Source organism: Carassius carassius, chromosome 21 (assembly GCF_963082965.1).
Source record: "Carassius carassius chromosome 21, fCarCar2.1, whole genome shotgun sequence".
Taxonomy (NCBI): domain Eukaryota; kingdom Metazoa; phylum Chordata; class Actinopteri; order Cypriniformes; family Cyprinidae; genus Carassius; species Carassius carassius.
This window is the reverse complement of record NC_081775.1, coordinates 20,156,290-20,217,237: the sequence shown is the minus strand read 5'-3', so window position 1 is coordinate 20,217,237 and position 60,948 is coordinate 20,156,290. Positions and strand designations below refer to the sequence as shown.

The 60,948-nt window shown below is 38.1% G+C and overlaps 2 protein-coding genes and 1 long non-coding RNA gene across 7 annotated transcripts in view; 1 reads left to right on the top strand and 2 right to left on the bottom strand.

Moving 5' to 3' along the window:
- Positions 1–1,690: 1,690 nt before the first annotated feature.
- On the bottom strand, positions 1,691–40,812 carry nol4la (nucleolar protein 4-like a). The gene is made up of 11 exons (XM_059503721.1): positions 39,637–40,812; positions 21,786–21,938; positions 18,058–18,169; positions 16,286–16,395; positions 11,345–11,498; positions 5,281–5,570; positions 4,987–5,172; positions 3,909–4,097; positions 3,144–3,263; positions 2,805–2,994; positions 1,691–2,713 (listed from the first exon to the last, which is right to left on the bottom strand). Exons 1-11 carry the CDS (start codon positions 39,976–39,978, stop codon positions 2,493–2,495), a joined length of 2,067 nt encoding a protein of 688 aa, XP_059359704.1. The 5' UTR covers positions 39,979–40,812; the 3' UTR covers positions 1,691–2,492.
- Positions 40,813–46,011: 5,199 nt separating this feature from the next.
- On the bottom strand, positions 46,012–53,503 carry LOC132097786 (uncharacterized). Its single transcript, XR_009422779.1, has 3 exons — positions 53,432–53,503; positions 47,248–47,325; positions 46,012–46,500 (listed from the first exon to the last, which is right to left on the bottom strand). It is a non-coding gene; the product is annotated as an uncharacterized LOC132097786 (long non-coding RNA).
- The window catches only part of dnmt3ba (DNA (cytosine-5-)-methyltransferase 3 beta, duplicate a), a 14,097-nt gene continuing 5,807 nt past the window's right edge, over positions 52,659–60,948 (top strand). The window contains exons 1-15 of one of the 5 annotated variants that reach the window (XM_059503715.1): positions 52,659–52,887; positions 54,160–54,289; positions 54,383–54,528; positions 54,745–54,943; positions 55,086–56,806; positions 56,900–57,068; positions 57,964–58,032; positions 58,335–58,396; positions 58,667–58,798; positions 59,475–59,552; positions 59,690–59,839; positions 59,954–60,061; positions 60,153–60,282; positions 60,478–60,588; positions 60,754–60,798. In XM_059503715.1, coding sequence (XP_059359698.1) covers positions 54,166–54,289; positions 54,383–54,528; positions 54,745–54,943; positions 55,086–56,806; positions 56,900–57,068; positions 57,964–58,032; positions 58,335–58,396; positions 58,667–58,798; positions 59,475–59,552; positions 59,690–59,839; positions 59,954–60,061; positions 60,153–60,282; positions 60,478–60,588; positions 60,754–60,798 — 3,244 coding nt within the window. In that variant the 5' untranslated portion in view covers positions 52,659–52,887; positions 54,160–54,165. Of the gene's footprint in view, positions 52,888–54,134; positions 54,290–54,382; positions 54,529–54,744; positions 54,944–55,085; positions 56,807–56,899; positions 57,069–57,963; positions 58,033–58,334; positions 58,397–58,666; positions 58,799–59,474; positions 59,553–59,689; positions 59,840–59,953; positions 60,062–60,152; positions 60,283–60,477; positions 60,589–60,753; positions 60,799–60,948 lie in introns of those variants that run through there. The other 4 variants (XM_059503714.1, XM_059503716.1, XM_059503717.1 and 1 more) reach the window with 4 other exon arrangements.

Below are 60,948 nucleotides of genomic sequence, written 5' to 3'. Positions count from 1 at the left end.
TGTTTGCAGCTAAACAGAGGAAAATGCTCTGTTCCGCATTATCATGTTGCAGAGTGAGGACACGGTTCAAGCTATGGCTACAAGACTTGAAGGCCCTGTATTGTCACCACTCCACTAAAGGCTAGAGAGTCAGAGTAAGACCTAATACAACAACGCTATGCCGTTTTCCGAGGGATCAAGTCACAATTGTTCAGGATTGTCTTTTGCTTTTTTTGAATACAGTTTTTAACAATGGCATTTGTGAACATGAGAAAATGCAGGCAGGAGGAAGAATGAGGCTGGTGTTTGAGGGGCAATGCATCGTCAATGTTCTACACTCGGTTCCTGCGGATGATGCTACCTTAGTCCACCAATCAATGCCTCTTTAAGCTCTTGGGTGTTGCTGACTGAAAGCAAAGGATGTCACCGTTGTTTCCCTTCTGCTAATATTAGGTCCTTTCTCTCAAACTCACTATGTATATACAGCATTTGTGCCAATAAGATGTTAAGTCCCACTGTTTTGATTGGTCCCTGTGAAGATGAAAGTGTCTCAGTCATGAGGTTAGAAAAAAAAGAGCAGCATTCACAACTTAACAGAATGTGTTTTCGACGCAGTGCAGCATGGGGACTGCAGTCCTTGTTCTTTTTTTCCTTTTTTTTTTTTTAACAAGTCAATCTATGGCCCTTTTGTCTGGGAGGTCAATGTTGCTTGTGTTCCTGTTAGAAATTTTTTCTACAGTGCATGGAGGTTTGCCAAGGCAATCGAGCATTTAGGAGAGGGTTCAAAGTGTTCAACTCAGCACAGCTTCATTTGCATAATGTCCAACATTCCCAACCGATAGAATTTCAGCATCTTCTTTTTTTTGCAACCACTAATCACCATTTATTTTCGCAGTCTTTTAAGTGTGCATGTGTAAGCTAGGATGAAATTTCTTAAATTTGAATGAGGAATATATCTATATGTACAAAAGACATCTGTTAATGTATTTATGAATGAAAACACACTATAACGATTATCATTTACATTGCACCTTCTCCCCAAACCTCATTAGCATTGAACAGAAGAAGAGAGATCTTACAAAAACCCTTTTCTCTTAGATCTGTTCTATATCTAAAATGGCTAAATCTGGAGCAAAGCTGCTGCGTGGATATGTCAACTAATACATCTGAGGAACTTTTCAAATTCTATAAAACAAGATGCCATTGACATATAGGAACCTAATCTATGTATTTTGTGCCATAGCGTAAACTTTAGGCAGGAGATGACATCTTTTTGTGTAGATTTTGGGCATCACTCCTAAATTTACAGCTATTTTTTGTGTGTGCATGTGTCTCAAAAGTCTGAACTCTCTGTGGTGGACTGATAGCTCTCACTGTGTGATTGTGCTCTGTGCAAGACACTTGCAATGCTGCTGTGAGTACAGACACCTCTTGCTTTGTGTTCTGATCATCTCATCATAAAACCACGTTTAACAAGACATCTCAGCCCTCCGAAAAGGATTAAACCTCGCTGGACTCAAAGGTAAGGAAATTTGATAAAGACACTATCATGGACATAAAGCTGTCATGAGCAATGTGTGATAGGTAGGTTTATAGAAAGAGCATAGGCAGTTTGGGGGATATCGGGGGGGGATTCGAGTGTCTGAAACTGTTTTATATTTGATTTGGTAAAGATTAGAAATAAAGTTATCTTCATAAATACATTAATTATATTAATAAATATATGATATTTTTATTAATTATATTGTTGTGGGCAAAATTCGACTTTTTCTGTTCTGTGTCAATAAATTTTGTTTGCTGTGCACAAGAATCAACAAGATACTTCAAGTGCCTTAAACACTGATTCTAGTGACTGCAGTTTATTCTTCTATGTGCATTAACAAGTCTATGTTAAGCACCTTATATAGTTTCAGCCAAAAATTAATACTTACCAAGTGCCAAATACAAGTTCAGTTTGGCTGGTCATTTTATTTAGAATGGTAACATAATACATGGTTTTTATTTTAACATTTTACTACAGTGCAATAAAAGGTTAAAATAAAATCCATGTATTATGTTGGCGTTCCAGATAAAGTTACCAGTTATTCATGGTTACACCTCAAGGTTTTCATCTAAGAACCCCGTAATTACTTTAAAGTTTTTATGAGAGGTAGTGTTTTATATAAAAATTGGAAACAATGACCTGTGCTTTGCTTTTTACTGAAAATATGCAATAATATTAATAAGTAATTTAAATTTAAATAAAATTTTGTGTTATATTTTTAAAAAATTATACAAATTACAGGTTCATGGTCAGTGAACCATGTTCTTAATATTTTACCCTGTATGTGCGTTTCAGACACAGCTTCTTCTGATCCCCCCATTTTGCTCCCCCTAAGTGGTGTCAAACTCCGCCTATGGGCTTTAGGTGTATATGTGTGTAAGTGCACATAGCTACATGTAACTTTCCTGTCATAGTGTGCATTTTTGTGTGTGTTAAAGAGAGACGGGCAGCACCAGCCTGTGTGCAGTTCTCAGTTCTGCTGCAGTATGAGGTTCTCGAGCTCATCAGCAGAGCGAAGCAGGAAGGCCGCAGACTCACGGTAACCCGCAATCAGTTGCCGAACAGCCGTGACCTCGGGCGGGCTGAGCTGGGCAGATGCCCCTCCGCCCCCTCCACCCTGACCATGACTGTTTGAACTGGAGGAGGACGTGCTGTTGGATGCCAAAGACTTCATACTGAGATCAGTGGGACCTAAAAAAAAAACAAAGGGACATAAAATAATTATACAGTAGATCTATAGAAAATACTGGAATAGGGTTACTACAATATGCATTTCACCCACCATTGGTTTGTGTTGTGCCATTGTTTTGGAGGCTGTTGCCAATGGTCCCGTATCCACGGAAACTGTAATTAAGTCCACCATTGGTGTAGAGTTGGTCCTGGGAGTAGGCCGAGGCGGCCAGTGTGAAGCCTGAGTGAGCCAGAGCAGCTGGATCTCTGGAGTTAGGCTTGTCTGCTGCAACTGACTCATCCTGTATGGACAAAATGGAAGGACAAAGGGAAGCGATAAGGCAAAGAAAGACACAGATATCTTACCAAGTGATCTAAAAACCAATCAACATTTTCTGGAATGCATTCAATTTGATTTAATATCTAGAGATCAATGCACACATGCACTCACATGGGCCTGATAGATGTCAAGGCGCATCCTCTTCGCAGCATTCCGTGTTTCGCTCTCACATGCTGCTGCAAGGATGTTCTCAGCCATGGCGGAGGTGAGGTGAGGGGGTGTGGGCCGTGTCTGATGCCATTGGAGAGGGCAGAAAGCAAAGGTCACCACCTTATGAATTTCTTACAATGTTCTAATCTTGTAGGATGTTGTTTTTAAGTCATATTATTATTTCAACTGTAGTAAAAATCTGTATTATTTTAGCCTTTCTCTGGAACTGAACTCATTCAAATTGATATTTTATTAAAAAGTTAACGAAAGATAATTTAAAAGGGAAAATAACAGTATAGACATACATCCTTCTTGTTGCAACTACTCATATACATTCAAGTAAAAAAAAACAAAAAAAAAACATTTGATTTCAGTAATTCTTTGGCTCTACTAGCACAATCGTTTCCTGAAATGCCTGTTTGACAACATTTAATTCAAATGAGATGCAGAAAATAAGTCCAAAATAAGGTCATGGAGCTAATAAGTTGAATCAGACTTGGTAAATAATAATGTTCAGTGCTGTGGTCCTCAAGTACCAGGGTTAAAAATTGACTGGCTGTAACCGTATCAGCCACTAGAGGTCAGTAGTTTGCTATATGTAGCAGAAAAATAATCAAGCTTGAATTTGATTTTATACATTTTAGGTTTTCTGTGGTATTGTCATAGCACAGATAATTACGACAGATGTGTGTGTTTGTTTGTCAGCAAATTCCCATGTCTCCCTACCTCAAAGCCACCCTTCTTCATGCGGCGACAGGATTTGAGGTAGGTTCGGATACGTTTGCGAGCACGTTCTTGGAACTCTGGGAACTGGCGGCTGCAGGACTCGATGATGGCCTGGATTTTCTCTTTGGGCTGCTTTGAGATTGGAACCATCCGGTCTAAGTTCTCATCCACAAACAACCGCACAAACATCTAAAAACAAAGAAATATAAGAGCAGTCCAACAAAGGAAATAGAAAAGAATAGAGCATATAACAGGAAAAGAAATGTATTTAATTTAATCTGATGTTTGTCATTAAGACGTAAGCATGTAGGGGGAAGAGAAATGTAACTGGAGAAACTTCTACTTCAGCATTGAGAGGAAAATAATCATTAGGGTTCAGCAGGGCACCGAGTTTTCTATTTTTATTCAAATTATTTTTTTCCTCAATGTAATTTATATTACCAGCATAACAATTTGAGAGAAAAGTGGAAATTAAAAAGTCAATATAAGAATTTCTGTATGTCTTCATACTTGTTTTCTCAAGCTGCATGAACTCCACCAGTCTGTGTAAAACCTGACGATCATATTAATTAGACTAATATAATTTAAGTGCTACATTTTTTTCCAAATATTACTAATTAGGTTTAAAATAGTTTTTCAGTCTTATTTTAGTTTTTACTTATTTCCAGTAACTAATTTTAGAACCCAAACCTAGTCAACAAGGCAACATTTAAAACTTTTTAGTTTGAGTTTTCGCCAAACATTTCTAGTTTATTTCTGTTTTATTTCGATTAACATAAATGTTTTGAATAGTTTTAGCTTTGGTCCCAATCCAGACCACCATGATTTAAGAACAGCTCAAAATAAATAAATTGTTCTTATTCATTTTTCGTAAATTGCATTTCTTTGCTTTAGATTTTTAAAAAGATTACACTGTTTTTGAATCCCAGTCTGTCAAATGTGTTTTTCAGACTTTTGGACTCCACTGTACCAAACATAAGCAATGTAGGTAACTGAAGCTTAACAGCTAGAAAATACAAAATCTAATGTCCACCATAAGAAATATGAGCGATAAAGTAGTTAAGGGAATCAGTCTCACATTAAAAGCTTTAAGTCGTTCAGGGTCCAGGCCCTCGGCATCATTTATCTTGTCACTGTCATCATGGTCATCGTGATCATCGTCATCATCATCTATGACCTGTGAGCGGCCGGGGGTCATGTCCTCCCCGCACGTGCTCAGTTCCGTCTTGACAGAGTCATAGCTTCCTGAGCTGTACTGAGGGGACTGTACAACAAACAGTATATCAGAATCTGAACACCATTATGCATACTATTACTTTACATTTGAACATTAAAATTCTTAAGAATAATACGGAAAAATGTTGTCTCATACCTTGTTACCGTACTCAGTTTTGACAGGGAATTTTCTGTTGGGGTCAGATGCGTAGGATCCGAGTGTGAGTCTGTCACTCAGGTTGACAGGCTGCTGTCCCTCCTGCGATGAAGAGGACGATGAAGTGTTGCTGAAGTCCAGTGGCGCTGCGGCACCATTACCGTTCACCTCTCCGTATGGAACCACCCCCTCAGATGCAGGAACTCCTCCTGTCGCCATGGCAGCACCGCCAGGCGGAGTCAGTGCAGGCAGACCGTTCGCTGTGCTGCCATTCTCTGAAGAGGAATCATCTGAGAGACAGACACAGATAGAAATGTTTGAATGCATGTTCATAAAGTCACACGTGTGGATGTGGGGTCTAGCTGTATGTGCGTCAGTGTGTGTCTAATGGAGGAAGGAGAGTGTGCTGTGTTAAGGTGTTTGTGTGGACATTGGGGTCAACTGTCAAAGCAGTGGAAGGAAGCAGAGATGAAGAAAAAGATGGCTGGGATGAGATCGGTGTGGGGTTCTGCCAGAGTCTTCTGACTGGACAGGAGGAAGCATTCGGAAAAACAGAGCTTACAGGTCAAGAGGCGAAAGATGAAAAAGAAAGAACCCCTTTGTCCACTCTTTTAGAATTAGAATCAGAATCAGAAGAGCTTTATTACCAAGGAATCTGACTTGACGACAGGGGCTTCCAGTGCAGACATACTGCAGACATACACATACATGATAGTGCAGACATAGATAGAAATAACACAGTAGGGATGGAATATAACAATAATTTATGATGTTTAAATAAATGTACAGATGTGTTATAAGTGTGCAGATATGTTATTTACAAAGTGTGCAGTTTACAAGTGTACAATTTTTTGGATTCTGTGTATAAATATGTCAGTTGTGATGTATGATTATGAAAGTTTAATTGTTCAGGCTGAATATAGCCAGCGGGAAAAAAACTGTTCTTCTGCCTGACTGTTGTGGTGGTCAGTGCTCTGTAGCAGTTCAAAGAGAGAGTGGGCTGTGTGTGACAACAGATGTGACATGCTAGTATTTACTGTACACAAAAAACAGAGATGTTATGCAATTTTATTGTCTTGTTTCCAGTAAAAATATGTACACTACTGTTCAGTGGTTTGGGGTTGATTCGATTTTTTATGTTTATGAAGTTGTTTATGCTCACCAAGGCTGCATTTATTTATAAAAAATAAAGTAAACCAGAAATACTATGACCATTTAAAATAACTCTTGTTCTGCATATCTTTGAGAAAACTGGTACCTTTCTTTTCAGGAATTTTTGATGAACAGAAGATTATAACATTATAGTCTTTACTGTCACTTTGCATCCTGAATATATTCATTAAGTATTAATTTATAAAAAATCGTATTCACCCTAAACTTTTGAACAGTAGAATAAACATTCCTAAAAAAAAAAGGTTAATTTACTTTAGAAACAATAATAAAGTTTTAATAATAACTAATAATAAATAATAAATAAATAAATTGCTTCAATATATAAATTTAAGGTGTTTAAAGCAAGAAATATATGTCCTTTATATATGTCCTTTAAAATTACTTTCAATAATGTAATCGTTTTTAATTAGTCATATTTTAGGCTATTTATTAGCTATCCAATGAGACACTGAGGCCCACTACGTGGACAAAGAGATTGGTCTAAATGAACAATACAGTACGTCAGGAACTAATGACATAAACAACAAAAAGGACGGCTCCTCTCTGATGATGGGGTGTGGGTTAAATCATCATTCTCTTGCCCTGCGTGGCTCTAAACAGCACACTAGTCTGCTGTGAGTCAAGGGAGGGATCCATTAGTGCATGGTCACATTTATATAAAGTACAGGATGGGGTAAAAGCCTTATTATTTTGCAAAACACAGGCAGCGGATCATAAACACATCCCATAACAGCCACACTAGACACTGCAGACATTGAAATTACAAAGCAGATTTGAGTAATCAAGGGGCAGTACTGGTAGCCCACAAAAGTGTGTCTGATAACAACAAGAGTAAAAGCTATATCTAAACCAGTCCCAGACAGTCTGGATGTGTTTGCTCCACCTAAACAGTGTTGTCAAGGTTTTTTTTTTTTTCACCTGTTGATATTTCCTATTGAAACAATAAGTTTGGAAGGGACATATCACTGTATATATAATCACTGTGTGTGTGTGTGTGTGTGTGTATATATATATATATATATATATATAGTACAGACCAAAAGTTTGGAAACATTACTATTTTTAATGTTTTTGAAAGAAGTTTCTTCTGCTCATCAAGCCTGCATTTATTCGATCGAAAATACAGAAAAAAAATTGTAATATTGTGATATATTATTACAATTTAAAATAATTGTTTTTAAATTTATTATACTTTAAATTATCATTTATTTCTGTGATGCAAAGCTGAATGTTTAGGATCATTATCACATGATCCTTTAGAAATCATTCTAATATGATGATTCATTATCAAAGTTGGAAACAGTTCTGCTGCTTAATATTTTTTCAGGACATGTGAAACTTTTTTAGGATACTTTGATGAATTAAAAAAAAGAAAAAAAAAGAAAAAAAAGAAGCTATGTTCTTAAAATATAAATTTTTGTAAAAAGAATATACACTACTGGTCAGTAAGTTGGGGTCAGTAATTTTTAAATAAAATCAATACTTTTATTCAGCAAGGATGTGTTAAATTGATAAAAAGTGATAGTAAAGAAAATATATTATTATAATATATATTATTAGAATTTTTTTTTTTATTTTGAATAAATGCAGTTCTTTTTAACCTTTTATTCATCAAATATATTAGACAGCAGAACTGTTTCCAACACTCATAATAAATCAGAATATAAGAATGATTTCTAAATGATCATGTGATAGACTGGATGTTACATGTGACACTGCAGGCTGGAGTAATGATGATGAAAATTCAGCTTTGCATCACAGGAATAAATTATTTTTTTTTAAGTATATTCAAATAGAAAACTATTATTTTGAGTTGTAATAATATTTCACAATATTACTGTTTTTTCTGTATTTTTGATCAAATAAATGCAGGCTTGATGAGCAGAAGAAACTTCTTTCAAAAACATTAAAAATAGTAATGTTGCCAAACTTTTGGTCTGTACTGTATATATATATATATATATATATATATATATATATATATATATATATATATATATATATATATATATATATATATATTCACCCTTTTCTACTATATAGTACAAGAAGAACAGTATGTGAAAAGTTTATGTCTGAGTTCAATGTATTCCAGTATCCTTCAACAAAAGAAGAAAAAAGGACTTGGATAAACTAGTAATTATCTGATTGGACAAAAATCTGTGTAGTAACGGATAAATTGGCAGTATTTTTAGTCCCTATTTCAGGAAGAGAAACTTACAAATTTTAAATGTGTATACCTGTTAAAAGTGTGTTTTATTAGTATTTATAAGTACACACACAAAAAAAAAAAAAACCTTTGAGCTCTGTAAGATTTTTTTATTTTTCTCAAAGAAGCCTCTCATGCTCACCAAGACTACATTTACTTCAGAAATTATTCTTATATTCAGATTTGGTACTAAAAAAAAAAAAAAAAAAAAAAAACGATTAACACAACTAAAATGCTTGTGCTACTATTTTTGTGGAAACCATGATATATTTTTTCAGGATAGTTTGATGCATAGAAAGTTCAAAACAGCATTTTTTATGTATCAACTGTGTCTTTTGATCAATTTGATCCATCCTTGCTGAATAAGTAGTAATTTCTTTCGAAAAGAAAAAAGAAAAAAAACCTTCCTGACCACAACTATTGCTAACTGATTTAATCTTAAAAGACTTTTACTGCTAACCTCATGTTAGGTTGATTCAGTCATTTTAAATCATATTATAATTTAAATTCAATTCAATTATATAATAAACATGTTTTTTTTTTTAAAGGTGCCATAGAATGTAAAAATCTCTTATAAGGTGTTTGAACACAGTTGTGTGGCCGCAGTGTGTGAAAAAAAAACAGCATATAATGGTAAAAATCCACTCACTCATTGTTTTATAAACAGTCTCTCCACACAAGCAGTTCCAGACTATGACTGCGCCAAAGAGCCATTAAAAGAGTCGTGTGTTGGGATGCACCAACGAACATAGGAGCCTCCAGAGACCACTGAGGACACAGTGGTTACATTTCATTTTCGAAGAAAATGTCGTGGAAAAAAACCCGAAAAATCCTTTACTTTGTGCTAACATTTTACACCGGACTTGACTGCCTCATAAACGTGGGTCAGTTAAGTGCTGGAGTTTTGCAAGGATTGCTTCTGAAAGAGGGATCAATACCAATGCTTTGTGCTCAAATGTCCAGACACTGGTCTGACTGCGAGCATGAGCTCTTGAAGCTCCGTACTCTTCTGAGAAGGGAACAGGGTAGCCTGGTTTTGGCAACAAAACCCTCTAGTGGACATGAAAAGCAACCAGTGGCAACAGTGTTAAAGTAGCCCAATTCTGCTGGAAAACCGTGAACCTGGCAAAACTGTAAGGGAGGCAGGACCACACTCATTTTCATTTAAAGGGGACATACACATAAACAAGAGCTTTTTGGCTCATACCCTAAACGTGGCAATTTCAAGAAGCTATAAAAAATTATCTGTGGGGTATTTTGAGATAAATGTTTGTATACACACTCTGGGGATATCAAAGAAATATTTAAAATATATTGTATCAATGCATTCTATGGCACCTTTAACAATTTTATAAGTGCAATCATAAACAGTATTCCTACTTTGGTTCTGAGACAGTGATAAGTCAAACAAGTTAACCCAGACAAGCTTACAATGTCAAGTAGAGGGGTAACCTTTAAGATCCCAGATCTGACCGTCATTAATAAAATACTAACTCTATAGAATAATTCCCAGAGGAGCCTCTAAAGCTGTCCGTCAAGGGTAAGGTGTACTGAGCATGTGCACAGCCCTATAGTCACTTTCTCTCTCTTTATGATGGAGTTAGCGGACACGCGTCAGTGTGTGTGGCCGTGCCATTCCCTGCAGCCCCCTCAGAGCAAGATTACATGGGATTAGCCCACAAAGAAGTAACCCAGGCTGATTCCTCCCTCTCTACCACCCAATAAGACCCTTGACTGTCCCAGCAGCCATTTTAAAAAAACATTTCCACGTCCCCCTCCCCCTGCCCTCATATTCTTCTCTCCTACCCCATTCATACACCGTCACAGCCCCCTGCACTCAGCTGAATTATAGACAAGACAGAGGGAGCGAGTGCTGGTGAAAAGAAGGAAGTGTGTTCAATTCAAAATGGGGGCAGGGTCAACAACCCTGAAGCCTTGCAGTTGTTTACCCTCATCTACAAATATGGGAGTCTTGGCCAAATATTACGCCATAAATTCTGCTTTAGAGATTATTATAGTATTTATGGCGATTTTTATATTATCTATAGATATCGATTAGAATTTGTAGAATTTTGCTTACATAAACAATAACACAGATGATACAGAAGATATGTAGATTTGATTCAGATTACGTATAGAATATGTCCTTAACTTTGTCATGTAATATGTACTTTTGCCTATAATGTTTGCACTTTCTAATTGTTTGTGTATATCTATCTATCTATCTATCTATCTATCTATCTATCTATCTATCTATCTATCTATCTATCTATCTATCTATCTATCTATCTATCTATCTATCTATCTATCACAGAAGCCCAGACAATTGTGGAAAGCATACATTATAGAACTTCACACTGAAGATTTTCACATACAGACCAAAATGAAAAAAATAAGGCTGTGTTGGCATGGCTCCGCATACCCCAGACATCCATTTAACCGGCATCTGTCCAGAGCATAATGGAAGAGAGCGAGAGAGGCTGGAGTGCCGGGAACAGGGCTATAATGGGCCTTCAGGCACCTCTTCAACATCAGCTTTACAAGACACTTATCAGACTCTCACAAGCACAAAGTCTTCACTGATAAATGCTGACAAACATCCGTAAAAGGTGGCTGTTATTTCAATGAAATGTACAGCTACGTAAACACAGTGTGAATGAGAGAGAGAGAGAGATATCATACCTTCTTCCTCTTTAATGCTGGGCTGTGGCGGTGTAGGCATCCTCTCTGTGTACGGGGTGGTGGGGCAGCTGGGCTCTGCGGCTGGAGCACGCTCAGTAGAGACCCACGCGGGCTCAGCCATGTCCAAATCCTCACTGCTTACCGAACTCTCATCCTGTATGTGTGTGTGAGAGAGGGGGGGGGGGGGGGGAGTCAGAGAGCTCAGGATATTCTGTGCACAAAATGAAGCTTACCCACCCCACTATCGCCTAGACATCACTAGATTCTCCCACATCTCCTCCACAGCATCTAGACAGCCAGAGTCCTCAAACTTGAGTCAAAATAAACATTTTCTTTCCTGCACTTCCTGTTTGGTTCATCCATGCTGCTATATGTAAGATGTAAATTCAGCAACACCTCACTTTACAAACTGTTTTCTTTTTTACATCAGTCCATTATCATCCCAGTGTGTCCTTTCTTGAGGAAACTCCACATTCTGGGATGGGGGTGGAAATGGACAGAAGGAGGGGACTCTTAAATAATTAGTGTCTATGAAGAGAGCTATTTTTAACCCTGTTGGAACCAAAACCCAAAAGATGCACACACACCATGAGGAGAGCATAAGAGATGTATTGTTTCGTCAGGAATCACACAATGGTTGGGAATTACAGAGCAACTTGTAGTACAAACAGTTCGCTGCATGAACATTTTTGTCTTTAGAGTTCAGAGCTGTGTAAAAATCCACTTAATGTATTTATGCTTTCACAGCAGTGTTCATTTGCCAGTGTTAACTAAAACTACAAACTATTAAAACATTTTTGGAGATTCAAAGATGTTTTTTAGAAACTAATTTCATTATGACACGCTGTTACAGCACAATGTATTCTGACTATATCAAGCTACTTACTTCAAGTTCAAATTCTGAAAGCTAAGGAAAAACTGTCAGTTTTACCAGTATTTAGCTCTTACAGCTTAACTCCTTCCTGGATGTTGTTTTTTTCTAATATTATTGGTTCTGCATTGCTTGAGCAAATATTTATGTTCTAATCCAAACTAATTATCATCAAAGACCAAATATTTTTTCAGCATAAATTTATTTTAAATATACTTTCCATCATCTATTCAGTGCGTATGTCAGAATAAGCGCTTTCTATGTTTAGCAGACTGAAGGCATAGCAAATTACGTCGTGACCCTTGCCTTCACCTACGCTATAGGCGTGAACACACCTCTCTACCTCCGCTGTTGTCATGACAATGAAGCTGAGAGAAAGTTCACCATGATTTGCAGCAGGTTTTAGTGCTTCTGGTAAAGTTAGCATCAACATTTTCTTCATCGCCTCCCCTCCCCAACCAGTCCAGAAAAACCCATAATACACCCTGTGCCACCCATCTGCTCAGATCAAACCCTTACAATACCAATGCTAATCTTCTAGCCGCTGTGTTAAGGACTAGCATCCACCCCCACCTATGTGTGCCACTTCCTCATTTTTAGCACAAACAAACCCCTCTTTTCACTATCCAACCATCCCCCTCTGCACTAATACACCCTGCACATGAACATTTCCTTGTTTATCCAAAAGACCCTCAAGCACCTGGGCATTAAATTATTCCATTCTCAGCTGTATTTATTAACATACTTCAGCTTGCCCTGACAATTAAAAGTAATTCCCAACAAGCTCAATTTATTTAGCAACCCATACCGAGAATCTTTCTCTCCCCACACACACACAAACAAACAAATCCGGACTCCACGCTACAGGATGTATCCCTGATTCCGCGTTTATTGTTTCCATGGTATCCTGAAGAGTAGCGCAGGCTGGAAGAATGTAATCATCAGTGGTGCTCTAGAGAAGGTGAGAAATGCAGGTGTGCAGATGGAGACGTGTGTGAGAGAGAAGAAAAGTCGCTATGATTTCATCTCCAAACTGTCACAGGATAACTTCCCGTTTTCAGCAATGCACTGCTAACAGGAAAGAGGTCTGACACAAAACATCCTGGGACCCCACAGAGGAGCTAATGGTCACAAATGAACTGATTTAACACAACAGATTCATCGAGCATGTCAGGTGTTCATTCGTAAATGTGATTTAATGCTCTCCTGTTCCGCTTTGAATCAAAACACTAGCATGTGCAAACATACACACATGCGCATACTGTAAACATGGATACATGTGATTCATAGATTAGTCTTGTGAGAAATTTGGTTCCTCTGAGGTTTGTTTAGAGGGCTGATGTGTGTGCTACTGACTCCATTAGGTACCAAGTGGAGCATCAGTAACACGAGCAATGAGAAAGAGAGGGGGGAAAAAGACAGGGACAAAAAAAGATCAATCCAGAAAGCAGGTATAAAGGCACAAAAGAGAAAGGCATAAACTACCATTCAATCTTTTGGGATCAGTAATTTTTTTTTTTAATGAGCAATTAATACTTGTATTTAGCAAGGACGCATTAAATTGATCAAAAGTAGGCCTAATAGAAAGATTTTTACATTGTTACAAATTTTTTTATCTCAAATAAATGCTATTCTTTTGAAATTTCTATTCATCAAAGAATCTTGAAGAACAATGATCATGGCAGCACAACATAATTATTTCCGAAGGTTCATAGTACAGAATGTTAGGGCTGGTGAAAATTCAACCTTGCATCATAGGAATAAATAACATTTTAAAAATAGAATCAAAATAGAAAACAGTTATTTTAAATAGCAATAACATTTTACAATATAAAAAAAAAATCAGATAAATGCAGCGTTGGGGATCGTATCTTCTTTCAAAAACATAAATAAATCTTACCAACCACAAATGGTATGGCATGGAATGGAATGGTAGTGTAGCTCAGAAAACAAATAATACAATAACATACAACTATTTTAAAATCTGAAATCTGAGGGTGTAAAAAAATCGAAATACCGAGAAAAATTGCCTTTGAAGCTGTCCAAATGAATTCTTAGCAATGAATATTACTAAACAAAAATTACGTTTTGATATAGTAACAGTAGAACATTTACAAAATATCTTCATGGAACATAATCTTTACTTAATATCCTAATGAGTTTTGGCATAAAAGGAAAATCAATTCTTTTTAACCCATTCAGTGATTTATTTGGCTATTGCTAAAAATATACCACAGCGACTTAAGACTGGTTTTGTGGTCCAGGGTCACAACTTTTATGTAATTAACCTGGCATACTTTGACAAATCCAGTGATTACTGCATCCTCAACAGCATTCATTGTATCAGCACAGCACCTTTGTCTCATGAAGGACTAACAAAAAATAAATAAAATAACATAACATAAAATCCTGTGCCCCCACTCCAGAAATTGTGTAAATCCAGCCAATTAAAACTGAGCATGCCAGATGGAGAAAGTGCAATATGCATCAGCCAGTCACTGAACAACAGACGGCCCGTTGGTGTGCTGTCAGAAGGTAAGACTTTAACCTAATAATCTGAGAGAAATGATTTGTTTATAAGAATGTTGTTTGCGCCCATACTGCAGCCCTAATCCTAACTTTAGCCCTGAAAGCTGATTGGTTGATTGGAATGTTGATCCCAGAACACATCCTATAGTTTGGTGAATTACATAAAAATAAAGAAGCAATAAAATCGAATAAAACACTCTAAACTATCTCCAATCTGTGCTATCTGATTGGTTGCCATGTGACATGAAGAGAAAAAACAGTGCTGTCAGTTTTTACATCTCATTTTTACGTATACTTATTTTACTTATTTACATCAAATATTGTCTTTTTTTTATACGGAGGACTGATAGCTTTCAACAAATATAACAATTCTAGATAAAGCATGTTGTTCAGTGAACCTCCCAGAAATGTATTTTGTCTTCTTCTACAGTGGAAAATCATCCAACTCCAAGCAACAAATTGTACAGATTATTTTTATTTCATAGAGATTGGTACAATGGCGCCCCCTACCCACAGGCCTGTAGGATACCTACTAGTATATACTGTATATTCCTACTTGTATAGGAATGTTTACTGCAGTTATCAGGCTTGGTTCATGAAGCAATATTTAAGAACTGCCTATTCATGTTATATTAAATTAAAATATTCCTTAATGTTAAAATAATAATAATAAATATGAATAAAACATTAATTCAGGCACGTTATGAAGGTTGTCCTGTTTCTCCAGCATGGCTGATGTCTCTAACCTGAGGTCAGATTCGGTGAAGCTGGACAAGGTTAATGTACAGTAGCATGTCACAGGTACATACTTCTAAAAAAAATGCCCTTTAGATTCATCTCTGTACATTTCACGCTTTGCATGCAATCTTAGCAAGCTTTTTTAACTGCACTATAATTTATACTATGTTGTGTTTTGAGATGCAAACATTAAAGTTAAAGTGATCCTGGAAAAGAAAAATCTTGACAGGGAGCTGTAAATGCATTCGACCCAGTGATGTGCACTGGTATATCTTTAGCTATTCTAAAGATACTCTACATACATGCTTTTTATTTTCAGCTTACAATTACATCCATGTACCTCAGTGTATTTGAGTGCTATAAGGAACTGTCTTTCACAAGGATGGGAGTTGTGTATTTACCATCACCCCATTTATATAGCACAGTGACCCACAGACACATCCAGCTCTTGCTATTCCAGGCATCACATATACTGTTGCTGAGGCAACCATTTCTATAAGAGTTTACCGTGACAACCACACATTGCACCATAAGGCCTTGTCGCAGTTCCTTTGAGCTGGGTGACTTTTACATTAAATTCTTTGCCGAGATACTGAGGCATATTTAGCATCATATATTGTCTCTAAAAGTCAGGTTTAGGAGCTGTCAGCAAACTCACAGACTGGAAACATCACTTCAAAACAAAATTATTTTAACTTCAATGTTTGTGATTACAAAACCAAACTGACAATTCTTTAAGGATTGTAAAACAAAGCATCTCCATGCTTTTGTACCTGTCACTCACTTGCTTGGCTTCAACCTACCTGCTCATTGGTGTTCATGCACTGTAGTTTCATCTGTTTTAGATAGGTGGCAGTGAGAGGCATGTTGTAATCGATGAGGTCTGGGACCAGAGAGGTGGGCCGGTCATTTTCTGTGGGGGAAAAACAACAAATGAAAGTTCACATTGATTGATTGACTGATTACACTACTGTTCAAAAGTATGAGGACTGTAAGATTTTTTTTATGCTTTTGAAAGCCATATCTTATGCTCACCAAGGCTTCATTTATTTGATTAAAAAAAGCATATAAAAACAGAAATATTTTTAAATAGTATGACAATTTGTAATACCTGTTTTCTGTTTTAAAATTTAATTTATTCCAGTGACACAACACTGCATTTACAGCAGCCCTTTCTCAAGGCTGTAGTGTCACATGATTCTACAGAAATCATTCTAACATGCTGATATATTGCTAAGGAAACATTTCTTCATATCCATGGTTCTTCATATTTTTGTGGAAACCAAGATACATTTTGTTTGAATGGTAAAAAAAATCTTATTACTTCTCCTTTCAAGTCCTTTGTCCCACAAGTATTTGTTTAATTTGAAAGTCAGTATAGTTTCACTCAATCCTATTCTTCTCAGTAGTGTGCATGACTCAGTTTGGTCCTCTAGAAGGCACTCTTGAGACAAAGCTCCAAAAGACCCCGCTGAAATCCCCTCGGGTCTTTGTTAAAATCAAACACAATAAACGCAGACATGCTTTTGTTTGGACACACATCTTCTGACTCTACTGGGTTCCCAGCCGCTATATAGCGTGAACAGCTCAATAGCAAATTTTTATTCTATAAACTGCTTTGGAAAGCAGGGATGACACAACCCTTCAAAACCCCTGAAGGCAGGAGATTATCATCTAATTCCCTATTCAAAGTTTGTTTAACATTCATTCTCTCCAAATGCACAGTTTTACATTTGCAAATCATATTTTGTAAACATGAATTACATTATAAGTATGTGAATTGCTGTTTGCAAATACAAAAACTTTTTAGTGAATGTGAATTAGCGTACACATTTGTGAATGATTTTTTCCCCCAGCTCATTTCAGTTATATTTGTTCATAGAAATCAAGCTCATCTGTGGCAGTGTGAATTAGTCACATCAGCCTGTGACTAATGGCAGACCGAAGTCATGTCTGTGCAGATAGCTGACTTACAGCATAAAGAGCACAATATCTCAGCTGTAGGAAAATCACCCAATCTCTACAAATCCCTTCTGATTCATGTTCAAGTAAAGGTGCTTATTGCTGCGCTGTTGATTTAATAAGTCATAAAACACTGACAATAATAAAGCAGTTTCACTTGTAACAGCACTACTGTCTCTGAATTAAATAATGACGCAAATATCCAGACAGAAGGCATATTTGAAGGTCATCACATGAGTGTTTGCTATGTCATGTCTTGAAGGATTGCCTGTGTTTTTCCTTTAGCATTATTTTTCATTCTTTTTTTGTTAATCTGATGTTTACTGAAGGAAGCGTGTGGGTCGGATTATCCATGCATTAATTATGAGGGGACAGTAGAAGTGCAGAATTATAGTCTTGCCTCTGTGGCTCATCAAAAAGAGTCTGACTTTAATGAAGATTTTGGAAATCTTGTCTTCCTAATTACCGCTAAAGGGCAATGCACTCCCAAAACTTTAATTAATGATAAAATGAACAAAAACAAGCAATTTACTAAGCAGTACATTCGTGTGCACAGTTCACAACCATTAAAAATAGCAAATTTAAACATGAAATTGCAAGGATGGTATCTGACCTTTGAACTCTGCTGTGCTGGGGTTGATGTGCATCCTTTTCTGGCATTCTCCACAACTCATCAAGAAACGGGTCACCGCCTCACGTGGAAGAAATGCGTAGGTCTCTGCAATCTGACAACAAAAAGAGAGAGTGGAAAGGAGTCAGCAAACATTTTGGGGGAGATTAAACAAACTGAAAAGCTGAAACGAGGGAGCATAATGCCAAAAATAATTTATTGTGTTCTGAGCTGCCTACTGAGGATACATTTAAATACATAATAAGTGTGCCTGCAACATGAAGGCTGTACACTTAGAAGGCAGCAGCTTTTACAGAGTGTAGGGAGCAAGGCAGCACACGTTTTCAGGAACATTCATTTCCCTGCTAGGGAAAACATAAATGCTATACAAAATACACAAACTCATGTCTCTTTTCTGCAGCGCCTCCATTTTCTTTTCCCTTCCCTTTCTTTTCTGGTCTGTTTCTTTCCCTGTCTTATCTCTCTTTTGCTCTTGCTTTCTTCTCCTGCAGGCTTTCTGTGTGTGACCTTCACACAGAGAGGGTGATGGAGCAGTAGGAATGGCAGGACCACCACCCTCCCCCCCTTAGAGGGAAAAGGCCACATAGGGAAAACCGCACCTCCCAGAATGCCATGCTCCCAGACTGCCCCCTCCTCCCGGGCTGGCAGGGCTGGTCTCTGTGGGCTGCTTGTGCTATGAGACCTGACAGCAGGGCTCTCCAGGGCACTGGCTGAGGAGAGGAGGTGAACATTGCCCCAAGGACATTGTGCAGCCCCTGCCACCCCCGCACACACCCAAAACACACATACACAAACATCTTTTGCATCTTTAGTAATGGAAGTACTTTTTTGTGTGTGTCCAAACCAGTGAATACCCACCCCCCCCCCCCCAAGCAGAGGTCCAGTATGAAAACACTGTTAATACACAAAAAGGAACATTTCAAAGCCACAGAAATACATTGAATCTTATAATAAAAAGACAAAAAAATAATAATGCATAGTGTATTTTTGCATTTGTAATGCATAAAATTTGAGGTAGTGGTCTAAACACAACATCATGGCAGTCCTATGACAGCACCACTAGAGGACAGCATGCAGACAGATGCAGTTTGAAACGGTGGCGGGTCAGAACAGGAAGGGTGATCTTGATTTTTTTATTATTATTATTTATTTATGGTCTTTTCTGTAGTCACAATAATTATCTGAAGCTGATTTATATGCATATCTGAAAGTGAATAAGGGTTTACCTACATAAAATTAAATATTATTATTATTACTGTTGTTGTTGATTTTAATAACAACAGCAATAATCTGCACTATGGTTTTAGATTATATTACAATATAGAATCAAACTATTTTCCAGTAATTCCAGTAATTTTCCTCTTAAAATATTACATTTATTAAATAATATTAATTAATAGTTAATAACATTTATTATTAATTTAGATTATATGGGAATATACAATAAAAATAATTAATTTAATTTAATTTAATTTAATTTAATTTAATTTAATTTAATTTAATTTAATTTAAAGAATTGCTTATTATTGTTATCAATAGTAGTAGTAGAATACCCCTAAAATAATTATTGCAATAAATATAAAACAAAAATTGTATAATTAATTTAGGTTGTATAATATTTTATTTAATCAATATAATTAATAAAATATATTAATCTGTAATCATTTTGGACAATCTTGAGTCAAAGGCATTTGGGACAGGGCCACGGATGTAAAACTGTAAATTGATTCTGTACACTACCAATCAGAGTCAGTCGCAGCTGGATACAGCCAATGAAAGCCAGTTCAACCAGAGCAAATCAAACCAAACACAGCTGATTTCTGAAGGTCACAGCCAATCGGATTAGAACTTAGAGTGCACTGATCTTTACTTGTCTGACAGTCCAGCAGTTTTGGAGAGGTTCGATGTGTGTCAAATGTCAAAAACATGGCTATCAGACAGTCAATTGCTTTAATTAGGTTATTAGCACAGAGCTTAGTGGAGGCTGGAACCCGACACCTGCTTTCACACACCAAGAAATCACAGCACAGGGGAGCATAATCACACTTACACCCATACCTACTTTTGAAGAATATATGTTAAGTGTAGTCGTTGTGTTCTGATTTAATTGGATCAGATTAAAAATTCTGCATTAGGTTGTACTTCATATCAACTTCCTCCTTCCCCCATTATCAAATAATAAACAACACAATAACTCAATAACACATGCTGAATGTATGTGGTAAGAAATATAATCGCCTGTTTATAATCACACGCTACACAAAACACTCCAGTGAAACCTCACAGAGAAATTACACTGCACAAGAATGAAGGCATGTGATATGAAATCCCTCTCACAGCGCTGCATGACAGTTCAGTGAGAGTGTATTTGGTGGTCCCCCCAGATTCAGTCATTAACTCATTTATTTTTCTTCATCCTACTTCATTCACCAGTGTCTCAGATAAAGAGGAGGTGAGTCACACACACACACACACACACACACACACACACACACACACACACACACACACACACACACAAAGACACAACTCCCTTTACAGCTAAGAATAGTGGTTGAGAAAGCACTCGTTATTATGGGCACCAGTAGAAAAGAAATTGGACAGAGTTGTTTTGAAGTACCGTAAACCAAAAATGGTCAGTGCTTTTTCTCCACTTAATATCATACAAAAGCTCTGTCTGACACTTAAGCATTCGAGACCTCTCAGACTTCTCAGACAGTCAGAGAAAGAAGGTATATGACGGAAAATAAAGAGGTGCACTGGAGACAAAAGGTCTGCCAAGGTGATGCACAGGTTGACTCATACCTGCAGTTTGGGCAGCTTAAAACACAACTGGATATCAGTCCAAAATGAAATCCATTGTGAAATCATCTGGCTATGATCATTTTTATTCCTACCATAGCCAAGAAAAACCACTAGATCGCTGCAATATTAAATAAATAGCTTTTCCTGTACAGATCTTCTGCCTCTCCTGAAAAAAAAAAGATAAAAGTTTCAGAAAATATCTCAAAGTCAGAGGCACAGATTTCCCAAGTCTGCTATCAAAGATTTCAGAATGAAGAGGATTCAATACCTCAATATTAATTTTTCCTGATAGAAACTGTGATTTTGGCAACAAAAAAGTCCTGATTCACGAAAGGGCAAAATCTCAGCAATACAGTTTTCCTCTGGGCTTGGCGGGCCAGGCATCTTCATCTAAGTCCCATGATGCAATACTTGTCACTTGGGTCTTGTCAAGTTTGACAGTTTGAGAGGTAGTGCTGTTGACTTACATTGCTGGGTCAGACAAATTCAGGTTTAAAAAGATTTTAGATTGCATTAGTTTGTTTTTCACATAGGTGGGTGGGTGCGAGTCGGAAAAAACTGGCCAGCATAGCTAGCCTACATTAGTGCATTACTGCATTAAAAAACCCAAAGAGTAAATCCACGAAATCTGTTATTTTATCTAAAGTTTAGACATTGCTGTATAGTCTATAATGGCTCAACAGGTGTTTCAAAAAGGCTGCTGTTTCCCCAGCAACAGCCTTCACTCATTATAGTTATTCAGATGTTCTATATTTGAGTTGCTTGTGTGGTTGTAAGAATAAATATAGGGCAGTTTTGCACATTGCTGCACACGAAGCCTATGCTGCATGTACTTTTATACCAAGTTTAAAGCGTTTTGCTTAAGTTTGTCTTGACTCTTTTTTATGCACTGAATAATTGCTCACCGCCTTATAGGTCTTTTTCTGGCCGGCATGTTTGGGTGCTCGTCCGGGATCTGCCCCCATCTCGACATGCATGGCATAGATGATATCAAAAAAATCCTCCACCACAGCAACCCGCTTCAAAGAGCTGTCCTGGGCCGCCCCTCCATCTGAACACTGCAGAGAGACAGAGAGAAAATGTGATTATGAAAAAGAGAAGAAAGGTCACCATTTAAAAAATATGGTTCCATTTAGGCCCTGTTTACCCTAGTGCATTTTTTTTTTAGAATTAATCTACACTGGCATTTCCGCTGCGTTTCAGAAACTATCTCCGTCTACACTAAACATGCAGGTACAACCATAGATACGTATAGATAGATTCCTAATATTTATATGACGGACGCATATACTTGCTTGGAGTGGATACATATCAATGGGTACAGCAATGAGCATGATGTTATTGTTTACAAGGTCATCAAGGATACGCAGAGCGAATGTGGGCAGCCATGCCATCGTTTTCAAAAGTCTTGCTTTGTTTACACTGAAACATAACCCCAGAGTTTTCAAACTAAAACGGGGTCTGCAGTGTTTTCATAAGTCTCCATTTTCAAGGGTTGAAAACACCAGAGTAGTGTAAACGATAGGCATAAACCTAGCAAAAGTTATGCATTTTAAAACGCATTAGTGTAAACGGGGCCTTAGAATGCAGGCAAAAGTGGCCTTTTGAAGAGTGAAGCAGCAGGCAGTGGTATGGGGAAATATATTCAAGATTTATTTTTTAAAAGTTTAAAACTTGAGCACCATGATGTTAAGTGCAATAGTGAAACATCAGTCTAATGTGTTTACATAGACACACAATGGAAAAGAAGTGCAGAGGAATGGAAAAACACATTCTGTGTGAATGGCCCCTAAGGCTTGCAGTATGAACATGGCCTATCACTCATACTTTATTAGGCTTTTCACAACCACCGCAAATGGGTATTACTGGGTTTCAATTCAGGTTTATAGATTTCCCACTGTACATTTATAGACCCTGGGTTAATGTTCCTATTTGCATATTCATGAGTTCAGAAACACTGATTGTTCAAATAACATATTCTCATCTTCACTCCCGTTGCATTTGTTCGACATTTTCATTTTTCTCTCAAACAACGCCACTAAACAGCATGTGAAGTTTCTGCGACTGTACAAAGCTCATAAATATTTAATGAGGTAAGTGCTTTTCAGTTTATGATTGTTTGTCTCTTGTGAAGCAGCTCGCAATATTAGCCCTGATGTAAAATGACAATAAGTGTAAAAACCTACAATCCTAAACTATAAATTTGCTCCACAAAAATCCGTATTACACCATTCCAGCAGCAAAGCAATTCTGCCTGTGTTTTAGACCAGTAAGCTGTAGTCTGCTTTGGCAGAATGAGACTTAAGGAGTAAGAATGAATCTGACAGGCTCAAAGGCCTCTGACAGCAGTAATGACATGGCAACCAGCTGAACTCTGCCTGCACCAGTCCACAGACTGGCATCTTTATGGGCATAAATGTTTTCAGCTCATACATCATTTGGATTTGTGAGTTGCATTCTGCACATTTATGCTGATCTCAGTCACTTAAACAGCGCCTGTGCTACAGGGCTTTATGAGTACCGACCCGAGGTTGTTGTGGCTATGTATAAGGCTAAGAGAGTCTTTTTGTGCAGTGTATTATTCAGACGTTCATTGATCTGAATCTAATATTAAGTCCTCCACAGCTCAAGGGGTTTCTTTCAGAATATCACCACTGTTTAGATTTGTGTGTTAGAGAAATATGGTGTGTTTTTGAACTCTTTCCTGCAGCATTTTTAAAAAATAAATGCTTTCTTCACCACAGACACACACACAACCAACCCTACCTCCCACCATCACCACCTTCAACCCTGCTTTCTATAAAGCTGACCCTGTCGCTATGGCAACAGGCAGTGCACTCAGGCAGGTGTTAAGGGCAGCAGGTCATGTGACACCTGCTGGAACTCTGCTCGCTGAGACATCCTTCTTATTCCCCCAGTCCCACACAGGCCCAAAGTTACCTGTTCCTTGTTGCTTTCTAACCTTTTTCTCTTATTATAATTTCACTTATTTTAAATGTGAAATGTGTAATAGTTGTGCCACTAGCATCAACACAATATAATTGCAAAAGTACTGTTTTCAAACAGGTTTCCAGGACACCCCTTTTCTCTTTCACTGGTCAGGTAGTCCTGCCCAAAAATCACACCATTGGTTCAGCTGCCCTTGCTTTGCCAGGCTAATCTTTATGAAGTCCCACAGAGCTACAGTAGACTTTTCTGGGGGAATGTGTTTCTTTTTATATATACATACTAATAGCTCACCTCTAAATAATAAACTTGGTTATTTTAATATGAAATTGGATTTTATTTTGGTTATTTATTTTAACATTTAAAAATGACACTTTCACAAACATCTTTTCTTTACTTCAGTATTGCTTTGTTTCGTTGTGTTACAGATTCTATACCTGGCACAAATTAAGTATGCTTCTATTGCCTGTTTTATTTTTTTTAACACACACAACCGCAGGTGTGGTGTAAAAGAAGGAAGTAGCAGTCACTCTCCTTCCTCTTCACTTAATTTCTTTCCTTCATTCTTTAACTACACGTTTCTACTTTGATTCTAAGAGGGCCTTATGGGTTTTTTTAACCTCTTTTCACCACTTGTTTTGCTTTCTCTGTCACCTTTTCCCTAAGACATTTTTTCTCTCTTTCTGCTGCTCTCCTTTTTTCTCCTGTCCCACTCCATCATCCCTCCTTCTCTCTTTCTCTCACTCCCCCTTTCCCAAGTGCCAGGTAATGAAAGTTGCCATGGCAACTGAAACCAGCACATAGAGCGGGCTCGCTTTAATCCGGCCCTCTCCAGCCATCCGGCTCATGCATGCGTCCCCTACTCTCATCATAATTATCACTCTTATTATGCCACGATCAGTCAAACATACACCAACCTGATTTTCATGATCTCAGTCACCAAACCTATGCAGAAACCCTCCTGCTCTCTGTCTACCAGAGAATATTCTAGAAATGGTCACTCTAGGACACCAGACACAGCAATACCTTTGAGAAGAAAGCCTCGGCTATAGTGGTGGGGGGAGGACTGTGTGTGTTTGACTCTCTCTGTCCTACAAACATCTCCATCTCAGCTCGATTGCTCCATTCCGGTTGCTTTCACACATGCGCTCACAGACACAAATATTTCCTCTTCCCCCCCCGCCCCTTTCCCCAATCTGAGGGCACATCACAGTCTGGGGCACAAGTGTGTGGGTGACTAAAGTAGGCCAGCAGGATCAGGGCGATCAGTTCAGCTCTGCTCAAGGCCTAACTTGGGCCAAACCCGACACACGGTGACGCCATACTGCACCCACATAGATCCAAATATGGGCCAGTTCAGTGTAAAGTTCACTGAACTGCAGTGTGTGCAATAGAAACAACATATAACATTTAAATCGGATCGGAAAATAATTCCCAATACAATCTGATATTACCTTAAAGTGGTTTATTTTCCAATAATGACTGACTAACTGTACTGCATATCATCTTTGTTTTGATGTTTTATTACATGGTTACTTTGCAAAAAAATTAATAAATGGATATGAAATATTGTATTTCATTGACTCTGTACTCAGCACAATAACAATAAAGTTATTTTAGTAATTTTAGTTGAAATTTTATTATATGAGAAAAGAGACAAACAAATAAGGCTGAGTATTTATTTACTGTGAACAGGAACAGTTCCTCCCCAAAAAGTTTATTTACTCACCCTCATGCCATTTCCAACCCAAATAACTCCAACACACTACTAGGGCTGCATTCCAGTTCACTTTTTTAATGCCCTTCACTTGCTAACTTCCCTCCATCTCATTTACTCGGCTGTACGTCATTGATTACATTGCATGAGTGACCACTACTGGCAGAACCCTTGGAACGGGCTGAAGTGGAATGTCCTTGATCACTTAGATTCTGCTATAGAGTTGGTTTATTGTTTACATTTTTCCCCTTATGAATTTGTTTGGTGCAGCATTCTATATGTATATAAGTATGTTTGGGTTGTTATAAATGTAAAACAAAATCATTTATATATTATAGAGTTGTTTGGGGTGGGGATGAATTAAATGTTCTCTGCAATGACATCATAGGCGTGTTGTATTGTGGTCTATAGAGCAGCCTGAAGTGTGCATATGTAGCAGACTCACTTCCTCGGTCAAAATCGAGGGGTTGAGGGTATGTCCATAAAAACCTTGTCTGTTGTCCACTTGACAAAGTAGAACACACTTCAAAATGGTGGCGGGGATTCCCCAGAGGTTAAGTGCTTAGGGGAGTTTGCGAGTGAGTGTCTAAAAGTAAACTGGAACGCAGCCGAGAAGATAGAAATGGTCAATTTGTCTACTGTTTTAATGCACCAGCGTAAAAAGGGTCATTTCTACCACCTAGTGGCCTGGAGTGTGAAGTGCAGAAGAGCAGCATGTCCGTTGTGGTTTTACTGTAAATTCACTGAAATATTGGGATGTTTTGCACTTAATTGGTTCCTCTGAGGAAAAAAAATCATACAGTACAATGTGAGCGTCTGAAAATGATGACACAATTGTAATTTTTTTTCTCCTGTTTAGGAAATCAATTGAATGTGACAAAGGTGAATAACAGTTTATAGTGTTCAAATATATTTAAAGAGTGCAACAATCGACCAATCAGAATCAAGTATTAAAAATATTAAAAATTGCATTTTTAAATTGGAAAGAGGTGGAACATTACTAATACAATAAACAGTAACCAATTGTGACAGCAGAAAGTATGACTCACACAGTGAGTGCTTTAGCTTCAGTTATTAACCCTAATCAGGTGAACACACTTTTCTCACTCTTCCTCAAAACACAAAAGCGCAGTGTTTAGATTCGCAGGTAGAGCTGACTGTTTGTTCCCGACATGGAGCAACAGCGTGTGTGTTTAATCATTAAACCACTGTAGAGCTGAACTGGCATGTGTGAGATGCTGATTTCTGGGCCTGAAAGTGCACGGTTTCATCATCCTCTCATCATTTTAAAGAAGAGCTGTGAATTGTCAGCAGCAGCAATCAGCATTTCCCCTTCTAAAACTCTATCTGTCTCTCTCTTTTCTCGAGACCCCGCAAGCCTTGGCTTTTTCCAGATGTGGCATTTTTTTCAATCCCCCTCTCCTCTTCTCTATCCCTCCTATTCTCTTTCTCTCCGTTTTTCTCTCTTTCTTTTCCTCTCTCACCCGTCCCGCTCCAAACAGCTCTGTTGCTAGGAGACTGGAGGGGCTGATTCGGCAAGCGGCCACCCGACCCCCCACCCCCTCTGGCAGTCACACACACACACACACAGACAGAGAGTCTCTGAACAGTCATACACACACAGGGGCAGTGAAGGGAGGGGGCAAGAGAACGGAGGCAGCTGGGTCACACTCACACACACACACACGCACGTATGCATGGGCCGATGGAGAATAGAAGCATTAGCAAATATTTACAGTGAAAAAGGTACAGAAGACCGAATAAACTAGAGCAACGTCACTGAACATAAGCATTATGGAACCAAACAGGACACGTTAGATAACCATATTTCTAAGATGCTTCCTAAAAAAATAAAACACTCGATAACTTGAATGATCAGTGGAACATTACTGTAATGTCACCACATTGATCTAGACTTTTCCTCACTCCTGCCAAACACACAAGCTTTATCAGAATTTAGATAAACTAAAACAATGATGAACTTAAACAATGTGAATGAACAAACACAAGATGTGTCTCCACTTAACTTTTGCCATATTTTATAAATGTCGATAAAAAACTATTGTAAAATAATAGCATTTCCATTATGCGATGTTATGTGACTAAAACATATTTCTTTCCTCTCGTAATAAGTCACGGGAATGGATGGTGGTAAGTTTACATATATTGCAGTCACCGCACTAGCCATTATTTTTATCAAAGGAGACGTATTCGTGTATCTTTAGCAAAGCATCGGAGAGAGCTGCTTCTGGGATTCTTACGCAGCTGGTATGACTAGAGTGGCCGTGTCAGAGCCATAATGTGCTGTAGACCTGTGCAGTGTAAATAAAGGATTATTCATCAAAACATCAATACCAAGGAAAGCCCCTTATATTTGAGAATGGCCACATATGAGGTGTTTCTTTGAGGTTACATTAAAGAATGATCATGTGATTTTTATATATGTCAGGTGACCTGTAAATGCAAAAAAAAAATCACTTAAAACTTTTCTGTGATATATAGGAGTTTTTTCGAAATTGATGTGTTTCTAGTAGGTTTATTTTCAATTTGCGATTTTAATTTGTGCAATTTGAAGGGTAATTGAAACGCAGCTACGGTCTTTGGATCACAGTGTCTCGTGGGGTAAAGAATAATTTTTATTATATTTTCTGAAGTAAATTGAGTGGTACTTGCTTTTTCTTGTTATGAGTGGTTTTTAGTGTGTTGCTAGGAGGTTGCTAGGGTGCTCTTAGAGTTTTTAGTCTTTTAGAGTGGCTCTTAGTGCTATTGCTAGGAAATTGCCTTCAGTGTAAGTTTACTGGATTTGTTTCTCACCCTTTTTATCCTCTGCCATGGAAAAATGGAAGATTCCTTAAAAAAGTAATATTGCACCTCTTCTGCAAAAACCACAAATTTTGAGTTATCATTCATGACCACAGCACAAACGGTGCAGGGTGACTTACGTGCTGAATGTTATTTCTAAACCACCCATATGACGAGAGACAGTGCTGCTAGCCTTAGCAAACATTGCTAATTTTATTACATTGAGAACAAACTGAGTGTTGTCTGCTATCAGACACCTAGACACTTAATATCCAGCAGTATATTTATGAATTGCTTTGTTTGTTAAAGCTGCCATAACACATTACAGGGATATAGTGCTTGAGGGAAAATGGGGGAAATATTTGTATTACAGTGGAAGAGCCAGAAATGTGTGTGTGTGTGTGGGCATGAGTGTTAGAGAGGAACTGTTTCAACAATGCAGGCGATTCAGATCAGCCTGCTGCAAATCTGATAACAGGTCACCTTTTAAAGTACCATCCCCACCCTCTGAGGCCAGCAGAAGGTACGAACCTACAAATCATTGAGACCCATTCTCTCAGCGGGAGGTGAAGGATTTTGAAGAGAGTTACGGGGCAGGGGAGCTGCGTGGGAATCTTTGTGCATGAAGGTCAAGGAAATATGAAGTGTAATCCCTCTTTTCCTTTACTCTTCTCTTTTCAATCCACAGACCCACTCTCTCCACCTCCACTCTTCCACTAAGTTCGCCATGCTCTTCCATTAAATCCTTATTTCGCTTTTCTCTCTCTCCCTTCACCCTTTCCTCATTCCTTACCCTCCCTCTCATTCAGCCACTCATTTTTTCTCCCCTCTCTCTCTCTGACAGGGTGTGACGGATGATTTCAGCTCCAACTATGGGCGCAGCTCCAACGGACTCCCTGCACCCACATTATCCAGACACAACTGATCATTAACTGTCATCTGCATTTGTCTGTCACTATAAAGCTCTGGCCTTGATCATGCTCCCCTAAAAATATTTTTTTGTATGTCTGATATGCAGTTTTTTTATTTTCGGTTGTCAAGCAGAACATTGTTGTGTAACTGCAGGCCATGCAAGCTACTAGATAATGTCAAGCTACAATATATGCACTATTTTAGAACTTGCATTCATTCTTGCTCTTCACAATCCAATTGATTTCCATCCCTTTTTCTTATTTAAAGGGTTAGTTCACCAAAAATTTAAAATTAGATGTACATGACTTCTTTCAGACAAATCCAATCAGAGTTATATGAAAAAATTGTTCTTGCTCTTCCAAGCGTTATAGCGGCAGTGGGAGGGTGTTTTTTTTTTCATCAGTCCAAAAGAAGTCAAATAAAGTGCATCCATCCATAATAAAACGTTCATCACATGGCGAGGTTCGAGTCCTGTCTTGTAGTCCCGTCCTCCCTCTCTCCCACTTTACTTCCCGTCTGCTCTCTGTACTAGCCATGAATGCCAAAGTAAATCTTATAATATAAATAAAAGATAAACAATCAGTCATTCCAAAACCCACATCGATCGACCGCTAATCTGAAGACCTCAAGCTATTGTGGTTACGGCCCTGCATAAGCCCAAACCACAAGAAATAAAACACTTGTTTGCATGTGGGTATAAACATGCTCTGTTCATGCTCTGAGGTGTCTGGTGGGTCACGTGACCCTGGTGTCATGGTGTAATTGTGTGATGGGGAGGGGGGTGCAGACAGTGAGACAACCGGACAGGATCACAACGCTAATGAGAGACTGCAGCAGTTAATTACAAAGGAGAGAGAGAGTGAGTGAGGGAGAGAGTGGCATAGAGGGTAGGGAGGGTGAATATGAGGAGGGGGAGATGGAGTGAGACACTCTTTTGTCCCAAAGCTGCATCCTCCCAGAATAGAAATGGAGAAAGCTTTTATTCACTTGCACACATCCTCCCTGATCTGTTCATGGAGGCAGCGTGTACCAGGACCATGTCTGTGTGTGGTTATCTGTGTAGGTGTACAGTGTGTGTTTCTAGGAGCTCTCTCTCTTTTTCTCTTTGGTAGGGGGAGGCCCTGGAGCCAGTTAAAAATGGTGTTAATTTCTTCTCCTATGGGAGAGGAGAACGGTCTCTCCATGGCAACAGAGAGAAGGAGCCGAGTGGAGGAACACCAGAGCAGCACCATCCACGACCCTTTCTCATCACACACACACAAGCACATGCTGTACACACAAAAACAAGCACACACACACACACACACACATACTGACAATGTACACATAGATGTTCATAACTTTGCATACTGTGTTTTTACATTCCTCCAACATTCCTATAGATTCAGATGCAGGGGTTCATTCATGTGGACTGATTCTGCTTGTGAAACACAAAAAGCTCAAAAAGACAATAGTGCAAAAGATGGGAAAGAGAATACTGGATCAGATCACCTACTTCTGAATCAAACATCCATTTCAAGTAGGAGGCTTCTAACTTCTAAGAGACAGACTGAAGTGGGTCAATCAAGTGGTGTGTGTGGATGTGTGTGTGGTAGCACAATCAGAACAGTTCTAAATAAATGTAGACAGTAACGTGGTAACATTTTTGTCCTTTGATATGATAGCTTCTTGAGCTTACAATGCAAACTTTTAAACAAAATGAAAAAGAGGTGACGCTGGTTTGTTTAAATGTAACAGATGGACTTCATTAAGCAACTTTTAACTTAATACCACTTCATTTACTGGGGTCAGTAAGTTTTTTATTAATAATTTTATTCAGCAAGTATGCATCATATTATTCAAAAGTAAAAGTAAATACATTTATGTTACAAAATGTTTCTGTTTTAAATTAATACTGTTCTTTTGAGGTTTAATAAATATTTTTTTAATTCAAATAATCCTTAAAAGTAATGTTTTCCACAAAAACATTAAGCAGCACAACTGTTTTCAACATTGATAATAATAAGAAATGTTTCTTAAACACTGAATCAGCGAATCACTGGAGTAATGGCAGCTAAAAAATTCAACTTTGCCATCACAGGAATAAGTTTTGAAAAAGAACTGATTTAGGGACTTTTGGGTCAGTGTTAATGAAGTATATGCAATAAAGAGAGTCATTGTGTCAGCGGACATTGTGGTTGTCATGTATGTTGCGTGTGCACAGCACAGTGCGCTCTGTGGGCTTTTCATGTCGCAACCTGCTATTGCAAATGCATCATGCAAAACTGTTAGCATTCATGCAAATGACTGGTAGATAAAAGGCCACTGTTGAGGCAGAGTGTCTTTGGGTTTGATGGGGTGGGGAGGGGAGGGGAGCCGAGGGAAGGTCTGTTTAGATCCCTTTTTCTCCAAGGCTCTCTGCAGATACGCTCGCTAATTAATCACTTATCATAATGAGATTTTTGCCTGATTTTTTTCTTCACTGATATGCTAATAATGGAATCGAAAAGCGGTTTGCTACAGTTTAAGTCCATCTCTTCTTCATGCGTTTGAGTGTGGATCTGGTTCTGTTGTCAACAGCAATTTGGGTGGATGTGTGTGTATTTTTGAGATCAGTCGCCAGGAGAAGCAACTCCTTCAGGACAGTGTCTCCTGATCCCTGCAGGCCGGACAACAGCATCTCTTGAGAGTGTTTCTCTGCACAGATCAGCCTTCTGCTGACCTGGAGTTCTGAGCAAAAGTGGGTAGACAGTAAAAAACACACACAAACATACACACACTATGATGAAAATAGCTGATCGCAATGTTGCATTGGACAAAGGGTCAGTTCTTAAGCGGTTTTCCCCCTCACTGTCTCCAATGCAAAGAATTATTAGAGAAAAGCATATTTATATGTTGTGATGGCTTGTTTTTACAACAAATCTGTAATGTAACTACTATTTTGCTTTTCTTAAAACACATATTTTGCATAAATTATTACCTAGTTATCGTATTACCATGGGTGCAAGATCATCAACTTCAAACATTTCATATTGGCAGGGCTAAATTTATAATTTTCTCTTTTTCTTTCCATTTTTACTTCTCCTAAAATTCACTCTTCTTCTCGACAGATAAGTCACATTAAGTTACAAATATGATGTAAGATGCCAGGGGTTTTCTGAAACACCAGCTTTTGTAGAACCTCACTCTTCCCTCAGTAGATATGATTGAATGAGTGAGTCTCATTCAATCATATGACCAGGAGATTTCCCCCAGCTCAGAGTCAGAATATGCTCACGGTTGTCTTGCCATAGGCCCATACTGCAGAACACTGACTAAACCTTCCCTCTGCCACACACACATACACAGCAATGAGGATATTTCTGTTTCCGTTGGCATAGCAACAGAAAGCAATCATTTCCCTCACTTAAAATCTTGCAGCATCCTTTCTTCTCCTTTCCCCCCTTAATAAGAAAAATCTTTAAAAATGCTCCATCTCGCTGGACTCTTCATCAGTTTTTGAAAATCAATAGACATAGATGAAGGGAAAACACGAGTGTGTGTGTTAGGAGAGCAGTGTGAACTCTTGTGAAGTCTTACAGTGAGCTGTAGTATGTATGTTATTGTCAACATTTGGTGCAAATGCGGTAGAATGTCGGATGTGTTTTAAAGAATGTTTTAATAAACAATTAATAATAAACCAGGGCTAAAGTGAGACAGTTTCTGGAAGGTTGATGGGCTATTATGAATTATTGGTGACCAAATGAGGCTTTATCAAAATTACAATGAACATAAATCAGTAATGTTTTGTACATTATGAAGTTGTTTTCAAAAGCATTTATAGCTTGAACAGAGTGACATTAAATAAATAATATATTAGGTTTTAAGCTCACTATTGTGATCAGTCATTGCCTTAACATATATGCATATTTAATAACATTAATTACTTGGTGAGAATAAGCATACCACTCAAATGTTTGGGTTCAGTCAGTTTGAATCTTTTTAAGTCTCTAATTAGCCACTTTTTCACTGTCGTGCCAGTGCGAGCCAGGGCTTAAAACAGGCCGGGCGGCGCTAATAGCCTCGGACCTGTAGCACTGAGGCCAAAATAGCACTGCATTTCCACCGTCGGGCCAGAAGCTCCACTGCGCTTCACTAAAACCCGCCCTTTACACACTTCTCAGGGACAACGTCACGCAACCCCATCATTCACCAACAAAGAAAATAGCGAAAATATGATTATTTTATAAACTGATTATTTTATATAAAAGTTCAAAAGAACAACAAATGAATGTGTTCTTGCTGAAATATTAATTTCTTAAAAAAATAAAATCTTACTGACACTAAACATTCAAATAATAGTGTATAAAATATGCTATTAAAAATAAAATTGATACATTTTTGTGATATAGAGCCAGTACAAATGCCTGTTCCCACCAAGAACGATAATTATAAAGATAATGATGAAGATATAGTTCTAAAAATCGTTATCAATATTAAAGTATAGCAGGGTCCATACCACAGCTATAATAATAAATGCACAGAGAAACGATATTGCTGGAATCCCTTTCAGAATGATATTTTCCAGCTGATGAACGATAAAAACATTGACAGCCAATCATAATCAATCCTGCTATAACAAGCTCAAAAATTTTAAATGGCAGACAAAAATGCGCTTAGAATAAACAGATAATATCATGTGATTAAAACCATGAACAACTGGTTAGTAAAACCATGAACGACTGACCCGATTTTGCCAACAGAAAAAAATCCTTTTTCTATAATTTTAAACACCTGTGAACTTGTGGTCACAACTAAACATGACATTTCATGTTTGACTGCATGTGAGTATGTTTTTGCTCCAAGTGTTAGCCACAGGACATATCAGGTGATAAATGAAGTTACTCCACCTCACTAGAAAGACAGCAACAAAGAGAAAGAGCAGAAATAGATCAAGAGACAGGGAGAGAGAGAATATTAAAGCTATATAAAGAAAGAATTTGACAGACAGAGAGCAGAGGGAGCTTGTGATGCCCTGCAGCTGAATCGAGCACCACTCTCATGAAACAAAGTCTACAGTGGGCCTGTGACACAACAAATACATATTTAATAGCTTTATGAATGATATGTGCGCTGTGAACCCAGTCAGGGCTGACAGAATAGCACGGGCTGATCGACTTATATGCTATTAGTGGCTTTTTTGCTTTTCTTTCTCTCTCTTTCTTCCACAATGACATTGTAACACTTTTAAAACCACACAGGATAAAGTGCCCCTGCTCTATCACGTCCCCCTCCCTCTCGCCCCCACACACTGAAACTTGGCACACCCATGGTGTTGCTGCACCAGAGAGGCCCACCGCCACTCTTCTGCATCCCATACTGCACTGGGGCTCCAACCCACACCATGGCAGCCTGCAGCCCTGCCACAAAAGGAAGACACTGTTCTCATTTGGTTACAGACTAGGAAGATGGAGAGGAGAATGTTCAGATAGGAGCTGGCAGGGAGCACCCTGGATGAAGTCAATTTTGTGTTTATTGCTGACGATGACGAGAAAAGATGGAGAAAGTGTCTAATAAATGACAGTGTACACTATCTGTCTTCTGACACAAAAAAAGAGGCAGGAAATAAAAGTAGAACCAGGAATTAAACATGTTAAAAAAAGGGTAAAAAAATAAAACTGACTCCATAAACATGACAGTTTTTTGTTTAAATATCCTCTTCCCAACCTGCTTTTTTTATGAACTTTTACATGATTAAAATGATCAGAATTGTGCTAAGTGGAAGTACATATATATTATGCCACACTTTCTCTGTATCCTATTACTGCAAAAAAAAAGGGTCCCCAGTTGCCTCTGTTCCTCTTATTATTCTCTGTTTTGTTTGTTCTTTCTTTGTTTGTTGTCTAATTTGCGTAGAGCAGGTTGGGAAGGATCCCCTACTGTTCCAGTCTTTGATGAGATAATAACGCTGATGTGAACATCTCACTCGAGTTTGTGAATGGTTGCACTTCCTTGATCTTGGACACTTTGTGGCATGCTGGTTGGTTAAGAACATGGCAGGGTGGGTATGAAAGAAAGTGACCTCAGCTGCTTGGATTCATTTAAGTCACAACCAGAGGGGAGAGTGTTTAAAAAACCTGTCTGAAAACAAATAAATTATACTTTAACAACAGATAATAAATAGCTTTAACCATGATTAAGCAAAGTATAATATATATATGTATATATATATATATATATATATATATATATATATATATATATATATATATATATATATATATATATTGCATATTTGTCACACTTGAGATCATCAAATTAATTTTTATATTACAAAAAATAACCTGAGTAAATACAAAATGCAGTTTTGAAATATTGATTTCATTGTAATCCCACCAGTCACAATAGTGAATGTAAAAAAGGTTTTCAATTATAAAGCTCTAAAACTAAGACTGATGTGTTAGAATACTTCCTGCAAATATGGAAAAAAATAAAAGGTCTCAATTAAATATGTGCAGTTTCACATGATTAGTGCAAATTGTCACATGACCAGAGCAGTTTTCCTGTTTGCACCTTGAGAAGATGATGACTACATCAAAGCTCCAAAACTAAAGGCTTGTAAAGATGTTTGGTAGACGTGATCTTTAGGGTGTCTAGTATAAATATATGCATTCACATATGTTTAGTTTTGTTGAGTGTGGTCGTAGAATGAGTAAACATATTGACTGTCACAATAGTGACCAGTTGGAGAACAGTGAACTTAGATATACAATATAAATGTAATTGCAGTTGCTAGTGAAAATTACAATAAAATGTTTCAGTGACAAAATATTGCACTAAATTAAAAATTTAAATGTTACAAAAAAATTACAATAATGATGTTGTAATACTAAAAATATTATGTTATATTTAAAAGAAAAAGAAAGTAAACATTTTGAATTTTTTTTTCATCTCAATGTTCCTATCAGTGTTGCATAAGTTTTTAATGCATACTAGTAACCATAGAATGTGATCAAACAAAAGATAGCTCTAGATATCTAACCATTTTTATGACTGCAGAAATATGTTATTTCAGTACACACATTATCCCACCAAACATAAAACACATTATTTCACACACTTTTCCAAAATAATTTCAAAAAATAATTAATGATTATTTCAAAGGGTTACTAATGACACATCATTTGGATATTTTCATGTCTGGGAAAAATTTGGGATTTAATGGGTTAAGGGGAAAAAGCTGTCCAAATCTGCCTGGCCCTATGTGAAAAAGTAACTGCCCCCTAAATCTAATAACTTGTTGTTCCACCCTTTACAGCAACAAGCATTTGCGATAACTGGCAATGAGTCTTTCACATTGCTGTGGAGGAATTTTGGTCCACTCTTCTTTGCAGAATTGTTTTAATTCAGCGACACATTGGAGGGTTTTCGAGCATGACTGGGGACTGTTTAAGGTCATGCCACAGCATCTCCATCGGATTTAAGTCTGTACTTTGACTTGGCCACTCCAAAACCTTCTTTTTTTTCTTGAGCTATTCAGAGGTGAACTTGCTGTTGTATTTGGGACATTGTCCTACTACATAATCCAATTGCGTTTGAGCTTGAGGTCACAAACTGATGGCCAGAAATTCTTCAGGATTTTCTGACAGAGTGCAGAATTCATGGTTCCATCAATTATGGCAAGTTGTTCAGGTCCTGAAGCTGCAAAGCAGCCCCAGACCATCACACCACCATCACCATGTTTAACTGTTGGTATGATGTTTTTTATGAAATGCTGTGTTGGTTTTTACACCAGATGTAACAGGACACACACCCTCAAAAAAGACAGAAAAACTTTTGTCTCAGCAGTCCACAGAATATTTGCCAAAAGTCTTGGGAATATTCTTATTGTTGAATCATGAACACTGACCTTAATTGAGGCAAGTGAGGCCATGATTTAACAGAATAAATTTTTCACTAAGGGCCAGGTAGTTTTGGACAGCTTTTCTTCATTAATAAATGAAATCATCATTCAAAAACTGCATTTGTATTTATTTGCATTATCTTTGTGTAATATTAATTTTTTTTGCTGATCTGAATCCTTGAAGTGACATACAAAAAAAATTTAATAAAACCGGAAGCGGGCAAAAACCTTTTCACAGCACTGTACACTATGGCTACAGATCATTTAACCTCTTCCATATGACAGAACTAGTCATCCGTGTGACTGACAGATCATTTGTGAGATGTAGTGTATCATGTGTATGTGTCATGCAGTGACAGGAGGGTGTATTAGGACGCACAGAGTCTCTAGAGAAAGACAGAATGACAAATACGGCATTAGGGAGCTGTTAAATAATGATAAAGAATGCCCAGTGTATAAAGACGTTGTCAGAGAAAGAGAGAGAAAGCGGTGGGTGGAGAAATGTGCATGTATGCTGAAGGGAGGGCCGTATTTCTAAACAAGTAATACATATGTGTAATCATAAACTTCAGTTTCACATCTTTGACTTGCACATTCAATCCATTACAGGAGCAATTTATGGATAGAGAATCTGTAATTGCCACAGGCTCACTGGATGTCCTTTGGGTAGTTTAACCCATATATCTGTGTGAAGGGTTAACTGGCGGGAGACGTTACTATGTTCAGAGTTCTGCCTCATTTCTTCTTAACAGTCTTTTAAATGAAAAGCACGCTGGGAGATGCCTGTTAGGAGCTGTCAAATGGTTGCATAGCAATTATCTGCTAACAAGGATTAATTGATGTTAATTTAGCTTTGGTTATTTAAAAAAAAATGTTAAATGATACTTTTTTTGTACAAAGTGCTTACTTGGTGGCTCCCGTTGGCATGATTACTGATCCTTGTTGTGTTTTTAAATCCATAGTCAAACACCTGGAATTTTATGTCAATAGTGAAATAGATATGAACAGATATTAAAATACTCATTAAAAACAGTCTTGTCACCATTGTTTCTCATTTGAGGGCTTATTTTTCTCAGGCTGAGGTGTGCCAGTCTCAGGGGAGTTGGTCCCTCCTGAATGGCAGACAAAGGTCTGTTGGTGGGACCCCTTGAGGGCAATACTCAAAATGGTGTCTGTTCATGACACCCTGAACGGCATAATGCACCGGTGGTAGTCGAGGACCTCCTAGTGTTCAAGAAAACAGTCACTTGCATGTATATCTCAGCCTTTATAGTACATTAAATCTGGTCATTTTACATGCTAAATTAAAAATAAAAATAAACACTCACTGTAATGACAGGTATTGATAACTATTTCTGTCTAAAGAACTATTATTAAAAACTATTACTGTCCAGACCGGGTCTTTAAATAAGCTTCGTGACCAAACACCTTTATGCGTCGCACAAATTAAACATCGCTCATCCTCGGGGTGCAGAATTTTTGTCCATTCCTTGTTCATCAAACTGATTCTAAATGAGCCCTTGCTTTGGCTGTCTTTCTAATGACGGATTCTGTCATAGTCCTGGGATGTGGGGAAAAAAACGCGAGCATTGTAGAGCAGGACAGGTAGGTTACCAGAGCAACGGGTGCCAACCGTCCGCTCCTCCCTCATCCGGTGCAGAACAATGCAAGAGCTTGCTTTCCCTCTCCAGAATAAAAACGTACGAGGCACGATGTTGACATAGGTGAGCATTACACTTGCTCTAAGCACGCTGTTTTTATTCAGCTTGAATGTTGGTTAAATGACACACTGATCGGCGAGCGCGCGAGTGTCAGTGCCTGAGATGCCCACAGGAGGAGCAGACCCTCAAGTGGTCCACGAGAGCAGATGAAGTCCCCCAAACACTCATTCCTCAGAACATACCTATTCGTTTAGAGCTATATAGCTGTATTTTGACGTCCACCATATCGTTAGCCCCTTAGGAAAACTCTCCGTGCGCGCGCCGGTATCCCTCAAAAATTGGGTACACGAGCTCACCACACACACGCGCCCCCGCCTTCAAATGTCCAGTGAAACAAGGCAAAGTGAATAAAATAACGTTCTCTCAATCAATATTATCATGATTTGCTGGGATTAAAAAAACGGGCCACGTTGTGATTTTCTGTGACATCCCGATCCCGTCAGCAGGACAACGTCATACCAATTCGTCAGATACCATTACTACACCGCCGTTATTGCTAAGAGGGACCGGCGTTGCTATGGCAGCCAGCTCTCAGAGTAAGACTGTTCTGCCCGGTTGGGGTGAGGGATAAATATGCTCGGTCAACCCGAGGTGTAAGATTGAAAAGTTGCGCACAGCAATGTGGGTTGCACGTAGGTGGAATCAAACGAGCTGTCCCGATACATATTGAGAAAGGGCTCCAGCATCAGCTGAACCATATTGAGAGTTAAAGTCTCACAATCACACACACACACACACACACACACACACACACACAATTCACTCATATATAGTCAACTGTAAAAAAAGCACTTTACCGTAGACTTGACAGGGACGTACAGGACGGGCTTCCCCGATGACTCTTTCTTGTTGTGCTCGCCCAAGATGTTGCTGCCGACCTGAAAGCCTTTGGACTTCACCCAGAATTTGAATTTGGCGTTGATGTGGCTGTTGTCCACATAGACACCGTCCGACTCCTCGTTCTGTAGCAGGGTCTGCATGATTTTGTTGTATTTTCGACGAGTCACGGTCTTTGTTTTACCCGAGTCTCCATAAGTCCGGAGACACCAGTCCTGAAATTCGCTGAACATCTCAGCCTCCAGCACGACGGGACTTCGGCTTCTTTTTGTTAAATCCGCGCATGGTTTCTTAGTTGCCATCCCTTCCTCTTTGTGAGCCGCAAGCCCCTTTTCGAAACGATCAAATGCAACTACAAAGCCTGATAACGACAGTAGACTCCCCCTCCTCTCCCTGTCCCGCTACGAGGATGATCGCTTTGACCTCGATATTGGAGGTCCACCTCCACTAAACAAGGCGAAAAAAGTCGTACTAAGCGTGTCTGTTTTGGGCAGTCGCACACCTGTTTGCAGAGACGCCTCGCCTACTGTCCCAAACCGCAACGGCAAATGTCAGTTGCACACATCATCCGCTGAGGAACTGAGAGAGGGGGCTGTCCTACCAAGCGGGTATCTCCCACCTGTGCGTAAACGGCTCGGGGACCAGAGCAAGTGGGAAAAACCCCGAGGGTCGATGCCGTAAATGTAAAAAACAAAAAAACACACGCAACCTTTCTGGCTCAAGGAAGGGGTGACAGAGCTCGGCGTGTAACAGATTTTAACGGCCCACTTTTCAAACGACCGGCGCGAGACAGCGTTCTAAAACGGGATGTGGCACAATCCTGTTGATGTCATTCGCGCGCGAGAATTTTCAGCAAAAATGACTCAATGAATTAATTTAATAGCATTGGTTCAAACAAAAAACGCTGTGCGGGTTAAAGCAGACCTCCTTCACGAGCCGCCGTCACGCGATAGGACCGTCCCACTATTTCCACCTGTTTGAATCGGACCTGCGCGTGCAATGCTGCCGCCACCACGCTACAGACCGTCCCAAATTGACATTTCTCGTTCAGAATCTTCAAGATTTCGTAGCTACTGTCAGTTTTGTGACAGAAACGTCTGTTCTGTGGCTTACAATGAAATAAAAAGCAGCCGTAACGAAGAAGTGTTTTCCTTTGTAGCCTATCTCAAGTCTCTTTATTTTTCAGGAAGTAACGTTAGACAGTGCAGCGCGTGGATGCAGTGGTTACAAAGCGGGTAGGCAGTATCTGGTGTCGCAATAAAGAGAAAATTTCCGATACAAACAAAAGGGGAAAATGACTTTATATTTCTATAAATCAACAAAGTGAAAATATTCCTATTGCGTAGGCTACATACTGAAACACGCTAGACTGAATGAAATAATCCGCATATACGTCATCAGCATGTTTCAGATGTTTTTGCGCTCATGTAAAATGACAATGATTACAAAACAACAATAGCAATGGGATTTAAGTCATTATTTTTTAGCAGTATAGTGATTTGGGGTTATGTTAAAGTAGGTTACCCCGTTTTAAACAATTTCACAATAATATACAAAAGATTCAAATAAAACCAATGTAGGCCATAACAATATTTATACAAGTAAACAAAAGCCACTAATTTGTATAACCATACACTTTAATACATTGAATGTAGTGAAAAATTACCAGAACAGAAAACAGTTTACTATCCTTTACAAAGGATTTTTGTTTTTTCTTTCTATTTAAAAATGTGTTCAGTAAACTATTTTAAAATAATTTGTTTATCGGTTTATTAACTTACATGAAGGATTCTGTTGTTCCAACTCTTAAGTGTTCAAGTAAATTTAACTGAGCGCTGTTGTTGAAGTGATATTGTAATTAGCTCAGCAGCACTCTGCCCACTTGTGAATACGAAAAGATTATATATTGTTTATAATAACAATAAAATAAGTAGTGAAAATAGTCACTATTAATTTCCAAGCTGATCATTTTCAGAATTACTATAATATATATGCCTATGTGTGGGTATACTTGTAAAGTTAGCTAACAGATCATTCTTGGCATATCTTAGGTTATTGTTTTGTTTGTGATATATATAGTGTGTGTGTTTAAAGTATCCTCTGATGTCAGGTTCTGTGTGTGTATTTGGTGTGTTAATTTCGAATATGCTCTGTGAAAGTGTGCTCGTGTTTGGTGATGTATTAGCGGTGTTGTGTTAGTGCGTTTCCGCATATGTGAGTGCTGGTATGTGAGCATCCTCTCTTTCTCTGTGTAGTGCGAGTGCTCCGGGGCTGTGTCGAGGACCATGCTGGGACTGCTGGTGATGTCGGCTGCTGTTGCTATGACAGCAGCTCAGCTCCAGCAGCTGAAGAAGCAGAACAGGCCGCCTGTATCTGCCCCATCCAGACTGCATTGCCTCACTCCAGAATCTTCTTCCAGTCCTAGAACCTGTTTTGAGTTCTAAAAGGGTTCCCTGGGCCTGGAATCACTTCAGCATTTCGGAAACCTCCCTGAGCTCTGGAATTATGTCGAAAGGTCTGGGATTTGATAGATGAAGCTGACAGGAATGTGTCCCTTTGATGTTCTCAGATTCTTAAAGTGGTATTGCACCTTGTTTAAATACTATGTTCATTTTGCCCAGCAGCTATTGGCTAGTCAGTTCCAATAAAATGTTTGACTGACAGCTCTAAATCCTCTATGTTTGGCACAGCCCTGCAAATATGTCCCAGATGTGACTCCTTTAGTTAGAAAGTATATTAACAAACCAATTACAATCACACAATAATGCTATATTAAGATGAAATTGATTTTGGTAGACAATGTATTTAAATCAATCTCTTTTTTAATCTTAGTGACAGTGATCTCATTATTTTGAATAATGTATTTCTCAGAAGAAATATTATTTTTAGTGTTTTAAATGGCTATAATACAGAAAATACAGTACTGTGGCCATAACAGCGAAAAATGTGCAGAGGTGTTTGAGAAAATCTTTTTTCATTGGTCTTGCAACTGTATTGCATTAACCTGTGTAAAAGGATAAACAATGTTAGAATATAGCAACGTGTGGGCACATATTACACTAATTACTTGATCTTTCCAACACCTTGAAGTGCCATAAAAGATACATAATTTAAAGTTGACTAATTAGTAACTACATCAAGTCAATTATGAACAAGCTAAGTTCGAGTGATTTAGTAAGACAATGGCCCTTGAAATTAGGTATTTAATTGCTAAAAATACTTCAAGGTATATTTTTATAGTATGGGATTATATGAATTATAATCATTAGTATAGATTAGTGGAGACATTTTACATAAATCTATAAAATTGTAAAAAAAAAAATAAATAAATAAATAAATAGAGTCGAAGTGGCCGACAGGGTGGACAGATTGAACTTCAGTTAGCATATTAGTTTACCACAAACTGTGACTAGCTAAATATTTAGTCTGGTCCTTGAAGAGAATTTGGTATATTTATACGTACTGTACATATTTTGAAAATACTGTATTCAAATCACTTCTGGAATATTCTATGACTAAAGGGTGGATATGTAAAAAGCAAGTAATCAAACTCATAAGAAGAAAATTTGTCAGTTGAAAAGTTACCAACTTACTAACCTCATCCCACAGTTGAAATTCCCAAGCAATCAAAAAATAATTAATTAATTAAATAAATAAATAAATCTGCTGTCCTGATGTCACTAAAGGGGATGGCCTTTTCTTAAAGGGACGGATTCCCTAATAGGTCAGGGTGGGCAACCATTCAAGATACATGGACAAACTCTTCTTTTTTATTAAATAAAAATATATTTTTTATTACAAAATGATTTATACACTCAAATTCAGTATTCTCGTATTTAACAAAATATTACTAGATTTTTTTATTTTATGATTTGACAATATTCTACTATGATTAATGAGCAGTGCATGGGACACACATAGCAAAATAACATGCACCCTCTTACACACACACACAAAAAAAATCTATTTAATGAATATTAAAATTTAACCTAATATAACACACCCTTTCATAGTAATTTTTATGTTAAGTTAGCATGCCAAATGAGTTATGTATACAGGACACCAAAAGGCACACATACTGACCCACATATGGTTATTCCACAGGTAGACTTATTAAGGTCCATTTCATTTCTTGACAGGTATTATAGCATAGTTTGAGTTTAAGTTTGAAGTCAGTGTAAAATATATAATTTTTCATTTTATTGTATTTTTATGAGACAAACAGAGTATAATTAAAATCTAATTAGATTTAATCATTCAGACGTATTGAATATGGCCAGTTATTTCCCACTTGAAATTAAATGTTGTTATTTCTTTTAAAATAAGCCATAATTAAGCTTCGAGAACTGTAACCACACTGGTGTACACCTCTGTACAAACTCTCGCTGTAATATGCTATTCAGGTGTGAATTTCTCTTAGTTTCATCATTTTGACTGAACTCTGGACGGAGATGTGCATATTCCAGGTCCGGCCTGTGATTGGTCTGTTTCAGGCCTGAGCATTCTTTCGGAGTTAGCAGATAAGCTCACATGACTAATAGCTGACAGGCACGGAGGTTAAAAGCAGAGCTTACCCTAACATTTCTACATTCATCATGCCTTCTGGCTATGATTACACGTACTGGCACTGGAGTGAACACTCTTATTTTTGTCCTTTTGCATGTGTTTCTATGAGTTTATGTTCCCGTGTCATTCCCTTTCTATGTTTCTCTCTTCGTTTTGGCCACACGCACAGTGTGCATCACCAGCCTATGGCTTCAGCATGCCAGGTCTCTTTTACAGCAACAAAGGGTGTATCTCACTCCCATTGAGAGTATGTGTGTGCAGAAGTGAATGGAGAGAAGGGATTACGGTGCCAGTGCAGAGGAGGCAGCCGTTTTGTATGGATGTGTGTGTGTGTGTGTGTGTGTGTGTGTGCACTCTGCTGCTTATATTTGCCGGCTCAGGGTGGGTGTAACTAAAGCTGCGCATTAGCTTAGAACTTAGCTTAGGAGAAAAAAACAGCCACCCTTTTTCTTTTAATCTCTCCCTCTCTTCTCTTCATTCCTCTCTCTCTTCCATCTTTTTTGTCCTCCTTTACCTCAGTTTCTTCTCATCCTTATCTTCCTTTCAGTTGATCACTTAAGTTTTCTCTCTGTACATCCACAGCATTTTGCACATATATCCAGTCACATCTGTGTGAATATAGATTTACGTATTAAACTAGCTATGGAAACAGCAATAAAATAAGATATGAGATATGTGATTCCTGGGGTGTCAATAGGCTATTATATTGACAGCATGTGTAAATCTATCTTCTGTCCCTTATAAGATCATTTGACTTTCTTAACCTTTGCCCCCTTAGATTGTTGCCGGAACACCCCATGGCCAAATTACATCAGGATCAGCTGGTGGGATGAAAAGAAGGAGGGGGTGTGTGCATTTGCGTAGGAAGGGGATTTATCATTTCACATTGTTAATAAGCCCCTGGTTCATAATTAAACACCCCTTAATACTCTCCCCTTCCCCCTTCACAGGAGGACAATGATGAACCTTGTCATTTAGAACTGGAGGAGGGAAGGAGGCTTGGAAGAAGCAATCTCTCCTCTTTTAGGTCCCTCAAAGAGTCACATGACTCATCTCAGCCTTACAACAGCAAGCCTTGCTCTCTAACTGTGGTGATTAGTGTCAAGCAGATGTAGTCTCAAACTGGTTGTGAAATGTTTAGTGGGATGCACTCTGACTTTGTGTATAAATTAAAGAGAAGCCTTGAAGACTTCTGTCATCATTTATTCAGCCTGCTGCTCCATTCTGAACATACCTGTATGAAGATGATGTTGTATTGGACCCCACTGACTTGAATAACAGCTGATAAATTCTTCAAGGATAGAAGGTTTGCAACAGCATGACAGAATTGTAGTTTTGGGTGAACTATGCCTTTCATATAACTTGAAGTCCCTGCTCCATTCATCATATCCCGTGCCTGGGCTGGTTTGGCTCTTTCGCATAAAAATGAACATTTTACCAATCTAAGGGGACCTAAAAGAATTAAAGATTGAGAAAGGAAACCAGAGAGATTAAGAGAAAACATGTGGGCAGTGCTGAATCAGATGAAGTTTAAATGCTGATGATGAACATTAATATTTCTTACTTGATGCCTGATGAGAAGTTGACTGATGATCTATTCGCTGCTGCCACCTTAAGTTTGGCCAAGGAACTTCACTCACAATGCAGTGTGTTTTTGTCTAAAAGCTGCTGAACTAGATAGATACAAAGGGTTTATTCTATACATTTACTTTATATGGAAACACTTTCAGAAAAATGACCAAGCTGACCATTTTTTATTTATTAAAATGTGTACTAAAGCAGTGCATCAGGACTCTCCTGTGCTCTATTCTGAACAGTTTAGAACATCATCAACAACAAAATCAAACTCAGTAGCATAATTTGACTTTAAATCAGGGATTTATTCAATTCAGGTCATGGAAGACTCCCAGAATTGTACCTTTTATCCAGTGTTGGATCAAAATTCGGATAGACCGTTCTAAATAACTACGAATTGTTGTTTCCAGTTATGCATCTCACTCAGTCTTTGTCTCCCTCCCATGTCTTTATGCAGATAAGCCCTGAATTCTTCAGCAGGTGTTAAATTGCCTGAACAGGGAGGTGGTCGGTCTGTTTGTCGTCCAAACTGAGGAAGAAGTGAGGGGGTGGGAGCTAGCACATGAACACACGCAGACAAACACACACAGACAGCCTCGTGGGACATCAGCGCAGGGTGGGCCAGGGCCTGAGCGCGCAGGCTGGGGGGCAGTGGGGAACGTCAGGACAGGAGAGCCAAGAGGCTGTTGGGAAACGACAGAATGGGCATGGTCACCATGGCAACGGAATTGGCCCAAGCAGTTCAAGGCAACCGGTAACCAAGTAACAGGAAATGAGCAGTGAAAGGGTGAGAAGCAGAGACAGAAGATCGAGAAGGAGGGAGGTCTTCACTAATGGGACAGGTCTGAACTCTTGATGGACAGTGATGATAACTGACAAAGCAACATGTTTGCAGTTGGGTAAATACTGTATGTATGTTTACATATCTGTGTGCATTTTAAACCCACAGCAGCTTCGACCCGCCTGTGTGTGGGTGTGTAGAGGGCACCATATGTGAAGACTGGCTGACTGACAGAGTCTCTGGACTTCAGTATCTACAGTTCCTGACACCATTATAAGCATCTGTGACAACTATGACACATGGGGTTAGAAGCACAGAAACAGAGAAAGGTGCAAATCAGGCAATGAGAATAGACAGATAGATAGATAGATAGATAGATAGATAGATAGATAGATAGATAGATAGATCATAAAAATTGCATTTACGGTAATAGTACAGTAAACAAAGTCCCCCCCCCCCCTCATTACTGTATGCCATGCCACTCTCACGTCACACATCATGCTCTCAGGCAGTGAAATATACATCGTGGAGCAAAGAGAAAACTAACAAAGTGCAGACAAACAAGACCAAACAGGCTACTTTAGGTATGAATCAAAACCTTAGCTTTCCAATTTAGTCATTTTTTTTTAAAGAAATTCAAACAATTTACCATTTTGTGGTTCTTTAATCATGTGTCTTGATTGTAGGGCCTCAGTTTGAGCAGCTTGTGAACCAATCATCTCTTCCTCTTTAATATTTATACCATGAAATAAAAATGAACAACAGAAGGTATCTTGTTTTAACTGTGGAAAGACGTCAACACACATCATTTTTCAACATCAGGTTCACCGACAGTAATTTTATTTTAGTTTTTTTTGCAGGACATAAATGTCGAATTCGGCGTTATGATTGGTCAGACTACCTGTCACACAAACTCTCTGCTAAGCCTCACTTTTTTGCTAAAGTATTAAAAACCATTGACTATAGTCAAAACAGTATTTTATATTAAAAAGATTTATTTTGTAGTATAAAAAGTAAGATTTAATTTTTTTTTAAATAAAAACAATGTTTTTAATCTAATGTTTTTTTCTTTTTTGATTCTGGGCTTTTTGAAACTTTCATTATTATGCACTTAACTTAAACAGTTATTTAAGGATCAACCTTGTCGTCTTGACAACATGCTTATAAGGGTTTTAGAGGCAAAAATAGTTCCAAACAACCACTCGCTTATGAATCATATCATACAAAGACTTTTGTTAATTAAGACTGACTTCTGTTAATTAGAATGACGCAAACATATAAAAAGGACTCTTTTCTTCTGCAAGAGTAACAAGCTAACACATTTTCCTCACACCAGATATCACATAAACAGCATGGTAGTAGTTTATTGAAATGTGAACAACTAGAACCAACAATAAAAGAATGAAATGCAACAGACTGTAATGTTTCATTTTGTCTCGAAAAGCAGAATCACTTTACTCATTTTAAGACTACAGCAGCTTAAAAATCTTTGCAGCAGAATTATTGATACATACATCAGAAATGTTATCCTGCGGTCCTTATGAAATGATCAACTATAGGCTCATTTCAAATCTTCTATCTCGACATATTGACCTCACTTAACCTCATGTTTTTTTTTTTACATTGAATTACTTTGCAATAAGCTATTGCAAATCACAGTTTTCTACCTTGCATAAATGTATATTATTCTCTTTGTTCCATAAACTTACTATATTTGGAGTTCATATTGTAGCCTGTTAAATATACTTATACAAAGGTGTAAGTCTGTGTATGCATGCCTATTTACTTTAGTGATGCTTCATGTGGAGCAAAGAGGTTGCCATGGCTACTCAAGGTCAGTGCCTTGGTGGTGGTGGTGTGTCTGTATGTGTGTGTGTGTGTGTGTGTGTGTGTTTGACTTCTGGGGGTGCAGCAGAGTATTGTGGCCGGAGCACAATAGGGATCCTGCAGAGGAAGTGATCAAAGTTACTGCTGAAATGTTTTATTTGTAATGATTTATTGTGATAACAATAATAATAATTATTATTATTATTATTAATGACAAATACATTAATAATATAATTATAATTAGTAATAATAATTATTATTTATTATTAATGTTAGCATTATTATTACTATTAATATTATTAGCCTATTAGGGTTAGGCTGTTTTTTAGTCGTTATATATTGTTATTTAATATTTTATCTATTATTATTTATTTTAAATAAATGGTTATATCGACTCTACACACTCATACACTCTTGGTATGAAGAACATTAAAAAAGCTTAAGTAACCTTTCGTGCAGTGGAAAGGTTGCATGAATATTAAAGGTTCTTCAAAAAAAAAAAAAGGTACCTTTATTTTTCAGAGTCAACTGAACATTTCGTGAGAAAACGGATGAAACTGCCTGCGTGTGAAGTAGGCTTTAAAAACAGATGTTGTAATGAAAATACATGTCCAATAGAGGTCGCTCTATGTATATTTTAACCGTGCTATACATTGTGCTTTCGAAGCACATTTTTCAAGCAGGTGGAGTTGTTCTGTGAGAGGAAGTAACTGGCTACACAATAGCCATGTGTTTGCCACATGGTTTTAGATAAAAATAAATGTCTCTCTTTGGATATGATGAAACAGCATTAGGTAAATAATAATAAATAGAACACTTGTGAAATGTAGCCCTGTATGTAAATGTTTTTGTCAAACTAAGTTCCTAGAGGGCCACAGCCCTGCAGGGTTCAAATTCAACCCTATACGCACCTGATCCGGCTAATCAAATCCATCAAGCTTTTTGGAAAAACTACATATGTGTGTTGGAAATAAACACTACAGGTCTGCAGACACCAGGAACTAAGTTTGACACCCCTGCTCTAAACCGTATGGTGAACCTACTGAAGAATAACACAATGACCTCAAAGCCAAAGTGTGTTTATGACCCTCTTGGCCCCAGTTTACAACCTTCCGGATGAACAAACTCAGTCACACATTAACAATATTCGTGTCTGCTTTAACTAAAAGCTGCACTAGTGTAGTACTGAAAAATACACATATAAACACTCATGGTGTCAGAAATCAACTTTATTTATGCTACCTGGAAACATTTTGGAGGTGATAGTTGGATCATTTCTGACACATCACCCTCATATTCATGAATGTTAGGATAAAAAAAAAAGTTAAATCCCACATATAAATTAATAAATTAAAAATACACACAAAGTGATTTTGTCACCTGTCCAGAGCAGTTTACAACACTTGCTCCATTACATGCTTTTCAATTCCTTCCCTCAACCCTGTCAGTCAAACCCAAAATCAATCAAGATGATTGGCTAGAAAAGTCTAACAGCAAGGAGACACAAACACAGGCAGCGCTCATGCTGTGGTTGTGTCTGATTGGCTGTGACAAGTGCAGTGTGACCCCCTGTTGTGGCTGTGAGTTCCCTTATCCTGGGAGCTTGTGATGAGTTTGATCGCATCTGTCAGGACCTGACCTCTAGTATTGTTTTCTGTCTTTTCCCCCTCTCTGTTGCTTACAGCTCTCATTAATATTCCTTGGTCTTTCTTGCAGGGGTTTTACCCCATCCTCTCCCTTTAAAAACACAAAATTGCCTTAAGAACATATACTTTTTTCTCAGCTGATATTTTGAAAGCTTCAAAACCTAAAACTGCTCAAACCTCCCATGACTCATTATTTGCAAAATTGACCAATAGAAAGCTCAGTTAGAAAGTGACTTCTGTGTACCTGTGCTTAATTCATCACTACACTAATGACAATAAATGGAAATCCCCAAATATTATTTTGCTTGTGAAATTTAACTAATGTGACTGAAATCAACAAACTCCAGTCGGCAGCTATTTTTCAAGCAAAATTTATCTTTCCTGAGGTTAGAACCAGACTCACTCTTTCCTGTCACTCACAGTGTGTTGCTTCTTGATAACACAAAGCCTACCTTGACCCCTCTGACCCTGCTGTGGTCTAGATCAGGCTTGACTAGCACCGAGTAAGATAGGATTTGTCATCTCAATAGCGAGGTCAGTGTTGTGATGAGCTGTCTGAGATCTGCGGTTCATTTATAGCTGAGGGTGAGATTGGAGCATTCCTGGTAGATAGCCCTTTTCATTTTGCTGCTATTTTTAAAGCTACTCAGTCTGTATTGTTTGAGACACTCCATCAAAAAAAAAAGAAAAAGAGCTCAAGTGGAGATTTTTTTGTGAAGATATTTTTTACGCAATTACAATAAACTGAAACTTAACCCCCCCCCAAAAAACCTTTCATTGATGTGCACTTGGTTGACTTAAACTTTACAAGAATAATTACAAGAGAAAAAGTATGCTTCAAACATACGTTAAATCGTCGTTTTCTCAGGCATGCCAAGACACATTGTGAAATATGCATTAGAGAGATTTATGTGTGGGTTTAAGGTATGTCGTAGTGAAACCATTATTTTCAGTTTCAAACAGCACACATCTGGAGGGGACAGGAAGGCGAGAAGATAAAGACCACTGTTGTTTTGTCGAGCAGCGAGCATGATAGGGATCGCTGACTACCTCTTTCACTTCTGATAAGGAACTCAATTCAGTTTATGTTTCCGTATTCCACAGTCAACATTAATAATTTAACATAAACATTAAAACACATGTTGCCTATGTTGCTTTTAGATCCTGTTCCATCTTGTAATAAGCTTTTTCAATTTACTAATTTCCAATCTGTTGTTTTACCACAAAGGTTAAAGCTGCAGATTCTCTTCATTGCTAAAGCGGTTTAGAAAGAATATAGAAGTGGTCAGTAAAACTTAAGCATTTTCTAAACCCTGACCGTTTATCATTACAATGTCTTTCTGAATTCCTATCTCATAATGTAATTCAAACCTTAGCTGCAATCAGCAAGATCAACAACAGATCTGCAAAACAGTTGTTTTCAAACAGGTTTCCCAAATTCCATTTGTTAGAAAGGCAGATAGCCTCGCCCCAAACTCTGTGTTTATTGTGTTAATATTGGTTGTAATGCTTAGAGTTTTGACACTGCCACAAAGCTTCGTTGGAAAAATGGACAATAGCCGTCTTCCTAGATCTGTTAGAATAATACACTTTGCACAAAACGGCATCAAAATGTATTTGTGAAAGAGCAAGTAAAAAGGGTAAATAGTGAGTGAAAGAAAGAGAGAGTAAGTGAGAAACAATTCATGTTCTGTTTTTCATGGGTGGAGGCTTACCTGTCCTGATTGTCCTGCTGCTTTGCCTTTAAACAAATTATCGACCTTGAAACAAAAATACTATTGCATTTTAAAGGGATCTTCTCCAAACCAAACTAAACTCTGTCAAACTGGGTAAATCTTAACTACTTTTCTTACTTCTTGCTTTTTAAATTGACATTTTAAGCATTAACATGCTAATGACTTTGTGTTAAACTAAGGGGGGTTTTGCTTTTATCACTTCTGATACATTTAGACTGTTTCTCTTCAAGCGCCAATATCTATTTTTATTATAAAAAGCAGTTTGCCCGAGATTGGTTTAATTGTCTCTCAGAATAGAAAGGAAAACACTAATTATGTGTTGATGTGTGGCTGAATGTGAACAGATTGGTCGCAAACAGTGGACTAAATTGAGATTTATAAATTTACAGGGTCGCCAATTGCAGACTGCAGAACCAATTGCCCCGCCATTTTAGGCGGTGAAAAACAAGCCCCTTTCCCGAGCCTTTTCTGGCGCCATATCAACACGCGTTCAACTCACGACTCACAGCCCGCCATTTCAGAGTCTTAACCTCTTTTTGTTTGATATTGGAGCCATAAGTGACGTTATTGGAAAACACTTTAACCGTACGCTTTATGTGCTTTTGACCAAAAAAGCTATTATTCTAATGTAGCCTATGTTTGATCACTGATGCTACTGATATACAAAATAATCCAAAATTTACGAAAGTAAATACATTCAATTAAATACCGTTCACCAACGTTTGTGACTGTCACGTGGCTTTCGTTTGTGTTCAATCTATTAATCACTTCCCGTCTTAATTGTATCGACAGTTCATTTAATAAGATTAAGTATGCATCATTAGTTCTGCGTTACAAAAGTACTTGTAAAACTTCGTTGCATTTATTTATTTATTTTAATTATTTCACATATAATTTGTATAATCGTAGTATAATCGAGTATAATCGTAATGTTCAAAATAGGGCTTATGTGTTTTTAACAGAAAACGATGTATTCAACTGATATGGATATTTGTAAACTGCGATTAAAAAAAAATCGGGATTTCCGTTCTTGGCATGAGAGTTATCGCTAACGGTTACGAATTAATTAACTGACACACGGTAAGTTAGTTCAAACTTATATTTCACATCTGTATCTGTCTTGACGTGAAAATGCCATTGTCACCGAAAAACGACACGCTATTTCGTACGTGAGAATCTCAGCTAGCTAGCTAATGCAGTATAGGACCTCCTACTTTGGATTGTAAAGGCCAATCCGTGTAGGACAATGCATATGTTGGGGGAAGGCACTGGCTAGATTGGGGATTACATTGTAGACTGGGGAGTAGCGAGGTCTTGGGACCAAGGTACAAAAAAGGTAGGACATATTTGATGTTTTTAAATGCACTTTTCGATTTGTCATGTTTTGTGACGAGTTACGATTATACTGAAACAGAAACCATTCTTATGTTTCACGTTCCCATAGTTTATCTGTATCTGATCGACCATTACAGCTACACAAAGACATACTAACAAAGGCAACCGGTCTTAAAAAAACGAGAACACGCTTAAGGTTTATCAATGAAAAGGATTTACTGAATTGTCATTATTAGCAAACATGATTTGTACTGCATGTTAGCTGATTACATCTGAGTTAAGGACTTACTTAAAACCACACGTCAGTTTCGTTATCGTGAATCCAATTGTTTTTGAAAAGGTCCAAAAAGACAGTAAGGGTCACTGCCAAGGTAAAAAAAAAATAATAATCGCATGCTAATACAATTAAATACAATTGTCACCCCACCAATAAATCAACCGCTAAATATCTAACGTTAAATGCATCCACCGGTATGTTTCTTATACGTGTTTATTTCATTGCTTTCATTAGATTAATTGAGCTCATTGTTTGAGATTCAGGGTGTTTCTAGTTGTTGTCACTGGCTAAACCTGTTGAAGTGAAAGCTAGATTTAAGCGTGCAGTATTCGCGGCAAAAATTGCCCCGCGAGATTTTCGTGAACTGGGGAGGAGTTGTTGAACTCAAACTGACGCAAGAGAGAGGCTGTAGTCTTTTCAGTTTTGAGGAAGTCCAAAATGAACCAGATTAGACTACAAAATATGTATTAAACATTATGCCTTTTAAATTAACCTCAAAATTTATCTCACATGTAACTTTACATGATATAATTCATTATTTTTAAATTAAGATTAACTTCACATTATACACCTATCTAAAGGTAACTTAAACTTAAGAATTTTAAAATTTTTAACTTAGTAACGTCAATATATGTATGTGTACAAAGTTCCTTAGTAACTGGTTTACTATTGTTATTTACCTTTGTTTATGATTTATTGCTTCTAACTGCAGTTTCACATTGTTATTTTGCTTATGAAAGCATAAGATGGCTATGAATGTTAGTCTGGACCCCAATAACCCTGATGACAAGTGCAGTCGCTATGAAGTTTTGTCCTGGATCAATGAAACATTACAGACTCATTTTACTCAAGTGGAGCAATGTCGTTCAGGTACTGCTTAAATTATATTTTGTTACTATCTACACATTGCCAACAGCTTGAAACTGAATTTACACAATCTTTTTTTCTTTTTTTTTTATAAAGGTGCATGTTTTTGCCAGCTTATGGACTTGCTCTTCCCAGGGTCCATCGACATGAGCAAAGTAAAGTTTGAGTCCCAAAAGGGGACTGATTTTAAACAGAACTACAGCCTTCTGCAGGCGGCTTTCCAAAAAACAGGAATAAAACAGGTGAGGTTAACCTGAATCTATTCTTTTAACCTCATGAATCCTATTGTGTATAAAAATATAAATGTTTAAGCTGATATTTGTCAGTTTGGTTGTTCTGTTATTCTACAGACTTGTAGTACTACACTCTAGATATTTAAATGTGAATCTTGTATAATTTGAGAAGGTTGTCAACTCTTCACACTACATTTTCTTCTCAATTTTTGATGCCTCTTTCAGCAAGTCCCTGTGAAGCAGCTTCTCACAGGAAAGTTTAGACCCAATTTCACCTTTCTCAAATGGTTCAGGAAATTTTTCTTTGCCAATGAGAGACAAGGGAGAGAGTACAACCCAGTTGAAGCTCGTAATGGTCAGGATATTGTACAGGTAGATGAACCTGTTAAGTCTCCAAGATCCTGGAAAAATCCACGTGAATCTGGTGAGCCATTGTTTATTCAGTTTTATTTATTTATTTTATTATGGTTTTATTTGATTAATTTTCCCCACAATCAGGGAAAATGTTGAAATAAATGTAATATTCCATCACATCACTAATGTAACTTGTTTTCCATTTTATACAGGCAGAGTAAGAGACGAGTCTGACAAAGACATGGAACTGAATGGAAGGAAACAACCTTTGACTTACGATTCTAAATGGGAAAGAACCTTCAAGTGGATCAGACCCAGCCATATGGGTGACAACTGTGCTTATTGCACTTTGTGTGACTACAATGTCATTCTACATGGTTTTTTCGATCTGAAGCGTCACCAGCAAACTCCGAAGCATATGAAGCGTGAGATGGGAGGATTAAATTCATCTGGCAGAAAAAAGATAGAAAACTCTATTCCCTTTAGTGAAACCATGCTTCTTTTTATTCAAAACCATTGCCTCTCCAGTTTACCCTCAAGGATCAACAAGGTCTCCCAGCGTACTGCAAGCTACGTCCTCGGCCTAAATTATCCAAATGATATTGTTTCTGCTTGTAAGATGAATCCCTACTGTATCTATATATATGGGCAGGTGCCACTTGATGCAGAAAGCAGAGAAAGGACCTCCTGCCATGTGGTGCTAGTGGGCTTTTTTGAGGAAAAGCGAGCAAGGTATTGTATCCGACTCCTTGATGTCTTTCAGGCTGAAGATGGTAGCTCTGTATCTGGATGCTTACACAGTGTCCTTCAAAAATTTGAGCTTCCTGCTGGCAACATGGTTGCTTTCTATGTTAATGACCAAGAACAGACCTCAGGAAGTGTTGTGACGCACATCCAGGAGCTCAACCCACGGGTGATTGATCTCGGAGGACTTTACAGCATACCTAACTCTGCCTGCAGTGCTGGCCTACGAGCTCACTCCAGTCAGGTTCAGGAACTTATTGCCAACATCTATGAACACTTCTCAACTTGTTCCACCAGCAACGACAACATCAAGGTGCTGTTTGCGGGCATTGAAGGACTAAAAGACACCAGCGCTCCCCTCTCACAGAGTTGTGAGGAGTTTTGTGTGCTCGTTCAAAGGATGCTTGAAATGTGGAGTGATTTGGTTTCATACTTCACTTCCTGCGATGAAAATAATGATAAAGCTAAGCAAATTTGTTCGCAGTTGGAGAATCCTAAAATTAGGATCACCTTGATGTTTCTGGATCATGCTCTTGGACCACTCCGTGCCTTCGAGCAGCACCTGCAACAAAGCAAAGGCTCTGTTCGTGCCGATCTTGTCCAGATCCTTAGAGAAGCAAGTGGACTCCTACGTTCGTATGCCTCTAGCTTTCTTCGCCCCCACGCGGTCATACGCTACCTGAAGGAACGAGACCCAGCCATCCTGGAGAACTCCACATTCTGCCTTCCTGCTACTGAGCTCAGTCTTGGAGGTGTGGTAGAAGACTTCATCTCTGCCAGAGAAGAAGAGCTAGCAGAGTCCTTTAATGTGTTTCATGATGAGTGTTTAGCTTTCTACAAAACTCTTACAACCTCCATCGCTGACAGTCTACCTCTGAGCGATAGTGTCCTGAGGGGCATTTCACAGCTCCTCAGCCCAGCTGGAAGATTGAAGGTCACAGGAAAGAGTATAGTTGACCTTGCAGTACAATTTGGCATCTGCTCCAAATCTGAGGATTCTGCTAAACTCACGGATGAGTTCTTGGAGTATCAGCTTGTAGAAGATGAAGAAGACACAACCCTTCCTCTGGAGCAATACTGGTGTAATGTGCTCAAGACTTTTCCACCAGAATCCATCTTCAAGAGACTTGTCCTCTGTTTTTTGATTTTGCCCTGTCCATCTCTTGAAGCAGAAAAGATCTTTGCACAGGTATAAAGTACATTCTATCTATCCGTCTGTCTGTCTGTCTTTTTTATCGTATTTAATATTTTCATGTGGTTTAATGAGTTTACTTGCTCGCAGGCTGTTGAAAATGGAGATGTTGCTTATTGGGATGATAGTTCAGAGGATAGTGACACAGATTTTACAAAAGAGCTGGATTCCAATGATGACTCTTCTCTAGACCGCACTGAAGTCAAGACATCACCTATCAGAAATGGGCAAATGAAAAAAAACAGAGGTAGCACATCAAGTAAGTTATCCTAAAGACCTGCTTGCTTTTTATTTTTATTTTTTTTTATTAAAAATGGCAGCAGCAATCACTGGTAAAATATTTTCACCAAAACAATTCGCATTGACAATGACATATATCCTCAGCCTCCAAAAATGGCAAACCTGAAAAAAACATCAACCTACACATAAGAAAAATGCTCGCGATTCCTATAATCAATTTTTTTTTTTTTTTTTTTGAATTTAGGATGTACAGGCTTTTTTTATTAGTCTGTCTGAACACCAAATTGTGCTTTCAAGGAAAGGGCTTCTACAATGAGCACTTGTGAGGAAGAACTAAAAACTTTGACTAATTATTGGACTTTGCAAGGTTAATTACGTTCTGTTTCAAGTTCCATTGCTGAGGAAAATGTTTGGATCAGATCATGTCAGAGCAGGCTGACGATGGCTTTCCCTTTTTCATTGTGAGAAGCAGCTCATTGGTCACTGCCGAGACCATAAGAGGCTTCAATATTTTCATAATTTCTGGGTGTATTGATGGTTTGATGTATTGCTTATGTTAAATGCCTATGTGGGCGGTTCTTTGCCAGAAAAGCTGTAAAGTGATGCCGACTGCCAGATGTCTAGCTCTGCAAGACTAATATCTGGATTAAAGCGCATGAAGATGTAGAAACGTCTTCTGGCTTGCATGTTATTAACATGGGTGCTAAAGGGTTCTCCTCATAATACTTTATTACTCTCCCAATTAATTGTCACGGATTAATTTAGTGCTGTCATATACTTTACATAGTAAAAACAGTAAAATGATAAAATTGTAATCTATATACATTTTTTGCATGGCTTTATAGTGCAGATCAAGTTCTAACCAGTCAGATCCAGTCAGGTTAGATTGATGAAAACAATGTGCTGTTTTCCAGAGATGGTTCAACACTCAGTCACAGTGAAGCCGTGTGTGGTGCGACTGGAGAAGATCACCAGTCAGAGAGGTGTGAATGAAATGCTTAAGAAGAGTTTAAGAGGTTCTAGAGCAGCTGCAGAATAATGCTTCATGATCTCAATCACTTCTGGTGGCAAATGTCTGTTGGTCTGAACTTTCTTCCTTTGCTTCCGCCCTATGCTAAAGAAAGTTGATCAATTGGATTGACAATGCAAATGTATATGCTCTGTTTGTCTGGGCTCAAAGTAATGTTAATTGTTTGCTGTGCTCTTCTTTTATACACCTCAAAATCGATACATTCATATTTGATTATTATATTGAACTATTTTAAAACATGTTATTTTTCGACAGAAATGGATTTAAGGAAAAATGGAGCCGATGATGATATCTGGACTAATAGCACGATGCATGAGGTAATAAAAGCTGGAAAACAACTGTGGCATTGTATTGAGATGATGATGCAAACTATGACTGATAAGATCAACTAGTTATCACAGGGGAAAAAAATCACACAGAGACAAAACAACCATATCATCACACTAACACTCTCTTGATTTAACATCTTTCTTTCCTTTTCTACATATCTGCGATTTGGCATCCAGGTACTGATTACTTCAATGTAGGAGTCATGTGACCCGAGTGACTGCATATGTGTGTAATTTGTGATATGTATGGGTCTGTAGGGCTCCGTTAGGGGGATTTATGGTTGGGAGAGCAGCTTACGGCAGAAACCACAAGAACGTACAGTCTTTCAAGCTGGTACAGGCACCTGGAGCAAACCGGTGAACCCAGACAAGGACGGCAAACCAGAGGTGGTATGTACCTGCCCAGGTCAAGATTCAGTGGTCTGTCTGGCTTATCGCAGGTGTAGAGGGTCTACCTCAGCATTGTCCCTTTCACGCTCTCTGTATTACATTGAGCAGTTTTCATAAGCGATGGATGCCACTTTATGACTGTGTGCATGAGTCCTGTGGTTTTCTTTCCGGATGGTAGATTGCCCTTCAGAGTGTTCATTCTCATCTGATGTTCCACCTGTATCTATGTGTCCATGTCTGTTTTTCCTCTGTAATTGCATTGCTAACGTTCTATATCTGCTTGTCCATGGTGTTTTTATTATTATTATTTTTTTATTATGCTGCTTTAGAGCAATATGTATTGTAAAAAGTGCTTTACAAATAAATAAAGATTTCTTGTTTGTTGTGTCATGCATGCTGTACTGATACACTAACATACATGATAAAAAAATTGTGTGACAAGAAAAAAAAACTTTTTGTGGTAATATTTAAACAAACTTAAAGTGAATCACTTTAAGCTTCAAGACTTTCTCAGTAGTTCGCACTGTAAAAGCTAGCAAAAACAGTTCAGCAGGAGACTTCATTTAAATTGGGTGTTATGGGTGTGTGTGTGCTTTCCACATGTTTACTGTTAAATTCAAAAGCATTCACTTTATACTTTGTATTCTTCCTTGGTGTTTGTTTCTCACTAATGTAGGTTAAGAACAATGCTCGTTCATCTGCATCAAATTCGACACCAAGCCCCAGATCTGGAAAGAGAGAACAAGCATACCACGTAAGTTTCTAAACCCTTTCTTTCCTCATTTCAAACCTGACCACTTGTGTATGTTTGTTTCTCACTAATCTAGGACATCCAAGAAATCCATGTTATGAATGTAGCATTTAGTATTGACTGCCTGTCTCTCCCTGCAGGATGGAAAAGGTTATGCCATTGGAGAGCTTGTGTGGGGAAAAGTAAAAGGCTTCTCTTGGTGGCCTGGACTGGTGGTGGTGTGGAAGGGCCGGGTGCTTCCTGTGTCTATGAGGCGCGTGGAGTGGTTTGGAGATGGCATGTTTTCAGAGGTTAGGAGTCTTTACGTGCTTTCTTTTCCCTGATTCTCATCTGAAAGATATTTTCCCCCTTATTCTTCAAAGGATCCGTTTCATGTTGAAGCATGTTTCTCTTGTTGATCTTAGATTCATACAGAGGGACTGCAGCCCTTCGCTGCGTTTGCAAAGTGCTTTTGTAGTAAGTCCTATGAAGGTCTGCCTACCTACAAGAATGCCATCTATCAAATCCTAGAGGTACAGTGAAATATACTTAAACTAGGGTTGAGAATCAATGACCAGTTCTTATTCTATTCATATTTTAATATTGCATTATAATGTTGTATAGTTGGCAGCAGAGCGCTGTGGAAAGAATTTCCCCCCCTCAGAGAAGAAAGGGGAAGAAGTGAAGGCCATGCTGGATTGGGCATTTGGAGGCTTCCAGCCCATGGGTCCTGATGGATTTTTGCCTCCTGTGGGTATGTAAAAAAAAAAACTGAAAAATATCTGTAATTTAAAAAAAAAAGTTGGATATTGACAACAGTTTTGAAGTCCATAATAACAGAGAGTACCAGAGTGACTCCACGTTGATCTTAAAATTAGGTCTATACACAGACATGTCAAAAATAGCAAAAGCTCTTCACAACAATGCCCTCTGGTTTTCTATTTCACAGACAGCTCTGCCAGTAAAACGGAGTCTGATTCTTCAGTGTCTGATTATCAGCCTCCAGCCAAGAGGAAGTATGTCTACAAGAACAGGCAGTCAGCTCAAGATTACACCAGAGGTGAGATACATTAATCTGCGTAAAGGCCCGAGCTTTGCCACAAAGATCATAAAACATTGAACTGTAGATTATTGTTGTTTTAGGTTTTTACATTTTTATTTATTTTTTTTTATTTATTTTTTTTGTAAGAAAACAAACCCCTATGTTTTGTCTTCCTCTTTTCAGATCAAATGGTCTATGAGGTAACCGTTAAAGGCAGAAACATTGAAGGTATGTCACTTAAGATTCATAATTTGAGTTTATTAATGAAATTATTCTAGGGTTTATCAACATTTTTTTTTTTTTTTTTCTTTCTGCTGGGCAAATCAGAAAACCTGAAGAAATTAGGAACTGTTAAAATTGTGCCCTGAATATCCCAGC

What these genes read in the sequence shown, in the direction of transcription:
- nol4la (XM_059503721.1), bottom strand. Translation starts at nt 39,978, where the DNA reads ATGGCAACTAAGAAACCATGCGCGGATTTAACAAAAAGAAGCCGAAGT. An exon ending in AGAAAAAGACCTATAAGGCG is followed by an intron (nt 18,170 to 21,785) that starts GTGAGCAATTAT and finishes TTTTGTTGTCAG; the next exon opens with ATTGCAGAGACCTACGCATT. An exon ending in AACGACTTAAAGCTTTTAAT is followed by an intron (nt 4,098 to 4,986) that starts GTGAGACTGATT and finishes CTTTGTTTTTAG; the next exon opens with ATGTTTGTGCGGTTGTTTGT.